Consider the following 72,089-nt stretch of genomic DNA (forward strand, 5'->3'; position numbering starts at 1 on the left):
TTTTTAGAATTCAACAGGAGGCAGGATTTAGTGAGCCAAGCCTGGACATCAGACATAGCGGATGATAGGATGTGTAAAGCTCCTTGGTTGTTTTTAGCTAATGTAAAGATTACAGCATCATCCACGTACATCTGTGTATGTATATTCTAACAGGAGTGTGTTGATAAACAGGGAAAATAAAAGCGGCCCAAGGACCGACCCTTGAGGAACACCGACAGGACATTCAAGACAGGGAGACCTGGCACCATCTACAGCAACATATGGTTTTCTGTTGGATTAGTAGGATTTGAACCAGTTAAGAGCATGGGTGGAAAAGTTGAAATAAGTTTAAATGCACTTCTCCCTTCTGTCCAGCAGAGGGCGCTGTGACTTATCACATACGAAGACCCCATACGCTTCTACAGCGTTCAATATTGTGGCTAAAAGGGAATATCCCTCCTCTCTAATACACTGTATTTAAATTAAGGACACATGTATTTTCATGACTATTTTTCAAACTAATGTCCAGTCATAATGCCACTTAACATACACTTTAACTTAAACACACGTGTCATTTTAACATACACTTTAACTTAAACACACGTGTCATTTTAACATACACGTTAACTTAAACACACGTGTTACTTTAACATACACTTTAACTTAAACACACGTGTCATTTTAACATACACGTTAACTTAAACACACGTGTTACTTTAACATACACTTTAACTTAAACACACGTGTCACTTTAACATACACTTAAATTAACAGTATCTGTTTGCCTGAGCACTTTATCTTATACTTGATTTAAAATCATTGCACTGTTGTTGTCGTTGATTGCTGATTGTTGTTTGTCTCGTCTAACGTCTCATGTCTACTGTATGCACCTTCTGCCTCAAAAAATTTCTCGTTTATGTAAACATTCCTGGCAAATAAACGGTTTCTGATAAGATAAGAGATAAGATAAGATAATCCTTTATCAGTCCCGCATGGGGGAAATTACAGGATTACAGCAACATTGCTCACAAGTGAATAAAAGAATAATACAATTTAAATAATAAATGATTCTGATGACACCAATCATTTCAAATTCCTAGTGGTTTGGTAGAGGAGAAACATTCACACTGCCCTATGGTTTGCACTTCATTATGTAGGCCTACATTATGTACGAGGGAGTTCAGATACAAAGTGTGACCTGAATAAACAGACTAGTCTTTTTTTTACTGCTTTTTAACCTCCAAAAAAAAATCCATTCTAAGAAAGAAAAAACACGTTATCCACATTATTTCACACAGTGACAGAGAATTTAATGTTAATAAATCCAACAAACTGTATAGAGGCTTTTTTGTGGGTGTGTCAGATTTGGGTACTCACACTATTTCATATACGTCACTCTCCTTTGATTGCCGACGTAGCAGCTCTCGAGATTTGACTTGCATAACGTGTGAATTTGGTGTGAGGGTGGATCCCCCTTTGGGCTCCCACTTGCTCTCAGCATCAAGCCAAGTGTTGTTCAGTTAACCCCTCAGTACGGTTTGGGGGGGGCGGCTTGCAGGTAGTGTGAGGAGAGCTGCTCTTGAGCGCAGGCAGTGGGTGTATGGTGTGGTTTGAGGAGGGAGCCCTGTGATGTCAAGAGCTGTCGCTATCGAATCACTGTGGGGAAGAAGAAGAGAGGGTCCCTGTGTGTACCTCAATGTAGGTGTGTGTTGGTGACATGACGGTGTCAGGATCCGGGGCGTCAGGCGGGACTCCAAATGTTGGCCCGTGATGTCGCTGCGTGTGGGAAGACGCTTGAGCTAATGATGGTCCTGGTATTTGGGGTTTGACCTTTCTTTTACCGTGGTGATAGCCTATGCATGGGAAGGTCAACGACTGCCAAGGATCAGTAGACTTTTTATTTGGCTCTAGAAAAGAGAGATCTTACAAAAAAACTAAACATAATAACATTTTTGAAATTTGACAATTTCCTGGAGCATAATGACATTTAAATCAATGAAGAAACAATAAACTAATCTGCCTGCTATTAAAGCTGCGCTTGATATTATTTATTTCCAAAAATATTTATATTTATACATATATTTTAGCCCTATATTATATATATAAGGGCTGACTTGACATTTGTAAGAGGAAATGTGGCCAATTATACACATTAGACACATTTCACAGAGGTTGAACAAAAACATTTGCTGGGGAAGCCTCAAACTTGCCCTGTATATTCCTGTATTTATACAACCACCAGAGGTGCTAATCATGGTAGAATCCCTAAGCTTTCCCTCACACCCATATTTGCCTTACTGTTTGTGCGTACAGATATTTAATGGACTGGCCCAACCAGACCTATGACTTCCCTCACCCTAGCGCAGTATTCCTCTACTACTCTGAAATTCCCGTGTTCCTGATTGGTGGATTGGTTGAATGGTGTATTTTTGCTGGGCAGCACGCTGTATCGGCCTGAAAGGGATGTGGGTACTTTTCACAAAACGCTGGTTCCTCCTTGCTCCGTACATGTCAGTGTTTGTGCTGCAAGCGTGTGAATTGCAAAAAGTATGCATGACAGATGGGAAGATGGAGGCTTGTACAAAAGTGGAACTGTCAAGAGAAAAATGTTGGCCGAACAAACGGAACTCAGTTTTTAGCCTGTTAGCACAGTAGGTTGACATGTTTGTGACAAGGTGTGGCTGCTTATGAAAAAGTGAAATACAGTAACTGAAGGGACAATACTGTGGTTTCTATTATATAAAAAAGCAAACCTAGAGGGAAGGCTGTCAAGTTCTGTTATCCGTGTAAACGTAGCAGTGTCTCCTGAAACTGTTGAGAAAGTTCAGAAGAAAGGGTCTAAAGTTTGAAGGCTACTTATCTAAAGTGTGTATATATACGCTGTAAACCCTTCATCTTATTAAAGATGATAATATTAGTGTGATATTAGATACTGTAGGCTACTACAAAGTCTATGTCGGGAAAATCTGGGGGGCATTTAAGCTAGTTAGAGCTAGCTTAGGTCTATGTAGCTTCCAACACAGCTTATTTATCTGCTACTTGTTTTCTACTTTGATCACAGCTCCTGCCTTACATATTTGTATAGATTACTGACTTACTACGATGTTGGAGCATCATTCATTTGTCAATTAAAGGCAACTACATAGGAGTCATTGAATTAGCTTGAGCTCAGGCTAGCTGTGATTCCACTTCCACTCCAGCTAGCTTCACTTAGCTGGTTAAAGATAATTGGAGGGCTGTCACCTCTCTCTTGTATTTTGTGCAAGTTGAACATGCTGTTTTTCCCCTAAATTATACATTTATATGGCATAATAATTTTAAATGGAAAACAGAGTCAAATATGTAGTTAGCCTACTGCATTTTGGCTTTGTAGGTCCCTGTGGGCTATGCCAGTGCTGAATAAATGACAACAGTCATTGTTCCGCTTTTTCCTATGCACTCACCACATTAGCATACATAAACTCAGAGTATGGTTCCTCCCTTGAGTCACTCATCTTAAACATCAGACATCTAAAACAATGACATAAATCTGTTGAACACACAGGTATTCACTGCTCTGGTCAAACATTCACAGTAAAAGCTTCGTGGGATTTCCCCCCTTGCTCTAAAACATGAGTTAGGTCTTGCATGAAGAGCCTTTCTAGCTACACATAAGGTACAACACCTGTAATTAAAATGTGCTGCAGGAAGTTTGCAAATTGTAGGATCAGGGGAATTGCTCTCAGAGAATGGAAGTAATAACTGCTCTCCATATTTCACAGAGCGGTCTTGGCTCAGTGATCTTATAGGTGGAAAAGATGACTATATGTGTTTATGACATCGTTTGGGCATCATTCCATGAGCTGATGCAGATGAAGGCCCTTTTCAAACCTGTTTTGCTCCTAACAAGGTTAATTGCTTTATGCAGACTGTAATCTGACAAGGTTAACACATTTAATTTGTCTTTACTGAATCATTTCTTTACTTCCATCGGGCAGATATTCTGTATTAAAAAACAAAAACACAAATCATGTTTACCTGCACATTTAAGTAATATGAATATGAAACCCCAGGTAGTTATTGATAGTTGTTTTTAACTTAACTAACACACAATGAGCATCAAACTCAATATATGAGGAATCGATAGAGGAAATGGATACATACTTTCTATTATCAGTGCTGCAGGCATACACCTCTGCAAGTGCACTGTTGTTGTTTGAATGCATCTGCCACACTGGCGCCCTGTGGTTACCCTGATTTGGTGAGATAATGGCGTGTTCATTCAGGTGGAGTGTGACCGGATGCCTGTGTCGTCAGCAACCATATTTGCAGTGAGCAAGGGTTTGTGAGCTTCACAGGAAGGAAATGGGGGGAGGAGACAGAGCAGCAGAGGAGGGGCATTACTGGAATTAGGTGGCTAAACAGGTCTGGCTTGCCTTTTCCAGGACATGGTTAGAAAATACTTAAAGAGCCACACTGCACTAGCGCAAACTCTGGCTATGTGTGCACAGATAGACAAACATAGACGTGACATACAGTGCATGCTAGTGGCCCGTGTGCACTCGTACAGGACTAACTGTTCAACCCCAAGTCCTAAAACAGATGCAGCTCTTTGCTTAAGTGAAATACCCTGACTGAATTACTTCACCGTGGTCTATGTGTCAGTGAGGACATTCGGTTCTGTTATTATATACCAATGCACTGGATTTGATTTTGCAATACCCTGTTTCATTACACAGCCCTGTACCAGCTGCATACAGTACATCAGCTCTGGATGAGTAAGCGCTGGGTAAAGAACTCAAACATAAACATTGGAGCCCAGGGTAAACATCTAGATGAATCACAAAATAGCCTAAGTCTGCAACAGGCTTTTGTTAGCCCTGAGCTAAATACGGCCATGCAAAATTCCATGTTGCAAATCTCAAAAGGAATTATAAGCCCTGACCAAAACATGTAACTTTGTGCTTGATCTTTTGGACTGCTGCTCCCTGAGAAAGGAAAGTCTATGTGCAGTAAATTAAGTTTTTCTCTGGACTAAACAACCCTCTGCAGTGAAGTTTACGGTGAACTCGAGCCATCATCAAGACAGAAATTACGCCAGCCCAGCTCAGATGTCAAAACATCAATGTTAAAAGGTCAGTGTAGTAACCCACATTACAGGAACACACTATTACCATCATGCAACCTATAATAAAACGTTTTACTGACTGGCATGTGTTAGCTGGTGTTTTCAAAAGTTCAACCATTGTTTCCCACATTTTACAAGCCACTTCGATTATTGTATTTCCTTACATCTATCTCCCTTTAGAAGATGTTCTCTAAAGTGTCAAATCCACAGAGGTGATCACTTTTCACTTCATCGGTTTGGCTTAACGGCGTGCACCTTTACTTAATGGTTCAGTCTCGCCGCTGTCATCAATCCTGTTTCCAACAACAAGCGCTGACGCTGACACTGTGCGCTACCTGCCCACTTTAACTGCCGACAGACCAAGTTAGCGACCATAGCTGTTGAACATAGTGAAGCATTCAGCAGCCAGCGGTCCAAGACAGAGCTAAAAGGAGAGTAAATAGGACTTAACAGGTGGCCAAAAACACAACTTCAAATGATAGCCATGGTTGCTCCATACGTCAAAATAAAGTCAGTGAATCAAAACCAAAAGCCTGAGAAAGGATTGTTGACATTAACCTGCGCACTGAGGTTAAATCAGGGTTCACTGTGGTTCCTTACAACAACCAGACAGGAAGGATGCTGCATGCAGCATTTCACGTCAGTCTCCTTGAATACGAGAGAAAACAAACATCCAACGTCGTACATCCTGGATTCCTTGGTAGTGACGCCTCAGGATGCACTGCTTGAAAAGTACCGTTGTGTTATCGAATGCAGAATTTTACAAGAAATAAGATTAGAATCAACATTAATTGTGATGAAAATATGAATGACGCTGATGTAAAAGTGAAACTGTGCAACAAATTCACGGATCGGTATTGTCAAAGTCAATGAGTCAAAGCAAAGTATGCCGAGGCCGTGACCATTGATTTAATTATCTTTGGACACAAGCCTTGCTAGCTGTTTCCCTCTGCGCCTAGCCGTTATGCTAAACTAAGCTATCAATTTATCTAGCCTCTCTCTCGTCCAAGAAAGTGATGAAGCACTTTCCCCAAAATGTTGAACCATTTTACAGCTGTAAACGACTCGCACGTTGTGCGACACATTGCAGTTTGAGGTGGGGTTGCGAGCCACACTATTTCTTAGCTGGGAGCCGTTATCTCAGCCGTTTCCCAGTCTTTACACTTCACAAGGCTGACTGCTGGCTATAGACTTGGGGTATCGTTACAATCTACATTTGGGCATGAAAACATTTGGGCATGAAAGCAAAAGGTTTCAATTGGACCACGAGAAAGCCAAGTTTCACTGCCATCACGCTCAGACTTTCACTTCAAATTCAGTCAAGCTTAGTTTGGATTTGTCACGCTGTTGAGAAGAAAAGAAAGACGATCCGCAAAATCCTGGTGAAAAGTTAGGTGAGAACAAGTCCAGTAAAGTTCAAACTGAAAGTGCAAAGTCATGTGGCTCATTGCTCAGCACGTTGTTGTTGAGACACATTGTAGTCAGTCACAAGCTCGGGCTATTACCTCCTTGCGACTCGAGAAAAGCTATTTATCACAAATCAAGGCCAAATCAGATGACTGAAGCCCAGTGCGTCATGCTGTAGCGTCTTGCTCCATGGATTCATGGTGTCATAGGTCAGTTGCACTTATGAGGACATCTGGTATACATCTGTTATTCGTAACATTTTGGTCACCTTAAAATGACATTTTAGTTGGGCCTCTGGTTGCAAAAAAACCCAACATGGATCATGTAGAATAAGACAGACTCTGTTTATTAAGAACTGATCTGGTCGATAAATTGAAAAATAGCCAAGCATACAAAGTTGTGATCAAAAATATTTATTTCCTTTTATAACAAATACACTTCTGGAAGGCATACAGGTACAAAACAACAGGCGAGAATGAGCTAAACTACTGGTTTGTTTATCATCAGCTATGTATGTGTCCAATCGCAATATCCTTGAGCCAGGCACTCAATAAAGCTATTAATAAGCTTGGCTGAAAGAGAGAAACGCAAAATTGACATCTTTATCTAAAAAACATCTGTTACAAATGCTCTGAGAACTCTGGATAACACATGCGATCACTGTTATGACATAGTCATTACAAAGGAAAGACAACACTGAATGTGTTTCCTCCCACTTCCTCAATGGAAATTTCAGTACCTTGCCAGTTCTTGAGCGTTTCAGCATGGGTATTGCTTTCACTCAACTATGGCTTACATCTATGTACAGAGCGCATTTAAAAGCAAATACTCTGCTAAGAAATCAATAAAATGGTACAATATGTAAGAATTCATTACAAAGCAATAAAAAGTGTAAAACCATGATAATAAGCCATATTATTTGCTGTCATTTCAAATCCCAAACATACATTTGTTTTTCAAGATCAAACTCTCTACTATACAGTATGTTCACAGTGAATCCAACTTCACCTGAGAAAGACAAAGAAAGAAAGTAGTACATTCACTTCTGTGGAATTCTATCTTTGGCTTGAAAACCATCAGCATGTTGTTGGTCATCTTTACAACCTAAGGCATGTTTGATCCCCATACTTCGCCATGCAGAAGCCAGTTGAACTCAAAAGAGCTCAGTTGTTTGAACTAGTCAGGAGAATATTCCCTAAAACCCAACGACAGTGCAACTTGACGCCTCTTCAAACACCCCAACAGTTCAGAAAGGTTAGGGTGGAACCTGAACAGGCGTCCTTAATATAAATGCAAAAAGGTTCTGAAACTGCATGGTTCTTGTCTAAAATGTACCAAGAAATCCAATTTGAGTAATAATTTTTAGGAGACTGGTGCATCTTTCCATATTAATATTGGACGCAAAGACCAATGACTGCTTGCCAAGCGCCGTGGTTGGCCAATCAAGTGTAGGAACAATCCCTTGGTGATGTCTTTGCGAAAGAAGGAACTAGTCAATCAATTGCTGCCAAGGCTGCCAATAATTTTGTGTAATTTGCCCACTGAGCCTTACTGGGCCGGAATGGATGAAGCAACATGTCTGGCTTTGCAAGGTAACTAACGTTTTCCTCTGAGCTGCGTCTGTCTATTTATTGACACCAAAAATGTCATTCCTTTTAGTCGCTTTGCCGAGTTGCTTTGATCCAGTCAGCCAAAGTTAGAAAGTGGCCTTCTGATGCCATGCCGTTGCTTGAATACGTATTTTCCAGATTTTTATGAGACTGGATGTTGCCACAAGCATCTTGCGTCATTGGATTTATGTTAGTGCCATTGCTCACAGAACGAGGGAGCAAGTTGGTATAAGTATTTTCTTGGCTTTCCCTCGGGGATTGCATGACGGAAGCATGGGTCTCTTGTCTGATCTGGGGCTCCTGCTTCAGCTGGAAGCCAGTCTGAGGCCCTCCTCCCACCAGGCCCTTCAGAAAATCATCCCCTTCCATTCCCGCTAGGAAGGAGAAAGATCCCAGCCCCTGTGAGCCGCCTCCACCTCCAGGTACTGACCCGTTGAAGGTGTTCTGGACTGGATTGAGGTTAGTGAAATTGGACCACGTCGTCTGGAGACCCTGGTTCTGGTTGCCTAGATGGTTCTGGGCCCGGGTCTCAGACGCAAGCTCCTCCCTTTGGTGCTGCAGCTGGAAGAGTGCCTGGGACTCTAACTGGCTCATCACAGGAGCTTGGGGGGCTGCATCCAAGCACTGCAAGTCCCTCATGGAGAGCTGGGGGAGGATGTTATTCTCAAAGCCGCTGTGCTCCACTCTGTGGGGGTAACCGGAGCCACGGTTTGGCTGCTGTTGCCTGCTGCTGCTATTACGTGGAAGATAGCTCATGGCACCGGGCTGGTTTATGGTGACTGTATCCATTGAGAGTGCTGAGTTGGGATTTACCCATGGATGGCTGACTGGCACATTGGGAGCCTGTGATGTCATCATAACGTTCTGAGCACCCGGTTGGAAGGTCGGTTGGAATACAGAAGGTTGTTGCTGCATCGAAGGTGGGTGCTGTTGCCTCAGGTACATGTTGCCGAGGTCTGGAAAACATGCATTGACATTTAGTGTGATAGCAGGGCAGTATTATCCTGATCTTGATGGAAGTGCTTATATTTTCTGGTTTAACATCTAACTATTGCAATATGAGAGAAATAAAATGACCTTTTCGCATGTGACTCATGGTACTCTGTGGCACCGCTTTTGGCCGGTTCCTAGTCAGACCAGCGAATGGAGCCCCTAAAGAAAGGCCAGACACTGTTGTTACAATGCATACATGAATACTGAATCTCATACATGCACACATGGGCATATCAGATGGGTTGTACTGTATAAACAGAACCTTAGCTCGTACCTGACAATCCTGATATCCTCATCAAGTGCTCTCTTTTACACCTTTTGTCATTGTTGCCGTAAGGATCTACAGCAAACACAAAATGTTCACATGCATCACTTGAATCAACCTGATAACCCCCAGTTCCTGAAAACAACCAGCGTACACCAACGAATGGCGAGAGTTTGAGTTAATAACAGAACGAAGGAGATCTCTGCCTACCTTTGTCGTCGGGCAGGTATCGAAAATCCATCGGTTCACTGACTTCCTGATCAGAAGGCCGACGCAACTGCATGTGCACGGTGACAGACTCCGTTACGGAGGTCTTGTAATAGGAGGGAGTCTTGAAGACGATGGCCACTTGGCGATGAACGTCGGCCTGAGAGAAGGAGCCTTTGGCCTCCCAACCGTCGTCGGAGAAGTATCGCACCTCAATGTCGTCTGTAGGTAAGGGGGGTGATGGGAAGACAGCAATGGAAAACTGAATGAGCATGCAAAATGAATGGATGGATGGAAAACAATGTAGAGAAAATTGATGCAACATGTAAAACAATAAAGTGCGGATTAGTTGATTGCAAAGGCCAACAGAATATTGATAGCTTGTACCTTTTTGTACTTTGTCACACAGCAAGAAGATCTCATCCCCTCCCTTGACGCTGCCACTGTTCCTGTTGACCCGACAAATCCTCAGCTCCGCCGTGTTTGGGGCCCCTGATGATGCAGAAAAAGGGTTAGAACCATGCAACCCAACAGAGGCAACCAGTCTAAGTCAAACTGCATTCTCAAAGTGAGATAACGTTTATATTTCCAACAGTGATAATGTCAGAATGACTTGACTTGATCTAGTCGATGTCACGTTGTGAAAAAACAGAGCAGCTTTCGTGGCTCAGTCTAACTTGTTGAATATTTGCCTCAGTTTCGAAAAAGACCACATTCAGTTTACAGTCGAGGCCTCAGCAGGTTGAGTCACATGTCAGCAGTCAGAAGAGGAAGTGCTCCATGGCAACAGGGTTGTTTTTTTGGCTTCGTGTTTATAAAGAGCTTCCCCTTTCTCAATGTGTGTGAGGAACACTGAACTAGTTCACTGAGTGCAACACTCAAAACAGCATTGAGTGAATAACTACTGGATACACAGGTCTTGCAACACACTTGGATGCAATGCTTTAAGTGGAAGTGCCAGTGCCCAGAAAAGAATTAGGGTTTTTATCGTAAAACTATGTAATTTCACATTATTTTAGACCATTATTATTTGGCGACTATAGGCTAATGCCCAGAAAAAACAAACATGCTATAGTTAAACAACCATTTTATAATTTACATCTACTGTAGCGCAGCGTTCATCTCAACATTTCATTCTTCTAAATGAAGAGGTCTATGACTAACCGTCAACTAATTATTCAACAAGCATTGTTTTGATAAATTACAGCTCTCCACATGGTTTGTATATTCATACGACTTTACGAGGCTCGGAAGAAAAAGACAGAGGCGCTGTGCCGTATAATAGTTACACACACGTCATCGTAATGACAAATGATCAAGTCGAGACTTGATATTGGATAACATCAATACATATTTTATCATTGCATATGACAAATAAAAAATACAAAAAAACATGTATTTAATTGAATAGTTTATAAAAGTTTTAGTTTGAATAGTTATGTTGAATAATCATAATCCTTTGGTTACCACTACTGACCAAAACAAAAACAATATTTTTAAATAAATCATGGCAGAAATGGGTTTTCCTTTTCCAGGGAATTTGCAGCAATTGATTGGTACAAACACTTAAGCAATGAGAGTTCCTCTTCACACGTTGTTCTAAGTCCAAGCTGGATAACTGAATCCCTTGTAGAGTGACTACAGAGGTCTGTTAATCTCCAATCTACACATTGTTGGAGGGTCTGCTCTATGATGTCCCCCCCAATCCCCAGCAATCATTTGACAATTATTAGAACATTAATACAATTCTCGGTAAGGGTATGAAATGACAGGAAATTAGCATCAAATGTTTGCAGCTTTATATTCATGTTATGTCATCATCCGCTCTTGAAAACGTGAACCCGGAGGTGGACACGCCTAACCTCAGGCAGCCTGCATTCCCGGTAAGACGCTCTCCCTGCATGCAGTCGCCTGACATGACCTCAGCATGAACACACACTGTGACGCAGACCATTCAACTCACTGTTGTCGTAGATGGGGTTGGTGACGATGGGGCTGAGCGGTCGGGTGTATTGGCCGTTCTCGTCCTGCAGGAAGACCTGGATGCACAGGCGCACCACGTTCAGGTCGTACTCCTCTGTCTGCAGCAGCTGCTCACCTGGCACTGAGGACACACACACACACACACACACACACACACACACACACACACACACACACACACACACACACACACACACACACACACACACACACACACACACACACACACACACACACACACACACACACACACACACACACACACACACACGTGTCATTTTCAGAGCTACTTGAGGTGAGAGCACATGGTACTCACTAAAGGTATGAGACCTGCAATGTAAGCAATGATCATTTTGATAAATAAAAAAAAAGTATGTATGCATTACATTATTAGGAAAATGCACTTGAAGTAGAATTATATTACTTCTAATGCAAAAATATGACCCTTTTTAAACAATTAAATACTATATTATTGGACTATTATTAATGCACAAGAAGCATTTTACAGTTGTAATTGGATGAGAGGGAGCTTATTTGATCAGGTAGTTTAATCTATGACAATGCATCATATCTTATAAACTCCCCATATGTTTTGTATGAAAAACAATAAAAGATTTGTAAAGTAACTACAGCAATCAAAATAGATTTAGTACGGTAAAAAGTGCAATGCAGTCTACTTGGGTACAGTTATTGAGCAAATGTACTTAGTCACATTCCACCTGTCTGCATCTGAGGTTTTTGCAGCCTCAACAAATAAATGGAGGATCATGGAAATTTGCTTGTGGTGCTAAACAAAAATAGTCCCTGTGAAAACCTTTGTGGAACCAGGACGATGTTTACAAGATTAAATTGCTGTTGAGTTTTTAAAAAAAGCAGTTTTTTTAATTCTTTGAGCACCACAAACAAACGACAGCAGACGTTTTGAAGCACAGAGTGAACTATCCTAATAACCACGAAACGCTACGAAGCTGAAACGTGGGTGCAGCGGCATCGCAATCAATTCAGTCACAGAATGAACCGTGAATGAATCGTGTGGTGAACACTTAATGAGAACCGTGTCGGACCATCAGAGAGCAGATAGATAGATGTCGTCACATCTGTAGGCTGTCCTCGAAACACGTCACAGATAATCTGCAGTTGTTGTTTTTTTCAAGCATCCACAACCCACACTTTCATCTACACACACACAAACGCACGCGTCACACACACCGCCCTCACGCGCACCTCCTAAAAGGGAGAGCTTTATAACTGAGACGCCCACACACACACACACACCATGCTTTTCACATCTGCCTACTTTGTCTTCCTCCATCTCTCTCAATTTCTATCTATCGCGCTCAAGCCGCCTCCCGCCTACACCTTGTCACTGCGGTGACGCTCCACGACGTCACCCTCGTGGTGGAAAGAAGTGGCTGTGCGTGTGTGTGTGTGTGTGTGTGTGTGTGTGTTTGAGAGAGGGAGTCAGCAGAAGCAAGAGATGAGACTCCCTGCACGAGTGACCATGAGGGCTCCTGACGTGTGTGAAAGTGGTGGGGCTGAAGTCAAAAGCTGAACTCTGTTTGAATCCATGATAACGTGAAACACCAACAACTACAGCAGCAGCAACATGTGAGATGGAGGGAAACTCCTCGTCCGAACTCACTATCACTGGACATGCTCAGTGCAAACAGCCTCCCGGTCTCTTATCATTGCCACGGCACACCAGGTCATCGGTGCAGGTTTGGATTTTGCTCAATGAGAAGTCATCAAATGTGTGGCTCGAGTCTCATATCGACTCCACAGCTGTCCGATTAAACATTTTAAAATGCGTTTAAAACCCTCTTAGATCATATCCCAGGTCAGACTGTGAACCTATTTAACGATATATGCAAACAAAACAATACCTTCTATTCAATTTTTGTTTCAAATCCCAATGATCTTTTCCTCTTGTGAAATAAAATATGAAGCCTGCAATTGTAACCAATATTGGCATTTGTGTTATTATGCAAATCAAGCACAATAAATCAAAGAGTGAGACACTGTCATTAATATGTCAAATTGTTATGGCAGGACACAGGTGCTTAGTTTCTTCTCTTTTTTTTAAACACCATCATGGGACACACTATAATGCATGTGGTGTGTGTGTGTGTGTGTGTGTGTGGGAGGGGGGGGGGGTGCTAACTGAGCTGAGGGGTTTCAGTGTCTTCAACAACAGCAACACTGTAAAACTCAACATCTGGGGGCTGAACGGTCCGGTCCCTCTGAAACAATGGAGGCTCTGCTCTACCTCAGCTGTGTGTTTGGTCCTCAGGTTTGAGTGTGAGTGGCAGACGGACACCAAGTAGCGCCGCGTGAATGTGTGTGTGTGTGTGTGTGTGTGTGAGTAGCCAAGATCACTGCGCCCCAGTTGCAAAGAGGGCCGAGGTCATTTGCTGCGGTGCTGGCAGGGGGCAGTGACGATGGGCGGTGGGGGTGGTTAGTGTGGGAGTGGAATGTGAGAGCGAGAAAGAAGGGGAGGCAGGTGCCAAGGCCTCACCACAAACAGCGTCTCCACTGCATGACTCACAATTTCACCGAGCTTCACACACACATCGCACGGTTTGTGTGTGTGTCTTTTCTGAGGCTGAGGCCACTAAAAACTACAACTGTTGTTGCTTTACAGCACATAGAAGGAACGCGGTGCGAACATAGTGCAATTGTTTTGGCAATGGCAGATAAAACAAAAAGGACATGGCCAAGCCGATGGAAAAATGTCCTCTTCAGTTGAGCAAAGACAAACGGGGGAAGGACATGTCCTCTCTGGGAAGGATAGCATTCACGCTTATGGAACTTGGAGATCACCAAACCTCTGCCAATATTACTCAACATCGCTCTCCCCCAGGATGCCATTTGTCTACGCTGATTACATCCAGAAACCAATTCATCCCTTGTTACTGCCGAAGCAGAGAGTTTCAGCTCGTGAAATTATGTTTGCGCATCTTTTCACTTTTGTGCGCCTGGGAAAAAAATAACTGGGATTCAAAGTCATATCGAGGGAGCTTCTCTCGTAGAAAGGCTTCATTCCAATTCAATCCGCCCTTATTTGAGCCTCTTTCTGACCCATAGAACAAAATAATGTATGGCCACACGTGTGACAAGAAAACACCATCACCCATGTGAAAAACATTTAACAGGTGTGCCGCTCCAATGCGAACTGAGAACACGTAGTAATACGGAAACATATTACAACGTCACACACACACACGCACACACACACACAGGATTCAGTTTTGTGTCATCGCTAGCACAGGGGAGGTGAGCTTTCTACTAGATTGACCAGAATTAGTTCTCACACATTATCCACTTGACTACCCTGATGTGCCCCCCGACAACATTTAGCTTGAGTGCGTAAGGTGGTTGTGCATGCGTGTCTGTGCGTGTCTGTGTGTGTGTGTGTGTGTGTGTGTGTGTGCATAGGGGGGGGGGGGGCATCTCCCCCCGACACAGGAAGCAGCTGAGTTTCACAGCAGAAGTGAACTGAAGAGAGAGGAAGGTTAGCGGGTAAAAGAAAGAAGAAGAAAAAAAGACACCCAGCTGCCCATCTGGTCTGTCATGAACTTTAAATTAAAGTTAAGAGAATAGTCCATGTGGTCATGTATAGTGAAGCTATACAGAAAAAATGTCAGCTGGGGTTACGTTCCCACTTTAACTGTCTGTAACTGTCTGTGGTTAAAAGGGGCAGTTCAACCCCAAAATTTAAATTGTTGCCTAGTTTTGGAGATATCTGCACCTCTTTGCAGAAATCATGATCCAGGTTACTCAAGATAATCTGCAGTCCTTTATGCGAGCAGTTTTGTTTCTACCAGGCCTGGACAGGGACAAAAATTCGGCCCTGGACTTTTTGGTCCAGACCGACCACCACAATCCATGCGCAGATACTGTGCCAACTCGGTCCCTTGATGTACTGTACATATAATCACACAAGCCCTTAATAACACTACTATACTGAAATGGGCCATTGTCTCCTTGTCTCTTATTTGATGTAGTTTAATCTGAAAATTTCCATAAATAAGTGTTCAAAAAAAAGAAAAGCATGGACAATAAACCATAAACACTGACAGAAAAAAATAGGTAAAGCATATTTGAACAAATTGGAGCTTAAAGCAAGTATATTGACACTTAAAACACTTTAACTCTGGTGACCTGATTTGTAATTATAAAAAATGTGAAAAAGCAGATCTGCATGTTCAAACCACAGCACCATAAAATAGTGGTTAATTAATCAGGATAGTATATCATTTTCCAACACTTTAGAACTAGATGTATTCAAGTAAAGTTCATAGACAACGTTTTTGAACATTTAGTGAATGAGTGTTTATCCACAACATCAACATGTTAGCTAGCACACTCACCTGCTATCACCACCACCAGTCTCCTCCTCCTGCATGTTGTAACTTGTTTTATTACATTATTTACTCTTATTGTGAAGAGCATGGAAACAGGAAGTGCTTTTACTTTGAAGGCAGAAAGTACAATGATACGTGCTTGTTGACGATAACTAATGTTGAATGTTACGTGTGGAAAATATATACATGTCGGGTGCAAGAGCGCGTTCTCAATGCTTTATCAGTTGTAATACTGCAGTTCACCAGTAGAGGGAGTCCGTTCATACAGACGTGTCTTGTCCTCATTAGAAGCTCCCCTTCATGTCACTGTGCCACCATGGCAGCGGGAGCCTCACTTTCACTGTCCGACGACACCTGAGAGGACCCGCCGCGCCCGGCGCAGCCAAAGCCCCGGAGCCGGAGGCGACGCCACCGCCGCCGGCCCCGCAGCAGCAGACATGTTTATTATATTTCTGCTCTTAGCAGCATCAGTTGCGAGAGGTTTTCTTTTCCCTCAGTTTTTCTGCACCGCCTTTTCGTTTTTTCTCCATGTTTGCTTTCTCTTCTCTCTCACAGATTGCTAATGATGTCATTAGCTCATCATTAAAGGTGATTGGACGAGGGGGGTCTGGAAAATGCGTGGGCGGGACTACTGGGCCTGTCATAGGGCCACTGGGCCTCTTATGCGTCTTTACATACAAAAAAATAAAAAAAAAGGTCAGCCACTGCCGGCCCATTACTGACCGGCCCACCGGGAGTTCCGGTACTCCCTATGGCCAATCCACCGCTGGTTTCTACCATAGTTTCTGTTCCTATTTGAGAGAAGGCAGACATCTCTATGGTTGGTCTCTCCAAAACTAGGCAACCCAAACCAAAACAATCTAGATTGATAATAAGCCCTGAGCATAAGTTGATTTTTGGTGGTGAACTGTTTCTTTAAGTCACTCGCTTCCTAAGCCTTTGACACTGTATGCACAGCGTGGGCTTTACAGGATCTGAAGTGAAAGCGAAGCATCAGGTACAAACTTTTTGCAAATAAGCAATGTGTCAAATGTGTGTGGTTAGCAGATACCTGCTGAACTCAAGCTGTTTCAGTCACCACTTGTTGCCACTTGCAAAAAAAACATGCAAACAACAAAGCCCCCAAAAATCTCAAAGCATCCATGTCTCTATCAAACTTGCTCGTAAACCCTGTATGCTTTTACAGAGCCGTAAAGCGCCATAAACCTACTGTTATCGTCATCCGAGAGCTGGGGGAACCCCCCTTGGGCCCACGCTCCCCCCCACCACCCCTAATGAATCCTGCATTCCCAGCCCTCACGTGGCACCCTGCGCCGCGCTGAATTGAGCAACTGTGACTAAGAATGGGGAAGTAGGCCCCAACGCCTGTTTGTACACGAGAAGTGCTGCCTGTCTGCGCCAGAGGACCGCAGAATGAAAGCGCATTGAGGAAATGGCACGGCTGCATAAGTGCGGTGGCAAGAGAGCCCATTTCTGACTCGAGTCAAGGAAAAATCCTCTTCGGTGCCTGAGAACTGGGTCAATCAGCATGTGCAAAAAAACAGTGTCACTGCTAATAGAAGCCTAAATAATATATACAATTAACTGGTATCATTAACTGGCTTATTGGGGATGTATTTGATTCCAATTGTATACATATTCATTTGTATAAGCTGCCTTTAGGAAGACATCAGCGAGTGGGATTCTGACACACGTTACATGGGCAGCAAGCATTTTGTCTAAATGTCGGTTTAAAGCTAGCTAACGTTCCAACATTTCTGGAAATTAAGCTCAGGCATTTTGACAGACATGTGTCATAGTGTGGCCACATTACAACGCTCTGCGCCATTGTGTTGGCAAGTGCCTAAGCTAGCTATGCTAACACATAGCTGATATTAGATAGCTGGTCCCATCATCATTTTATCTTTAGCTATCAACGGCACCCCCCGGTTGACATAGCATGCAAAAATGATCCTTTAACATTCTGAATGTTTTCTAGCTAGCCACGGACATTTTGTTAGCGTGTTAGTCCTGATTGTAGCGACTCTGTACAGGCGTCTGTTGGTGGCTAGGGGTCGGTCAGGGGCCTCTGTCACTCTCTCCGGCCAATCACAGGGAAGCAGCGTGCTGCTTGGTAGGGTTGCGGCCTGTGATTGGTGGAGTAGGGGGGTAGGCGGGTGGTTAAGGAGGAAGTGACGTTGTGTGTTGTTGTTTTCGTTATGCTAGTGTGGGGGATGCTACGTGCGCAACTGTTAGCGAAGAGCCTGTTGCCAATCCTGTGCCCACTGTTATAATAAACCTGCAAAGTTAACGCAACCAACGTCTGCGAGTTGTTACTGCGGACGTTACATTATTGTGGTTTTCACAGAACAGAAGAAAATATATTGGTGTGCGAATCAATTGCATGAAACAAAAACGCCCCTGCCTTTACTTTTGTAAAAGACCAAAAACAACTTTTATAATTTTCTCCCAGGAGCCAATTGGTTCTACTGAAGATGTAGATCTTTACAAAAACAACTACACACAGATATATAGTTGCATTTTTTAAGGGATCCTAAATTAGGTGGGCACTGTAGTTTGATGAAATATGAAATTAGAAAATGTAGCATAGTAAATAGACCATTTCCAGCTATGGATCACATTGGGTGCTCTAGTGTAGTTTCACCAAACTAAACCACAGAAGTTATGTTGACAATAATAAAGGAACGTGTGGCTCACTGATGTGTGTTTAACAGTATCAGTCAGGTTCTAAAGCAAACATGTTACAACACAAGTGGGTTGAAAAGAACAGACAGTGAGAGCAGGAGGACTCACCATTGAAGGGGTTGATTCCTCGGGTCATCCTCTGCACAATCGCCTCTTTCACTTCTCGCCTTCTCACGCACTGGATGCCCAGGTTCTGGAAACTGCATGAATGACAACATAACAACACAAGGGCGTGAGAAAAAAGTGACGGGACTCTTACAGTGCTGCAATAAGCCGATAGGAATGAATAAACAAAATGCGCTGGGCCCACACCTAAGCAAAGTATGACGTTAACAAAAAACAAAAACAGATTGAAGTTGAGGATGAGGGTCAAAGTGATCGTGCACTCAGCCCAACCCGTCTGACTCTACCACGAATTGATGATTCAATGCTGAATGTTTGACCCCAAATATGCAAGAGCAATTCCATTTATCTGCACACACACACACACACACACACATGCACGCACACCAAATATGGGTGTGTGTGTATCCGAGAGGTCACAGATTTACACTTGACGCCTTTCTAAACCTTCATGTGAAACATTAACTACTATGAATAGAGAATTGATTCAAGTGATTATGATGTAGTGGTGTGTGTGTGTGTGTCTGTGTGAGAGAGTGTGTGTGTCAGAGTGTGAGTGCAACAGACAGGAGATTTGAATGGAGATTAAGGCAGAGGCTGCAGCGACTCCGATGACGACAGTGGCAGTGACACAGACGGCTGTTGCGCGTGTGGGTGGGGAACTCACGCGATCACCCTGCGGTCCGGGCCGAACTCGGCCTCGTAGAATCCGTCCTTGCAGTCCTTCCCCACCAGGTCGTGCGGGTGCGGTCGGTACGGCTCGTTCTTCGTCACCAAGTAGACGCGCACCTTGCCTTTGCCGCAGTAATTCAGGATCTGTGTGGGAGGAGGAGGACCGTTTATTTAGGCGCACTGGCGCAAGGTTTGTGTACAAAACACAGCTCCAGGGACCGACCTGCAGACTCGGGTAGGACCTGTTGTTGTCGGAGCTCTTGTCACCGGGGATGCTTCCGGCAGAGCGACCCTCGCACTTGTACCTGAAGCGCATCCCCCTCTGCTTGGGCTGCTCGTAGATCTGGATGGCCGGCTCGACCACTACAGAGAGCGCAGATGATGGGGTTGGAAAAGAAGAGTAAATGACAAGGTGTGGAGAGGAGCGGATAAAGATAAATTGAGTTCAACCAAAAAGCTAACGTTTTGACAAATGTCTCCTGTAAAACCATTCTTTGGTTCTATAAAATGTCCGAAAATTGTGAAAATGAACAGCATTGTGGAGTTATGCCTAAAGGTTCATATCAAAGTGATTGAAGAGGAGCAAGGAAATAACTTTTTCTTTTTTTAAATTAACACTTGAAATACATACTTTGGTCTTTCAGTTAGACTATTTTTTTTGGGGGGTGGGGAGGAGTCTTTTTACAAAAAAATACCAAAACACTGGCAACGAGGAAGCTCTTGGGTCGATAATGAAGAGAATAAATATGAAACAAAATTTGAATCATACCCTCTAAACACAAAATAAATGTGGTTTGAATTGACATCAAACACAAACACTGAGCTTGTTTACATTAAATGTATAGCTGAGGCTGATCTATAGAGGGAACCATAAAGTGCATCTTTGGATGGGCGGGAAAAACAACACTGAATGGAAATGCTACGGACTCATGCATATCACCTAAATCCAATCGAATTGGATTATTGAACCAAGCCAATAAGCGTGGATTTAGAGGATTTTGCAGGAAGTCTGCACATCTTCGGGGAAGCATTTGGTTGGAAAGGAAACCATTTCAGACAAGTTGCCGACATACAGTTGACACAGAGTGCTGCTTAAAAATCTCTCAGCATCAAATGTAGCCCGAGGCGTCTTTTAAACCGCAAAGCATTCAATAAGATTTGGTAAAAAAAAATTTAAATGTCTGTCCCGCTTTGACCCTTTTGCATGAAACAAAAACCTGCAACCACATGATGAGAGGGGAACTAAAACTGATTGGGGAAGTGTCAACCTTACAATGATTTAACGCCACTAAAGTGGGTTTTCGTGGACATGACAGCCGAGCGACAGGACCTGCACACGATAGGGCGGCGTGAAACAAGTCCTGTAACATTTCGGACATATTGAGAAACATGCTTTTGCCAAATAGGGGCATCCGGGGCCACAGACCTGCCTTACTCGTTTTTTTGCAGCCACTTTGGACTAGGACGTGCCGAACCGAGAAGCAATGGAGCTCACGCGCACAGCAATGTTATAACATATGACCTTTTATATAGATAAGGATTACAGAAACCTCACATTAACTCACACTGCCAAGCCGAGAAAAAAAAAAAAAAGCAAAGCTTCCTAATAAAACTAAATGAGGAAGTGAAAGAGGCCATTCTGTGCATTTAGAGATTGTTTGGCTCTTTTAAGGGTTATTTTTGACACAAGGGCTATTAAAATGCACTTACTCATGTGTGGATCGTCCCCTAGCACGGAGGACATAAGAGCTGTGGAGAGGAGGGTGACATGGAGGAAGGTAATTAGCAAAATTGATGATAACATGACAGATTAATAACATGTCCCAACAAAACTGGTTTGGTGTGTTTTTAAAAGCTCATTCAGTCCTGCTAGAGCTGCACTGACACTTATTCCAATGTCAATCATTACAACAAAACTCATGATAGGGTAAAATAGTATTTCATGAAATAAATAAAAGCAAGCACATCAATGTTGCTATCGTACATTCAGGCTTAAGATATGCATATACATCAAACTTAAGTGACATTAGTATTGTGATTTATCCCATTCTGTCATAACCTCTCCTACGAGTTATTATTATAATAATAATAATACAGTAAATAAAGTTGTTGCTACTCACCATCCATGATGCACAACGTCGTATCACGGCTTATTGTCTCGGAGAACACAGAGTGAATGAGTGACAGTGGACAGGAAAAGTTACATTTGTTACAGGAGACCAGCGAGGGGGGGAATTCCCCCTCCGTCACCGCCCCCTCCACGTGAACTGACCAATGAGAGGGCCGCATGACTCACGGCAGCGCGAGAGAGATGGGAGGAGTCACTCCTCTTCACACACTGCCCGAGTGCCCGTATGTGCCTCGAAAATCCCGCGCGGAGAGCTCACGCAACAAGTGTCACAGATAAGAGACCGGCTGTGGGGGGAGAATATAGACCGGGGGAGCGAACGCACGTGATAAGCAGCCTTCATTTGGGGGAAAAGCCACGAAGAAAAATATATAATATAAGCAAATGTAAAAGCAGTAATGCGTGAACGTTAATCTGTTAGCGGTAAACTACAGCAGACCGTCTGTATGTCACCACAGGTAGACGGTCCCCACCGAGGAGCAGCGTCCGTTCATTGTGCACACACCACTTAGTTAGCTAACGCTAGTTTGTGTGTGTGTGTGTGTGTCTAGCATAGCTCTTTGATATGTAGTTTAAAGGAATAAACGTAGGTCTACGTTATGGCTTTGTTTGAAGTGTTTGCTAGATGAGAAGATTGACGCTCTTTTTGTATGCTAAATGTGTTGCTAGAGTCAGCAGCCGGTTAGCTTACCTTAGCAAGCGTGGAAACAGCTTGCCTAGGTCTGTCCAAAAGTTTAAAAAAAGATTACAAAAAACAAGTCTACCTTTTCAAAGGAAACCTTTAACAAATGGCACCATATTTGATTTGGCATAAACCCGGATTAACGCTAAATACCAATGCTGAAAAAGATTTGACTGGACTTTATTTTTAAACTGGTGTAATTGTTGTGAGGTAACAAGCCAAGAGGCAGTCAACCCTCCTAACATTCTTTTTTTTAATTTATTTAATAAATTGTGCACTCTGGCTGTGATTTGTAACCCCTGAACAGGCACCAATACCTGCACGAAGAGTATAAAATAAAACATTAAACCTTTAAGAAATTATACTATTTCTCTCCACACTAAAAAACTAAAACTATCATTTTAACCATCTAGAAGACTAAAAACACTAATACCTGTAACTTATCAACTATAAATACACTTTTCTTTTTTTTAAGTCCATGTCACCTTCATATACACACGTAACTGCACGCTGACACGATCTACTTACATTATAAATACAAATAGTAATATTTCAAACACTTTTCCTAAAGGCTATACTGTAGGTCACAATAGGCTATAAAAATACTAAATACCGTGCTGTCAAATAAAAAAAAGAAATACTAAATATAAAAAATTCTAATTGTGAATTAGAATGAGTGTTTCCATTAAAGCCACCGTGGCTATATGTACATGGAGCCGTTGTTCTGCATGCAACTGGAACAAACTGCCAGATCTCAGATTAAATGTAGCAAATTTGGAAATTCAGGTTGAAACTTTTCATCTGCCCGTTTCCTACGTTTTTAAAACTTCTTTATATTTTATGTACTTATATTACTTCTCCTCCATTCATAATCAGTTTGATTACCATTTTACGTAGTTTGAACTAACTTTAAAATACATTTTTCTGGATTTGAGCTGCAGTTCGATTGTTGCTCGTCCCAGTTTCCACACATCTGGGAGAAACCGCCGAATGTGCATTCGCATGGTAATTTCCATTCATAGACTCCACAACCATGGAGCAACGTAGACAAGTCTCTGCGTTGCCTTTACAGCAGGTGGGTCTTTTTAGCTCCACCGAAGTGCAACTGATCCACGGGGCAATCCGCTTGTTGTGCCAACCTCAGTGCCCGTTGCTTACGACTAAAGGTTTACGGATGGAAGTCACGCTTGTTCCACATTACCAGTGAAATCTGTGTGCGTGTAAACATAAAACCAACTATGAAAGAACAAATAATTCACATTTGATGGAACTCTGCTTGTAGATGGCGCTCTGCCACCCAGTGACCAACAGTTGTAAAAGACCTGTGCAACAAAGAAAAGACACGGTGTAGTTTTTAGGGGTTTAATGGGTGTACGGACTCATTTAAAGGAAGTGATAAACACATACAAAAATACCCTTTCAATACATTTTTAGAAACAAACATCTAAATGACCTGCTTTGTTAAATGTTTCCAAACAGCAAAACACAAGTCGTTCTGAAACAGAGTGGTGCAGATTTCGTTAAAAAGAGACCTACCTGCTATGAATGCTATTAAAAAAAGAAAAAGAAAAGAAACACATGGTACAAATATGCAAATATAAATAAAGTGATAAGAAACCCCCCAATAATGAAGAATATGCCTTTTGGGGGAGAAAACAAAAACAACTGTTCTCTGTACATTTATTTGGGGCAACTGATGCTGAAAAAAGCCTGTGTCCCTGCGCCTCTCTGCCTGCTCCGAACAAGACTGCATCAGCATCACTTTACACTTTGTTGTATACATATTTTCTTCTGTGCTGAAAATCAAAACAATCGGCGAGTTTCAGACCATAAAGATGGAAGGTTGGGGGCCCGAGGCGGGATAACGCATCGTCTCCCGACTACCCCCACCACCACCGGGAGATGCTCTTTAAGAACCTCCACAGGAGGCGCGGAGGGTTAACACCCCAAAACGAAGGGAATTCCGTCTATCTCTCACATGAACACAACCAATCTATGCGTGCACGCTCTCTCACACACACCCACATACATATGCATACACACATGAACCAGCACAACTCGTCAAAAAGCTTCAAACCATTTTGCGTTTTTACACAAAGCACCGCAAACTCAACCAGGACTTCTCTTCAACAGACCACGGTGGAGGGAGGGGGGGGTCAAACATATTTAGAACAAATGCTTTTTTTGTCGTTCGTTTTTGTTTAGCCCTCCAAATGAACACGGAAATCCACTTTAGGCGTCGCACAATAACAACAGGTACATACATAAAACTGATATTCAAACATTTTCCTTGTTGCTGCCTAAACTGTCCGGCGCTCGCTCGTCCGCCATCTTGACATCTAGGGCCTCGAACACACCAGGAAAAAAGCAAGCAGGAAAACGCAACCCTTTCTTTTAATCCAAGACGTACAGTAGGCGTGACACTTGTGACCCCGAAGTCACACTAAACGGAAGGGATTACCGTGGGCGTTACTGATATGGTGCTCTGTGCTCCATGCCAATCCCAGCAGTGACTGTAAAGTGTCAGCGTTACCGTAAAAGATTACTTTTTTTTTTTCCCCGTTTCTTGCGCTTACCGGCACCTGAGAAGCACTGATGTCACCGGGCGTCTGCGATCACCTGGGCACTGCAAGGTCCGATACCAACCTGGAGCTCTTGGGTGGTCGTGGTGGTCCAAAGAGTCATGGTTGTGGTGTCCGTCGTATCCGAGTGAACCCCTCAATAAAGCCTCCCTGCAAACTGTATCCAAACCTATACAGTGTTTTACAAAAAATATCCAGGGCTGGAGACTTTTTTTTTGGACAAGCAATAGAGAGAAAAAAAAAATTACAATGTTTTTTTTCCACTTTTTTTCTTTTTCCTTTTTAGATAAAACTACAATAGAATGGTCAAAAGACGTAGTGATCTTTTGCTTCTTTTTTTAAGACAAAAAAGTTATGTACATCAACATTTACTGTACAGGTTTCTGTTTGGGAGAAAAGAAAAAACAAACAGAAATCAACATACAACAGAAGTATGTGTAACGAGCGGGTCGATAAATGTTTTGGGCTGTTTTAAAACATGTTAACTGGGGCGGGCCGGGGGGAACGAACAGCACCGTTTCCATCTGCACTGTGTACACATTTAAACAGAGAAGAAGAGTAAAAAACAAAAAAAAAAAAAAAAAAACACAAAAAAACCCAGATTAGTTCTGGTGTCAGATATCTCCGTGACTGTTGTCTTCAAGACAGAGGGTGCCTCACAACATCCGGTTTGACCAAATCACCTATCCACTGGCAAATCTGTACTCTAAAGATTTGAGGGAGAGGTATCCATCCGGCTGCTTCAAACTTGAGACCGACCTGAAACACACTCTTCTTCTCTCTCTCCCCCCTCCCCCAAAGTCGTCTTCTCGGGTGTTTCGACTTAACCGCGAAGCCCCCAACTCTACGTATGTATAAATCCGAGTCTGTATTTGTGTGTTCAAGCTATGTGGATTCTGGCCTTTTCTGTTTCTTTCAGCCTCTTGGCCTGCTCCTCCAGAGAGGGGGAGTGGGATCTCTTGGCGGTCGCTCCGTTCAGCGGGTCGGCCCCTCGGCTCACCAACGTGGGGATGGAGCTGCCGACAGGCGGCGCCACGTGTTTGGATGCCACGTGTTCTGCGGAAAGAAAGAAAAGGGACAAAAAAATATTATTTTTGCCGCCTGATATTTGATTGAGGTCTTTGATAGTTGGCAGCGACAGTATCGTATATTTAATTTGTGAAGACACATTTGATGATAACATTTTCAAAGTCATCCCTAGAACTGTAATTGTACTATTGAGTACTCGGTTCCATCAAGTACCCCAAGGTGTCGGTGCAGCCCTATATTTAGACCAAAAATGCATATTAGTTTTTTTACGCCAGCCACATTTATTCATTCAATTTCAGTCTCATTTCTGCTTTTTTAATTTCGTGTGGCCGTTTGAGACACTTTGTACCTAATGGGACGCCAACATTAGGGGGAAGTGCAGAAGACAGTCAGTCAAAACTTTATTCATTTGTCTGTCGGTCACAAAATCATTTAGTTATTATTCTTTGATGGAAACCTGTTTTGTCATCAATGGTCACTTTTAATCAAATTGTAGTCTTGTTCATGCTTACTGAAAAACATAGCCATGTTTGACAATATAATTGGTCAACTCGTTTTCATCTTGAAAACAAAACAAACAAATATTTGCCATTGTTTCACGTGACAAAATTAACTCTGGACAAAGCAAATTAATTGATGAATTGGCAGAACCTCTTGACTGAAATAATAATAATATATAAGCGATTCTGCACATACTTGAGCCGATGACGGGAATGGACATGCCCTTTTCTTCGCTAGCAGGAGGAGCGTCGGTGGCCAAGGTGCCCTCAAACACCGGGGGCTTGGGAGGTGTGATGCTACATGAAAGAAAAAAAAAAAAAAGGACAGCCGAGGACAGGACGAGAAATTCAAAAGTTAGGAAGTAAAAAAAGAAAAACACCAACAGTTTCAATTTCTGGGAAAATACTTGAAGCTCACTTGTGACGGTTGAGTGCCAGTTTAATGGAATTTTTCACAACGCGGCAGCTCGTACTGGCTGGGAGAGGCGAGGAGGCGTCTGGCAGCTCCATGCTGGGAAGTCTCTGAGGTAGGAAAGAGCAGCATTATAAATCGATTTGGGATATCCATGTGTCACGTAAGCTGTAGAAGAATGGAATGGCTTGAAAATATTTAAAAGCGGCTATCAAAGACTGATGCGATGGTGTGCATATGACCCAAATATTGTACTTAATAGATGATATGTAAGGTTTAAGGGACTGCATGAATACTTGTTTAATTTGTGGGGGGAAAAAAAGGCTCTACAAAAACAAATGTAACTCATTGCATGTAAAACAAAAATGGGAGAGGGAAGGAAACCAGGTAAAACGGAGGAGGAGTGGGAGAATGCATGAGCTACAATAGAAAACTTCAAGTTCAGCTGCACAGAGTTTTCTTGGAAAAATCTTTCATTTACAAACCGTATATTCCGAAACCAGAATTCCTTTCTGGTCAGAGGTTCATCAAGTTATTTCGTATAGCCCAAAATCACAAATTTGCCTCGGAGGGCTTTACAATCTGTACATTTCATTTAAACTAGACACTCGCCTGCCATTAAAAAAAATGTTGCCTCTCATGTTGGATATCTGTTACTAGAAAGCTGCTAAAACCAGGATTACCTTTGGTGGATGATTGGATTGACAATATTTATGACATCTTCAGGATGGAGCGAATGACTTTGTCTTTAGACTGAAACAACGTGTATATAACACCTGGGCGGCCATCATATATTTAAAAGATGAATCAAAGTGAATTGCTGTCTTTATCTTTACTAACCATAAGTATCATGAAGACACACCCTAATATTTGGGTTCTCTTTATGGAGTTTTATTATAATAATTTTCTATTTGTAATATTTCTATTTTGTCATGCTTGTATTTGTATTGGTACTGTATATTACTTTCTTCTATAACTGTGAAAACAATCTGAATTTTAAATATTTTTAATTAGTTTTCCCTGCTATAACAGAACAAAGTCCACCACGAAGAGAAAGCACGTTACCTGTGTTCTTGAGGTATCGATGGTTGGAATGGGCTTAGCCTTTGATCCAGAAAGGAGGGTCTAACGGTGAAGAGGCAAAATGTGCAACGGTTATTTTTGCTTCGCCTGCCTGTATACGATCCCTAAAAGCAGCCAGAGTAAATAACACCTACAGTATTGGATCCTTCTCCATGTGTGCAGGACTCAGAGGACGGTGGATAAGGCTCTTTAAAAGCAGAGTCATCATTTGACACCACCACCTGCAGCAAAAAAAAAAAAAAAGGCAATCGTTTAATCTGCCATTTTTTAAAGGTTTTTATACCAAACACCAAATGTACTGTATATTCTCACACACACACACACACACACACACTCCTGTCCTCCTCACCTCCGTCTCTTTGTGCCTCTTGGCCAGGTCCTCTTGTGTGCCGGGCGAGTGTGGTCTCGGGGCAGGAGCGCCGTTGACCGGGTCCTCCAGGCCGTTGGGCTCCTCTCGGGGGCTGCTGCTGGCGTTGGGCTGCACGTCGGCGACGGAGCTGCTGGCCGGCGGGGAGGCGGGTTTCGCTTTCACCGCAGAATCTTCGAGATCTGAGGGACACAAAGGAGAAATCGAGCATAAATAAATTGGGAGGATTTGTCTTTTGACATCCATTTAAGGGACATGCTTTCATCTCGACATACTTTGTTACTTGATATTCTCTAGATTTTAAGAGCTTGTATTGAAACGTCTCATACGGCAAAAGGGACATTATGTCATATGACTCTGCAAATATTCCAATATTTAACAGTCTATCCCAGAGTGTGTAATAGATTCTGGAAAAGTTCAACTCACTGGATCCAATGACCGGGATGGACATGCCCTGGTCTGCAGCCGCTGTAGCCGCTGTAGCCGTAGCTGTTGGTGCTTCTGCACTGGGTGCTGGGGAGCCCTCCATAAAAAGCTGCTTGGGAGGACTGACGCTGCAAAATACACAACACAGAAATATTCACTCAGCATCATGTTGTGGGTTTGACCGTAAATAGTAATATCTGGCCAAAAAAAGAAAAGAAAAAAGGATCCGCATAAGAATAGAACTTCTGCAATTGAACAACATTTAAATGCAGTGAGAAATAGAGTGTGGAGGCGCATCACACCTGTCCTCTGTGTCAGACGCGGGCTTGGAGGGTTTGCTGGATGGGGAGGTGAAGGGAGTCCCTGAATCTGTGTCTCTGGAGCTGTCCAGGTGACTGCTATCCAGAGAGATCCGCTTAGAGCTCCCCCCGTTGGAGCTACGGTTCAACTCCGCTATGCTCTGCGGGCAAGAAGAAACTCAGTGAGACACAATAACAGTCAGTCAGCAACCGTAACATTTTTAATCCATGAAGACTTTGTTTCCACATGCGTGAGAAGAGGTCTCGTCTCACCCTCTTCTTCTTCTGCACCAGTTCAGGAGGAAGGTACTGATGGAGCTGTTTCTTCTTCACGTGAGTCGCTTCGATCTTCATCCCGTCCTTCAGCATGTTGATGTTGTTGGCTTGTCTGTACACTGCAGGGAACGACATGCCGCGTTCGGGATCATTGACAACAAGCAGGAATGTAGAAAAACGGGTTTGACTTTCTCCTTGGCAGAGACTTTGGATTTCTTTTGAACTTTTAATGTTTGAGTTTATCGATTTAACATTTTCTTGCAGCAGTCTTGCAGCAACCGCTGAAGGTTTGGCAATGTTTTGGCAATACGGTATACTAATAATACTGTTTCTGAAGAGAAAGTGAATTCGGCTATGAATCCAGGGACTTCAACCTTATGTGTTGAGGCCATTTCATGGCTTAGGCTCCTGCAGGTTGCCTCTCACATTCATACCGGCTACGAGTTTATATATGATTAAATATCTATGTTATTAATAATAAATCAAAGTTTGCCACAGTGTAGCATCATTTGATCCATTTAGTGATGGTCATTTCATATAGTTGTAGTATATAGTAAATGTCCTGGAGCCCATTTTATCTTCAATATTTTGACTAAGCTGTTCCACGACCAACAGGACCTACCAGTGTCTGTGAAGGACTGGATGTCGTACGTCAGGTCAATGTTCACACTCTCCGCATTCTCCACTTTCTTGAAGATGATCCCAATGAACCACATGGACACAAAGTCGTTCCTGTTCCAGAAACACAAGGAGCAACGTGAGAACAGACAGCGGCATTCAATAAAATGAGTGAACGATATGGACAAACCTGCACTCTAGCGAGTGCACCTTTCTAGATTTATTCTGACTTTTAGACCATCACATTGAACATGCTTGTGCAGCCACAGCATATCAGTGTGCTAATAATGTATACCTGCATTCAACTACTGCCAAGTCTTGCTTAATACGCAATGACGACTTACACCAATGATGACTTCATGAGTCCCTGACCTGCACTAGCACACATGTTCCCATTACTTGAGGACAAAGAACAAGACAGACCTAGAAAAGGTTTGATTAATGATTAGCAGGAGTTGCCCTTTCTCACTGAGCCGTTTGTATGCATAAAATTTGAACTCACTCGCTACGGTTCTCTTTGGACCCGGGGAAGGACTGGGGGTTGACGTGAGCCAGGGTGATGTACTCATTCCTCTCCAGGTTTCCCACCAGAACGCGGATTTTTGACTCCACCAGGCCGATCCTGAGGGAAAAGAAGAAAAAAACAAACATCAGGAGGTGTTTCACAGAGGTAATACAAGCCACCTATTGCAGTAGAGTTCCACTCTTTACAGACACTTACCATTCTAAGTGGTTTTCTTCTGTGGAAGCGCTGGCGGTCAGAACGATGTAATGCCTGCAGCAGAAAAAATAAATCAGATGAAGATATTGGGTAGCGTTTTGATCAACACTCTTGGATTCAATGTGCTACACAGAGGAACATTATCTTCAATCATTCACACCGGTGCTGGTAGTGTAACGCCAACAATGAGGCAGCAGCACCAACAGAACAGAACAGGTCAGTCGGGGCGCTTGTGTGGGAAGAACTCTCATAAACAAAATGAATCCCCGAATGCAATCTGTGCCCAAAACAACTCATATCCACAGAACTTAACATGACAGAGTGACTTTTAAAGACAAGGGACAAAATGAACTCACAAAAAAGAAATCGCGACTGACGGGAAAGACTTACTTGTACTTTTGAAAAAAGTTGGGTGGCTCAAAGAGTTTGGACCATTCTGCCTTTCCCTGAAGAATCTCATCTGTGACGCTGAGGCCTGTTCATGCCAGAGGGACACAAACACGTCATCAGTCTGAGGAATTACTTCCATTTTGAGACTTAAAAAGAAAATGCTACAGTTTTGTTACCATTGCCTTTATGAAAGAAAAAAAACAAACAGGTATGATTCGGAAGCAGGCGAACGGATCTATAATTGAATGCCGCTTCGTTATTTACCGTATTTGAACTCCTCGCTCATGATGGTGCGCGTTGATGTGGAGACGTTGTACGTGGAGTTCTGCTGGGGGTAGGCGGGGGTGATGATGGGCATCAGGTGGTATCTGTCGGATGGGTTTACCTAGAAGAAAAACATATATAAATAAAAATAACACGGCACAGGGGTCCACGGCAGAAATTAGTCTTCACCAGCAAATTCAACCCGCTAAACTGATTGTGTTGGGCAACTTCACGCCAACGTACTGAAACCCACACACACCCAAACCCACTTTCCATCATCTGCATTTTATTTCTCGCGATGTGAAGGAGAAGTGAAGGAAACATTGAAATGAGACGTGCTCCTCTAAATCTTCATGTGAAGGGGTTCGGCAGTTACTGATTGAAGCTGCACAGTGGGATCACCTTTCTGTGCGCTGTACAGGAGCTTTAGCATCTTCTGTAAGCGCTAATCATTTTTTAGATGTTTCAGTTTGACATGTTCCAAATATTACATGTGCACATTGAGGTAGATATCAGTTTAAACACGGCCTTGCATGTGTTGTACGCGCATGCAAGGCCGTGTTTAAACGCTCTCCAGATCAGTCGAAACACAATTCATGTCCAAGTATATTGCACATGTTTAGTTAATAATCCGTTTTAAATTGGATGCCAGCTATTCTATGACCGTGTCCATGTTTACTGTGTTAAAACAAACACAGTGGTTATGAGAGAATGCGTCATTACACACACACACACACACACACACACACACACACACACACACACACAGGGTTATGTTGGGGTTAAAATGCAGACTGTACTCTGAACACCAACTCACTGTTTACTTTATTCGTTTCAGCTCTACTTTTGGATTATGATGAGCATGTCTCATAGAAAGCAGAAATACGCTTAAGTAGACTAAACATTTGGGAAATTCTAAAATTGTATCTTAAGATATACTCTAAGCCCAATGCACGGTGAATATTGGCCGTGCTGTGACTGAACGAAAACAACACCAGTAGATAATTTAAATGTGTTTATTGCTGAAGGGACACAACACACATGACACAGCAGTTACAGCAGCTAGAATGGGTTTTTTCATGTCAGGCTATAGACCAATTAGGTTGGGATAAATATATTTATGGTTTATTATTTTTTTTAAACAGTCAAAGCAAGTTAAAGCCCCTGGCCGAGGAAAGAATATTCATAGGAAGACCTGCAAGAAGAGCGTGACCTCAAATACTTACTCAAACACGTTTTGGACTGCAGTGTTGTAAATATGGAATTTAAACACAAATATCAGATATGTTTTGCTTTTCAATTGCATTCTTACGAAAAGGTTGCGTCTGTCTGATAAAAAAAAGAAAAGACGTCCACGTGGGAAGTCTTCCTCGCTCCCAGCTGCTTTGGGGAAGCCTCCTCCCAGCAGAGGCAAGAGCATTGGATCTCAAGATAGACACATTTTCTGGGTCACGCGAGTACAAGAGGAGACATGAAATAGGCGAAAAACAAATGTATCTATATTCTTATGCGTTTAGCTCAATTTTAAACCCCCACAAAAATAATTTAGCAGGTCAACTGTCCAGATGGCGCTTCTTGTGTCTACACATAACGAAATAAACATGTGGAAATGAAACACTCGTGTCATACTCACTCTGGGATCCCACACAGGTAAATTCAGATTACTGTCCTCGGGCTGTTTCAAAAGCACAGGATTCGGCCACTCCCTGTAGCATGGAAGTGACAAAACAAAAACAAAAAACACTCAAATGTGCGAACTGGCTTTGCACGAGGTTGTGAAATGCTGCCATCATGTGGGACAGGATCAATATTGTGTTGCTGGAATTGCAGGGGCTAAACTAAATGCTCACCACTTAGAAAACACCAGGAAGAACTTGTGGACCAGCGTGGCGGCCACAGCGTTGGGGTAGAGCTGGCAGGTCCTGGCCACCAGCATGGCCCAAGACACTCCACCCAGAAAGCCCAGCATGTTGGAGTAGATCCCACGGCCTGCAGGAGGAGGGCACGTTGTAATGAGGTCAAAACGTGTCAAAGATACGAGCAGCGCTGCTTTAAAAGCACTAAACTGAGAGGGCACCTGCAGGAGGTAAATAATCCCTTGATATAAGTTGTTACATTTTAAAGATTGTGGAACTTTTTGTATTGCTGCTCAAGAAATACTTTTTGTTTACATACAAGAATAATGTTGATTCTTTACTTAATTGTTTTTCCCAAAAATAAAATATTCAATAAGAACCGATAGTGTGTGATAGATAGAGATATATACACGCTTGTTTTGTCTGCCTATCCTGAGCTTTATGTCTCACGGACTCCAACTAGGCATGGGTATCGTTAGGATTGTAGTGATACTTATACTCTTATCGATACTGCTTTGGAGAGAGATATATATATATATATATATATATATATATATATATATATATATCCAAAGCAGTATCTAGTTGGAGTCCGTGAGACATAAAGCTCAGGATAGACAGACGCAGACAAAACAAGCGTCTTTTCTATTTTCTACAGTGGCGTCAAGCGCTTTTCTGGAAGGTAAAAAAAGAAGACAGACAAGTTGCAGAGTTTTTTCCTCTCCTCATTGGAAACGAGGGCTATGTGGACACAGGGCTATGTGCACCCAAAGTTACAAGAACATTTGAATCCACTTACGTTTCGCCCACAGTTTGATGGCTCTCAATGTCAGTCTGAAGTTCTCTTTGTTTGGCACCAGGTACAGAATTTCGTCAGTCACTCGACAACCTGCGAGACAAAACATCCGAAACTAAAAACAATGCGAGAAAAGCATTTCACTCTTACAGTTAAGGCGATAATCCCCCACTAACAGATGGTTTAAGGTTCAACTGGTTCTCATACAAGCCGGTAAAGGCCACGAATCGTACCGTTAAGACTGCGGATACACCGAATGTCCAGGTTTCTCAGGATGGAGTCTCCCCTCAGGTCCAAGTTGTCTGGAATGGACTGTAAGGCCAGTCTGGCAAAAAGCAGGTCAATCTGCTCAGACGGAGACAGAAAGGCAAGGCACATATTCATGAAACGGAGTACAAGTGACCCGTCTGGGAATGGGAAGCAAGTACAAAGCAATATGGCTCAGAATGAGCTTTTAAATTACTTTGAAATGGTAATCAAGGCATGCCAACGACAAGTACAGAAGTTTCTCATTTAGGCAGACACTGGAACAGTAGTCCTGACGGTGCTCTTGTTCCCTACTCTTTAGTAAACCTTTTCATGGACCTGAAGTACCAACTGGACCACCGACCTGCGTCATGAAGTTCAGACCTCGGCTTGAGAAAAACCCGTTTTAATCTGGATTCATTCAAAACCATCGTTCTTTGCAAAGTTATTCTAGCAGACAGAGACAGCTGAATATAATGAATCCTTAGAATCACAGTTAGGGGCGTCGCGATATACTTATTGGCCGCTATGACCGTAATATAAAAAAATTATATACTGATATCATGTTAACAATACACATGACAATATGACAAATACACCGGTTATGGTTCGAACCACCACTTACATTTGTATTTTGAGTGCAATATAATTGTTCCTCCCACCCCAAAAAAATAAAGACAAAGTGCAAAAGACAGTTAAAGATGAATTTGACTGACTGGATTTTTATTTTACTGCAACATCGTGATTGTTAATTATTTTGGCCATGATAATCGTGTGGTGACAAATCTGATGATATGAGTTTTTCCCTCTTTTTTTTTAAACCAATGTCTATACTACAAACACCTAAAAAGCGGGGTTAGATAATTCATGAGTAGTGTGCCTGTAGTAATGCAATACCCCTATATGTAGACAAGAAGCATCTCTCGTATCTCAGGGCTACTTACCTCTATTCCGTCAAATTTGAATTTTATCACCGGTACAAAGGCATCCTCCACAGCCTTGAGAAAGCACCAAGAGACAATATTAGCGACACATGCAAGACAAGGCAAAGTCACATGCTGACATCATGATAAATAAGAGGTGAAAGTCTAGGACTGCACCAAATAGTTTGAAGCTTCATTCATAAAAATTAAAAATAAATAAAACTAACATTTTTGCATGTCTATTAATTCTGTTTAAACCTGGCATTTCTGCAGTTGCAGAAGATCCGGCCACACTATTGTTATTAGTTTGCCATTTGAAGAATTAAATTCCAGTGGTGGCTGCGTAGGATTGTTTGACACATGTAATCTAAAGTTACAATTTATTGAAAGCAGATGGATGTAAATCGTTTTCGAAAATTCCCCTTTTATCCAAAGATATATTCCGCTTCAATCCGTATTGGTTGGCGTTTAGTCTTTAAAAAGACCAGTTGCTCTTCCAATTGCCACACACAAAGGGAGGCTAGCAGCTATCTAACAGCACCATTAAAGACGTTCATGTCACAATAACAAAAATGATTTTATAGTGATGCAGCATAAAATATGACAACAAAAGATTTATGTACCAATAAATACCACCAAGATCTGCAAAGATATATTTATTAAACCACAAGTGTACACTTTGATAATTCTATATCAATTAAATGTTGTGTCACACCAAACAAAATAAAAGGGGTGTACACACTTTTTCCATCATGTATATTGATGTTAATAAATATACACATCTTGGGAAATTAACATTACCAGCAGACCTAACAATAACATGCAATGCTCCTGTGTATTGTTACTTCATTATAATTATCTAGTCAGCAAAATATACTTCAGCCATGCCATGTTATTGCTCCGCTTCCCAAAACAGTAAACTCAGCTCTCCTAAACAACGGAGTTCTCACTCAGGAGCAGTGACGTAAATGGTGTGTTGCTCTTGCATCTTCTGTGACTGAAAAACCTTTGGTTGAATAGATTTAACGGGGCCTTCCTTTACTTCCACTTACCCTCAGGTCTTTGATTTCTTCGTGCTGTTTGAATTTCTCAAAGAAAGACAGGAAAAAGTCACTTCTCTCTACGTGGCGTGGGGCCACACATAAGGCATCAATATCAGCTCCTGGAAGAAACAGTTTCACTTTTAGCAGTGCGTCCTGTGTTGCCCAGTCGGTAAATGGTCAACAAGTTCAAGAACAATCTGATAAGTTGCTGCATTCAAGGCCAAAGAGAGTTCATGAGATGGAACATCAAGGAGAGATGGTACTTTTGATAATCGTTTTTGGTGACTGTCCAACTTATAATACCTGACCCCGCTTTGTACAGTCACAGCCGATAAAATGTGAACGGTGTTTCTTCTAAACACGGATGAACTCTAGTGAACCCTGAAAAAAAGCCGGAGGTGAGTGCAAGTCGTTCTGATATCCTGACCCCAAGTGTCCTGACTGATGCTTGTGCCCGTACAAAGTACACGCTGTTGCATGCAGTATGCATTCAATAGAGTGGTGCTGGTATGAGGCATTTTCGTAGGCTAACCCCAGAAGTTAACGTCGCACATGTACGCGCTTCAGTATTGTTTTTCGAATTGATTGCCCATCTCTCACACACAAATCAAAGTTTACTAGATTGTGGGTCATAAATGTAATAAAACTCACTAATTGCCTCACACTCGTTGCTCTGGAAGTCCCTGTCACAATGGGGAGTATTTATGCTATTGCTCGTTTACAGCTTATTTCTGGACTTCACAATAGTTTTGCAAAAAAAGCATTAATAAGGAAAGGAAAGACGACCGTTTTGTGTCCGATGCCCTCCTCGAAGCCATAAACCGTGATTTCAATCGTCCGCTCTAATCTAATCGCGGGTTAAACTGCGAAGTAGTCTGGACACCAGGTGTGAAGGCAACACAAGATATGAGTTTTTAAAACAAAAACGTAGCATTGTGGATTGAGCCATTTGCTAGTAACTGCATTTTTAAGACGCGTAAAAGCTTTGAAATTCATTCGAGGGGTGTTTACTGACTTATGTTAAAATATCTTAAGCTTGTGTTAAGCACAGTATTATGAATACATAATTCACCACCAGACATGAGAAATATAATTCTTTACCAAAAGTAGTTGTGAATTCAAAATCAGATAGTGGTATCCCAGTATTTACTATAAAGGATATTAATATTCTATAAAAAACAAGACATGCTAAACAAAGGTTCATCCGTACACAATTAGGAAAAGGGGTTCATTCTTTCTGCACACCAACTTTTCACTTGTTTGAATTTGTTACTTAAAAATTAATACAAATCTGTATTGTGAAGCGTGAATTAGGCTTACAATAACACCCGGAAAGCCAAATCAATTCATACGATGATCTGTTTGTGACAGGGATGTTTGGACAGACTCTTCGTATCCAGCATGAACAAAATACAGAGATTCAAATAAAGTTTTCAACCAACAGCAAACTATTTTGGAGTGCCACCTGTGAAAGTGATAATTATTTTTACTCAAAATGGCTCAGCTCACTAAGCTGGCTGGCACTCGCGTCAAATGGATTAAATGGGGCATTATGTGGCAGTTTCAACATTTGATTTAGTGCAACAGGGTTTTTATACACAAAGCACTGAAAAAAGATTTGGTGATACCAATCAATGATTACATAATCCGCCACCAACACCATTATCAATTTTACAGATTAGTTTGCAACATCCTTACTAATTCAGATTAATGTAAAAACTGTATGCCGTTTGTGTTTTTCTATTAGTTCAAATTATGTTAAATTGAAGTATAAAGAGAAGAAAAAAAAAAAAATCTATGTTTTTTTCTGCAATAAATATATAGTAATTTTTTAACAATTCTTTTTATCTTCCCACTTGTTGCGTTTGTTGTTGAAAGCAACAAGGTTCTCTGACTGCATTCACACCTTATGCCTCCAGTCTATAGCAGGACAATGTTTACACAGCTTTCAGACTTTTCAAAAACACTCTCAAAAGCAGGGGAATGTGACAATGCCAGCCTTGTGCTTTAGTGTGGTCAGGTTGAACTGTGCTTTTCAAAACAACAAGATAGGCCCGCATAGACAGGGTCGAGTGCCGTGTTGCAGTAACGTTCAGATGATACCACTCTCTCTCCTTGGCCCTTTTGAATGCCAATATCAGCCAAGCACACAGTACATGGGATGTCGTCTACATCGAAAGTGATGTCGCTGCAATGATTAGACGTACCTTTTGTGTGCACTCCAAGTCTGTACGAACCGAATGTAAATATCTTGCCGCCAACGCAGCTTATAGCTGATGGTGGGAGGTTCTGTAGGGGAGACAAGTAAAACAGTGAAAATCGGTATGCTTTTGGCTCTGTATGGCATAACAGATAGCTCTAGCATCTGATTAGATAAACACCATTAATGGACGCTACGCAAAACGCATTCAACACAACCCACCTTTAATTCACTAATCTCAGAGATCCATTCTTTCACAAAGTTATTCAACTTCCCGAGAACTGCCAGTCTGAAATGGAGAAATAACTTTTAGTGGGCGTTTCATTCACAAGTCGGCTCCATCACTAAATCACACAGTGAGAATGTAAAGGATAAACGCACCGCATTCACCAGACACGATGTACTTGCATTCCAGCATCAGGGCACATATATATATTTTAGTAATATGAACAAATAAAATGCAGTACAAAAGCAATACAATACATGCTACCTTATGTTAAGCTTAACAGTTTATAGTGCACTGTGTCACAAGAGTTCATGTGTTTGTGTGCACCCCTTGTAACTAAGCGTGATCGCTGCAATAGATGCATTGTGGTCACAGACACCCCACAGTAGTGTTATGGTTAGTAGAAAATGACCCTTTCTGTTCCTCACCTATGGTTCAATTCCTCTTCGTCTTCAAACACCCCAAAAGGCTTCATGGCGTCACAGAGCTTCTTGGTGTACTGGGTGTCTACTTCTCGTGGGGGTGCCAGGCTGATGGCAGAGGTGATGCCATAGTGTTTCTGAGGCTGCTGCCCGCTAGGCATGTTGCTGCGAGGGAACAATACAAGCAATGACAGCTAACGTTACCACGTTATGTTTGTAAATGTTTGCTCCATGTCATGGTTACTCAAACCTCGTCTTCACTAAAAGCAAGAACGCCGAGTTAAAACGAATGCATTCACCTGCCACAGCCGCATTTCGTCTGAAGTGCTGTGCTAGTTTCTGTTACCCTTCCCATGAATGCCGCGAGCCCATGTGTAAACACGCTCCACGCCGCTCTGACAGCAATGTGCTTCGTGTACATGACTCGAGCAACGAGTGTGTTCGTGACTTCATAGTTTTGTGCAATTCCAAAACCGAAAAGTGACTTTATTAAAATAGCAGAAACGTGTTCGAAAACGAGCTAGGTTCCCGACGGACGTTAGCCGAGAGGCTACAAACAGGTTGGAAGCGCTAACAAATTGGCTAATTTAGCAAGTTAGCAAAACGTTAGCGGGCTGCTACGGAAAAATAGGTTTCGCCAACGACCCGCTTGCCAGTCAGACCAGTTTAGCAGTGGACATTTTCTAGCACAGAAACAAGTGGTATCCGTTCATTTTGTTGGGCGTATTCACGCCATAGTTACCAAACATCAAACAAGCGGGCTAACCAGCAAACGGTGGCTGCAGGCCTTGTTTGGTTGTTGTGACAGTTGGCTAACGTTAGCTTTTAGCCTATTCTTCAGGACTCTCTTAAACGCGAACACAAACGGCCATCAACAGATAATGCACCACATGCACGACTTACCTCGACATTTCTTTCATGACACTCTGAAAAGATTGCGCTGTTTTTCTTGCTGTGAACCCGTAAAAAAAACTAAGAAAGTCAGCAAGTAGAATGATAACAGCCTCGACCTGATTACAACAATGGTCACTTTCCAGAGAGCAGTTCAAACCTTCCCACTGAACCGGAATCACTTCTTATAAGATAACGTATCAGCGCGTAATGCTGGGAGAACATTCATATCTAATTGATTCACAAAACGCGCAGGGTTTATTAGAGTGCTGGCACCTGGCACGCGTTTAGGAACTGTTGTAACTGTGTTTTTAATCCAAAACTACAAATGTAACGGCATTTTGTCGGAACAATGTCTGCGTGCAGCACGCTGGGCGACCATCGTCAGAAGGCAGGCACCTCCCTCTCTGAAGTCACACGTCACGTGACCACCGAGGCTGATTCCGCTGCTGAACCACTGAACTCACAACTGGCTGCGACACGTCCAACACACACCTGTCTCACAAAGTGGAGTTTCAGTCGTAAAATACGAGATATGTCGGAACAGATCTATTTGGGATATTTTGAAAATGACTAAATCATAATACTTCCTTCATTACCGGTGGTCATTAAGTATTACACATAATGTATAATACATGTAACTGTTATAAGTATTCAATAAGACAGTCGCTGTTGTGATACAATAACCTACTGTATTTGTGACAGAAAACAAACCAAAAAAGAGTACATTTTATTTCTGCGTAGTGCATTTCTATGCAAAAAAACTTTAAAAAAAACTGCAGTTTTTAATGTTTGCTTAGCGGAAACAAGATACATGGGGGAAGACCTAAATATATAACGCTAAAAAGCTCCTTGATGAATAAATAACATTTAGAGCCAATAATCATCACAGACCACGATTATTGACGTGTTGTAGCTGATTCAATAACAGATACTCTTGCATTGGAGCACATTCAAAAAGCCAATAATGGTTAACTTTTTAACAATTCCATAATCATTAGGTCACATATCATTATCAGAACAATTCATTTAGCAATTAATATAGCACATACTAATAATGTGTGCATATAAATTCATATATATATATATATATATATATATATATATGAATATATATATATATATATATATATATATATATATATATATATATATATATATATATATATATATATATATAAACATATATAAAATGAACAGCTCTATCTAGTGGGCAGTTTATATCACTACACCTGGTGGAAAATGAGCTCAAATAAATAGTTATCATCATCATCCTCGAACGACTTCAATGATCATCAACTTATCACCAGCCTTAAACCTTTTCAAATGTTCAATATGAAAATGTATCTTTCAATGGAATCATAACTTGATTAAATCATATAATGGGATACAGCGACTCACTTTTACATCCTCTAAATTGAAAATAACAAGCAAATACTAATGATTTCTCCTTGTGTAATTAACCCAGTGTAGTGAAATCAAACTATTTTCTTTATCTGTTTCCTCTGTTTTTGTGTGCATAATCAGTGAAATACAACTACAAATATGTAACTTTAATGTTTTCCTATAATTTTACTTGAAGCTGCTGGGCTCATTTCACACTAAAGTTTTTCAGTAGTTGAATCCATTAATAGATGGAAATCTTTGCCAGTTTCCATTATTGGGCGTATTCATATTCTGAAGATGAATATTCTTCCTAAATTCCTGTACCTTTTTCAAACCATCCCACTTGCTCCTACTTCTAATTTCTTTAGTAAAATTAAGCATCTTTTTTGTACTTTCCCTTATAATCCCTTATATCTCTACCTTTATTCAGCAAACTTAGCCACTTTAAAGAAACACACAGCAAACCCCTTTGTTAAAAATACGCTGACAGTATGGCATGAGGTGTTTGGTTACCTTGGAGAAAAAACTCCTCTATCCCAATATTCACCTATTTGGGGGAACAGAAACTTTACACCAGGTACTAACGACCCTGATTTTAAGTTATGGGCAGACAGAGGTATCAGAAAGATTTCAGATTTGTATGATTATGATAGTCATACTCTTTTAAGTTTTAATGAGCTCAAGCTCAAGTTTAGCATAGCTACAACACATTTTTTCAAACATCTCCAGATAAGAAGCGTCATAACAAAGACACAGAACTGTAAATCCCCCCCTATCTAAATTCTTTAGAAAAGATAGCTTTAAACCATCATGGATCAGCTGGACTGATCTCAAGGCTTTATCATACCATCATAGCTGCAGCAAAAGAATCATCAGAGGACAAAATGCTAGCATGGTGTTCAGACCTAAATGAAGAAATCACTGGAGAAGAGTGGCAGGACATATGTCTACAGGGTCAGGTTCAAACAATAAACTCAAGATTCAAGCTTCTCCAGTATAAATGGGTACATTACTCCAGGGTTACTACATCTCATTTACCCCAATACTCTGGATACATGTGTTACATGTGGTATACACAAAGGTACACAAAGGTAGCTTGTCTCATTGCCTCTGAATGCACCCTCATTCAAGAAAGAGATTATTACTATTGTTTCTATCTGTATCAACGAACAACTTACATTATGTCCAAAACTCTGTCTTTTGGGGTGTTTCCCAGCAAACGGTACACTTAACAATAGCAAAAAGAAGATGGTCATATTTTGCCTTCTTGAAGCTAAACAGAACATTGCAATGGCTTGGAAATCTGTCCACAGGCCGAGCAAACAAAAGTGGATAGAGGGGCTGCTGCGGTGCCCTGGAGAAACTTACTAATGTAGTTAAAGAGAAATATAACACCTTTGCAAACATTTATTTAAACATTTATGGAGTTTCTGGAGGGGGAAGATTTTGTTGCAACCCTGTAGTCTATCGTTATTCTTTTCTTTTGGTCCTCACTTTTATTTCTTCTCTCACTGGTCACGTTTAAGGAATGTGGGATCATTCTATTTGTGGGGTATTATATGTATCTATCTGTGCATATGCATATCTGTCACCCTCTACTGTTATGTTTTGGTTCTCTGTTGAGGAACAGTCAGTAACGCCTAACAAAAAAAGAACATGCCATTGATATCTCTGAAATGCCTATATGTTATTTTTTTGTGCCTTGTTTTGTTCTGTTCTGTCTTTGTGTTTGTTTGTGCATTGTAGAAAAGACAACAATACAAATATTTGTAAACAAAAAAAGGTTTTAATTAAATGAGAAAAGTACTTTTCATTGGAACAGTATTGATCTTACACAGTAGTATACAAAATAGGCTTGATATGGTTAATTCATAAATGGACTATTCATTGGATTACCAGAAAACATGCTATAAGGCGATATATGTGGTTATCACAGGAGTATACCAATTGTTCAAATTGTATTTTTTTTTCAAGGGGCTATGTTACTTTCTTTCAATAATTTAATTCTCAGTTTATACAGGTTTCACGCTGAATATTAACCTGAAACAAAACAAAAATAAATAATACTACATAACATAGCATAACGACTAAGTATAAGAACAATCAGACTCAGACAAAAAACACAGAAGAAAACAATACAGACATAAATCATCTTCCTCCATATTCAACCTGCTACAACAATTACATATTTTAATTTATTAATAATCTGATAAACATTTTTTTTTACAGGTTAACGCTACATGTTAGAAAAAAAGGAATTTAACATGACGGCTAACTATACAGGCACAGCGTCAAACAATATTAAAGAAAAAAGGTAAAAAAAAAAAAAAGAAGAAAAAAGAAACCATCACAAATGTAGATCATGAACCTCCATATTATACCTGCCATAACAATTAAATCATAATACATCTCATAGACTTATCCCTTCACTGGGTCACTTGGGTCCCAAGGTTGCAAAGCCTCTTAAGCCTCTTAGCCTCGCAGATAAAATCCATAACAGGGTTCCAAACAGAGAGAGACCCATTCATGTCTCCTTGGAGAACATGTGTGAGCCTCTCCAATGATAGCCAATGCTGAAAGATTGATAACCGAGCGCAGAACCATAGAAGACGGGGTGCTCTTATATCTTTTTAATACAAGTGAGGAAGTGTGTAGGCTTAGGATACATTGGAGAGGATGGAGCTCAATAGGACATTGTATTATGGAAAATATTTGGTTTCCAATTTCAATCAACAATTTTCATTGTCCTGGTGGGCAATGCTTCAGTTTAATGTGACATTTGGTTTTAATTTATTTGGCTTTTATACAATATAATAATATCCTCGATGTCGCATCAAAATGTAGTGAGAACTTGAATGTGCTCTATGAATTTACACCAAAAGGTTTATTGTAGGCTAAGAAAAATATATTGTGCAAATAAAACATATTTTTTTAATACTTGTTTTAAACCACCAATATTCTAAAGCCATTTCAAACCTTGTTTCTGGTTTCGTTCTATTGCCTTGATGTTGAAGTTCAATTTCCAGTTTGTCTGCAGAGTGACTTCAGGACAACACTGTGTTACAGATGACCTTTCATCTGTTCTGGGGAGCTGAACTCCTCCCCCGTTCCACCAAACATTCACTTCTGCATTTTGGACTTTAAGTGTCATTCTTGTTGTTTGAACAGCTCAGACCAGCAGAGTCAGAGAGATTTGACGCTGCGGCACAAAGCACAGTGAGTTTGCAAAAATGAGCGACGAACCTCTTGTGAATGTGGGGAACTGGATCGCAGCGAACGAGAATGCTTTCTTGCCACCAGTGTGCAACAAGCTCATGTGAGTAGTTTCACTTTGGATATAAACAAAGTTGTTGCTTGCTTCTTGGATTGCCTCATGACCAATGAGTGCTTCACAACTTTAAAACTCAGATTTGACAATCGCTTCAAATCACAATATAAGTCAGAGTACCTCATTGTCTTTCATTCCTGTCTCGCAGGCACTTTTCCCAGTTGATCATCATGTTTGTGGGAGGTCCCAATACCAGGAATGATTACCATATAGAGGAAGGGGAGGAGGTGAGAGAGAAGTACTCATTTCTTCTGTCACTGATGCTCTCCTTTCAGCCCCAAGTTCTCCATTTACCTGATTTACATTCACAGATAACCCACCTTCCAGCTGAAAGTCCAGACAAAAGCCCCAAAACATTTAGATCCATGGTCATATTGTGCATTTATTTGACCATATATGATTGAATTTGTTTTTTAACAAAAAGTAAATTCTTTGTATATTTAAATACAGTTCAGTCGGCTGATCGGGTGCGTTATGCTAGCAGCGGCTAATGTAGCCTTGAGCCGCTAACCTCAAGTAGATGATCATTTTAAAACATCTTCAGGCCCCACCTGCCTCATGTGATGTCACTTGAGGCAGGTTGGGCCTCAAGTGACTCCACTTAAAGCAATCTATCAGACTTCACACAGCTCCCTCTGGAACCTCCGGTTCTGAAAAAGTGAAGCCAATGAGTAAATGCCTTAAACCTGCATTGTTTCTAATGGCCAGCAGGGGGAGTCAGATTGTATAGAAGTCTATGAGAAAATGACCCTACTTCTCACTTGATTTCTTCAGTAAACATTGTACACCTGAGTGTTATGGGAATGATGTTCATTTCGTATACTGGTCGATTTAGAGTCAAATAGACCATAAAGCAGGGTAGGCTTTAGGGCGGGCCTAGCTTGTGATTGACAGGTCACTACCATCATTGTTGTTCAGAAGGTTTTCTGTGTTTTTTTCTTCGATCTTTGACCCTCTCACAGTGTGTTTTCAGTTCTTGAAAGTTAATTGTAACATTTTGGTAACCTAAGAATGTCTTATTCAGCATTTAGCTGTACCGTCTTCTTGCCTGGTTGCAAAAAACCAAGATCGTTCTCATGATGTTTCTTCTTCTTTTTTAGCTGTTCTACCAGGTGAAGGGCGATATGTGTCTGAAGGTGATAGAAAATGGGAAACACAAGGATGTGCACATCAAGGAGGGACAGGTAAGATCCTAATATTTCAGGATTTCACATTTACAATGCTGCCGTGCACCTTGGTCGGTAAACAGTGGTGTTTTGCTCCGACAATCTGCATCCATCCTTTTCTTCCTCCTTCAGATGTTCCTTCTGCCGGCTCGGATCCCCCACTCCCCCCAGAGACAGGCCAATACCGTCGGTCTGGTGGTGGAGAGGAGACGGCTGCTGACTGAGACCGACTGCCTGAGGTTCACTATTTAGAAAGTCCTCACTCTTTACAGAAAAAATAACCCTCTTTTACAAAACAGTGCATTACATCATAAGTTCAAACCTCAGGTCATTTAGTAGTGACACACAAAAATGTAAAACACAATCTGCTTTTCAAATATCCTGTCTGTAGTTTCGAGAATATATTATATATTTATCCACAGAATCTAAAGTGAACTCTCCCTGCTCAGGCACCTTAGATTAAAAAGGACTGCAGTAATGTTATTTCAGGCCAATTCCATGACCTGAGAACTGTTACCTAACACTCAGTTCTCTTCATTGGGAAGAAGATGATCAGATCTGAAATCGTTCATTTACAAGAAAAAAACACAGATATTCTTTGATATTAACGTTGTAAATATGAGAAACAATGTTTAATATTCTCTGAGAATAAAATGCATCCAGGAAAAAAAAAATCTCATAAATGTACCACTTTAATATCAAAGAATATATGTGGTTTTTTTTTGTAAATGTATGACTTTATAATCTCACAGAATATCTCAGTTTTATTTATGGTAAACATATTACTTTATAATCTCAGAGAATAAACCTAGAGAATTTTTGTCTTGTAAATCTACAATTTGATTCTGTAATTTGTTATTATTAATATTACATCGTTAAAACACAGTTGACAAAGATGCATAAAATCATTTCTTTACAATTCTTTGTATTGCACATGCAAAGATGAGGGCCGCTGTGTCCAAATAGACCTGAGCATTCAGCGAGAAAGTAACAAAACAGACATGTATGTAAGAGCAGCATTCACATGAGCGTGTGCTGGTGCCTTCAGGTACTATGTGGACAACACCACCGACCCACTGTACGAGAAGTGGTTTTACTGTCACAACCTCGGAACCCAGCTGGTGCCAATAATCAAAGAGTAAGACGGCTTCCCTTCGACACACGAACAAAGAGTCTCCATCAGATCAGGTTATGTGTTTTAACGCAGTTTGTTGTTGCAGGTTCATGGCATCAAAGCAGGCCAAAACAGGAAAGCCCGATCCAAGTGAGACATTGCTTATGATTCCTGTAAAAAAATGTAAAATCTGAGGTCTGATCCCTGTCAGTTTTAAACTGGTGTTACTGTGCTTGTGTTTGGATGAGCAGACGAAGTCTTTGGAGAACCCCTGTTCCAGCTGAACACCATGAACGTGATGTCCCCGTTCTCCTTCAAAGACTGGCTGGACCAGCAGAGGCCTTCCATGGCCGGCAGCATTCCCATCGACATGTTCGGAGCTCAGTTTGAGACCGAGGTACAAGGTTTCACAGTTTTTAACTTGTTTTATCAAGTAAAATGTATCTTAAAATTGTTAAGTACTGAGCATCCTGCTCAAAATTGTATTCTTGTTGACATATTATTTGATCAGATAATTGCTGCTTCAAATTATACTTTTGCCTATTTTAGACTATTTGATTCAGGTAAAGCTGTTCTAGTTTGATTAACTATGCCCCAAATCACTATTTCACATGATGTACAACATACAATATGTCATCCTCCATCCTTGAACCCTTGATTCAGATGGGAAATAGTCTCTTTTTTACCAACCAAGGTGTGAAGAGGAGATGCGTCATATAACTGGGGTGCAAATCTGCTGTAGACTGTATATAAGAAGTGGACGTAGTCGTGAAAACATCACCTGTTGGTTTATGGACTGCGGTTTTGAAGCCTCAATGTTCGGCATTTTGGCCGTTGCCATCCTACTTTTTTGCAACCAGTGAATGGAAGTGTCCATATTTAGACTGCGGCGGAGTAGCGTGGTGTTATAGACGCTGTCTACGGCTCTGCTAGCGACCTGAGCGGACACCATCCCTTTATTTCTAGCGCCGTCTGGTCTGATATTGGCAGTAGTATTGGAAACTTGTGCAGCATAGTGTAATTTTTTAAACCATGACCTGTTGACCTGGAAACTAAAAAACTAAAAAGTGCTTTGGTGATCAGTATTGCACATTGAACATTACAAGCTGTGACCATGACAGGTGATGGTGTTTGGACCCGGGCTGACGGAGACGGCAGTGCGGCAAAGCGACGTGTGGATCTGGCAAATGGTGAATTAAATGTGCTGTTCCTTTCTGTAGCCTCATGCGTCCAACCAGTCCTGATGTGTCTGTGTGTCTTCATCTCACTCGTCCCTCAGGAGGGATCCTCGAGAGTTACTGTGAAGGAGCAGGAGTTCAGTCTTTCTGCCGGAGACAGTTTACTTGTTCCTGAACAGAGCCAGTGAGTCAATTCTGGAACTTGGCTTCCTGTATATTCAGGATGTAGTTTTAAAAGAGCTGATTTGGCAATTACCTTGCATATGGTTTCTTCTTCTGCAGGTACCAGTGGCAGAGAGATGAGGGGACTGTTGCCCTGTTTGTGGTCCAAAACCCTGAGCGGAAGAGACCCTGAGCATCACAAGCCAAGTCATGCACACATTACATTACATAGCATTCTGTGTAGGCGTGGAGGAGAGCTCACAAGTAATGAGAAGTACATACAGGAAGTTTAGTGAATTAAAGGCACTAATTTTAGTTCAAAGCTTCATTCTTGTACCTATTTCAGTATTGATAAACACTATGAGCTATTGCAACTGAAACATAATGTATGCAAAATAAATTGTGAATTGCACCGTCAATGAACTGATACATAGTGTAGATTTCCTCTGGAAGTGAATAAGTGAGGCTCTTCTCATACAACATTCGTAGCTATGCCATGAAAGTCAATGCGCAGTAATTCCGAGATATCCCACAAAATCAATTTGTATGAAATCCACATAATCAGTAACCAGGATGTACAAATGCCGCACAAAAACGGTCTGTCACCCAGGAGACCCTTGTTCGTGCTCCCAAAAATCCCAAAATCTATAGTTTTGTTGCCTAAACCTAACTAAGTTGCTTCCTGTGAAGACGGAAGTTTACTATGAAAAGACTATATGGGCGTTACAGAAAATGACACGTGTTGCACTAAGAAAGCGCACAAAATAAACTTTTTCCATAAGATATCAAATGAGCTGTTGTAGGATGATGCACTGAAGTAGAAAAGAAAATCCCTTTCACTACTAACCTCCTTAAAAATGTCCTAGTGTAAAACCCTGAAAGGAGGGGTCAACCCGTTAAGCTCTATGGCATTTTTTTAGGATTTAGCTCGAAATAGCATAGCCAAACTAAAAAGGGTGTATCTCTGCAACCACAAGGGCTATTTGAATAATTCTGGTGTTATAATAAAGGCAACCCTTGTGAGCTTTTGGTCAGATGTGTAAATATTAGTACATATGTTGCTGGCTAAGGGTAAATAAAGATTGAAACACAGAACAAATAGAAGTTTCAGGTCCGCCTATAGAAAAAAGCACTTTCAGGATGATTATCTCCTTGAAATGATGCTTCACTAAGAAGAAGAAGAAGAAGAAGAAGAAGAAGAAGAAGAAGAAGAAGAAGAAGAAGAAGAAGAAGAAGAAGAAGAAGCCCTGAGGCTCTCCCACATCATAGCACAATATGTGAACAGTCTCTCTGCACTGTTTTCACTTGAACAAGTGAAGCAGAACAAAGTCAGAGAGGTAAAGTACAGAGAGAATTCAGGCGAGGTTTCCAAAATTTGCATTTCGGCACATTTGCGCATATTTTCGCGCATCTGTGACATTTTAATTTTTTCATGTAGCAAACCTTATATTTCACTTTCATATGACTTATGGTGTTAAATAAACTTGTATCAGTGGGGATTTACTAGGGGAAATGCATTTTTTCTTTTATTTGCTATTTTCTCAAAAAAAATAAAAAATTTGCTGACTCAGTGATTTATGTTGCTGTGTTCTTTGGTTCGTATCTCGGTGATGCTTTGCAGCAGATGGATTTGGTGAATATATTTGGAATCTGTGTGGAATTGTCTTGCTTTTTGCTATTTGTCTTTTTCTGATAGCACCAAACTACGGGCTGCTAGTTCCGGAAACATGCAGAGTGGGCTGACTCGTGACAAAATTATAACTATTTTAGTTTAATAATTATTTTAGTCGGTGTTTGAGTTGTGTTGAAATGGCTGACTAATTATTGTAGCCCAGGTTCTCTTGTTTAATTTGATGTGGAGCATCAATATATTTCTTCATGATTATTGTAATGTTTTACACAGTTTAAATACATTTCTAAAAAAAGACCTGTATAGGTCCATACGGGGCTGAAAGTGGATTCAATTAGTTTTACCAACAATCACCATGTCATGTCTTGCATGTCAAGTTTAACTTGACATGCAAGACATTTACAGGTTTTTATTTAATCAACACCATGTATTTCTGATGGGTTATGACTGGACATGACTTTAGTCTGTGAGACGCGCTTTAACTGACTTCTAGTTGTAACATAGGCTTGTTGGAGATACAAATCACACATGTGGATCACATATCAAGGCCTGCTATTCGTGTGATCATGGACAGTATTATAATTTTGTGAATTTTAAAACTGCATTTATTAGTGCATTAAACTGAGTACAAATGTGAGTAAGTTATGCACTCTGTCATCCATTGGTCGGGGATTTGCTTCCTGAAAAGTCACTGAGGAATGAATGATCACTCAATGGCTAAATAAATGTGGGAATAATAAATGATTAACTAACCTACGTATGCCATGCGTCTCATTAGTTCCAAACAAAAGTGTTAAAATTACAATTTGTGGTTTGACGAAGAGTTTTCCTATGTGATGGTTCTGTCTTATTTTAAGGAAAGAAAAAGCTCACACATTAAATTAAAAAAGTCACATTTACTAGCACAACTCAGGGACTTGCAACATGTGCACCAACTCAACAAAACAACAATTCACATGAATGCTTTGTAGATACTATTGGAAGACTTTAGACTGGTATCAGTTCAGTTGTGCAGTCTTATCATCAGAGTGTTCCTGATCACATGTTGCTCAGCGAGGAATGCTGCCACCGTCCAGGGCAGCGCGTACTCCAGAGTCACCAGTCCTCCCAGGTTGTAGCTGTAACCTGAGTAGTCCCAGGGACAGGCACCCAGCAAACTCAGCCCCACCCCACAGCTGAACTCCCACAGGTAGATTAACACGGTGTAGGCCGCCAGCCGCGCCGGCAGCGGGAGACGGCGTGCCAGCAAGCGAGCTCTCAGGACCTCTATGAGGTAGATGGCGATGGCGTACATGGGCAGCGACCACAGGCTGCTGTGGCCCGCCAGCCTCCTGTCCCGGGTGCTGCACCAGTCATACACGGCAGTGAAGGCAACCTCACAGAGGCAGCCATGGAGTGCGTACACGTAGAGACGAGCTGCGGTAGTGAGAGGACGACTTCGTGCTGCTGGGGCTCCGTCATCAACACCAGTCCCTGTCTCAAAGAAGCTGTTATTTACACAACGTTCTTGGCTGTTTTGGTATTTCTTTTGCAAAAATAAAGTTTGCAAAGTACGCAGTTCTACTTTCCTTCACTGCAAGACTAAAAGGTGCCACTTTGTCCAGCAATGTGGTGCAGTGTTCATTAAAATGTCAACATCATTAACATTTGTGGATAAAGTGCTTTGCAAATGAATCAGCTGTTCTCGTTTAGGAGTCAGCTTTTACAGAGAGATCAAAGAAAACACATTTGTGATCACTGATCAGTAGGCTCCACAACGGACATGATCAATATCTAGACCCAGAGAGAACAGAAGGTCCAAAGTTGTGCTACATTAGTGATGACATTAACATTAATAACAGATTTACAGTAGTTCTCGCATGTTCCTTGTCCCTGTTTTTAAAAAACTGGCAGTTATTTTTGGGATAGCAGCTTGACCTCCTGCTTTGAATTTTATTGGCTTGTTTGCTTTGGGATTGTGAGTTGCTCCTCCCACTTTTATTTTTCGACAATGACATGGTGATCATGGTAGCCATGATGCCTAAGAATACCAAACCGTGAGTTTATTAATCACTGCCACAACGAGAATAATGAGACATCTTTTCTTATAGAAATGTTACCATTATTGTTACCCGTCCTCACTGAGGGTTGTATTATTGGCACTGTTAATTGCAGAATTCCCCAGTCTAAACAATTCATCTTTAATATGTATTTTGATTGCTTTTAAATGGCTGGAACCATAGCTCTTATACAACTCACGGTAACGCCATGATCTAAATCTTTTTATTTAAAGGATACAATAAAATGTTATTAGAAAACAATTTAACGGAAGTACAATTTACTTCTCCTTTATTCTAGACTTTCTTCCCCACAATATAACACCGGCACATATGCAGTCCTGTTCCGTCCCATACTGTACATGCTCTACTTTGGATTAACAGGCTTATAGACCATTTTAGCCCAGTGAAAGGCTTGGAGAATCTTCAACAGGGTTTCCCTCTGCTCCACGACAGAAGTGTCATAAACAAATGAACTAGGTGACCGTCCATGTCATTCAATAATTTCTCAACAGTGGTCTCGTAATAGCATTAAATCAAACTCCACTTCAGACTTCAACAGATGTCATATTATGCCTCAAAGTGTGGCCTTCCAAAATTGCTTGAAATGATAAATTAAACACGGTAAAAATTCTCACCTTGGTCATTACTGCCTTGCGTTCCCCTCTTTTTTAGCTTTCTCGCCTCCATCCCCGGGCAGCATATGGGTCCCTGTGCCTTTGTAATCCCTCTGCTTTCCTGTGTGTGTGTGTGTGTGTGTGTGTGTGTGTGTGTGTGTGTGTGTGTGTGTGTGTGTGTGTGTGTGTGTGTGTGTGTGTGTGTGTGTGCGTGTGTGTGTGTGTCTCTTGGGCTAAACATTAAGCGGGTCCTCGTTATCACAGCGATTCCATGTCTCACAGGCTGAGGTCGTGAACCAAAGGATGGACTCTGGAAGCTGCAACCTGGACCCACCTGAGGAACAAAAAGCGCCTGTGTGCAGTATTGATCAGGCTGTGGCTGCGTGAATTGTTTCTTTAGAACAGTACAAAAGGTGCACAAAATGTGTGTGACGCGTGAGGACGAACGTGAAGGGTTATCAGTGAACCGCAGCAGCTGGGTGTGTCGGGGAAGCTGCCAAGAACACGTATTGATAGATCATAGAACTGACTGTGAAAGTTAAATTTCACTATTCCATAACAGTCGTTTTTTTATTTATGTTGGTGACCTACAAGTCAGGGAATAAATATTTGTTTTTAATACTTAAAATAAAACGTTCTGTTTCTCAAATCTCTTTTGATAATTAAAACTATTCTAGACTAAGCTGATTCAAAGATTTCTTAAGGTTATTTCTGAATTTACGAAATAAACCTAAATATAAATGAGTGAATGAATGTTCAAGTTGCAAAGTTATTGCAGGTCTGCATTTTGAGATACTCTGTGCCTTTGTACAGATAGAGCATTAATGTTATCTGTTTGTCTGAGTACTTTATCTTATACTTAATTTAATATCTATTGCACTGTTGTTGTCGTTGATTGTTGATTGTCTCGTCTAATGTCTAATGTTATGCAGACAAAATCCTTGTTTGTGTAAACATTCCTGCTAAATAAACGGTTTCTGATTCTGATTCAGTTCAATGTATTTGTCCTATTAAATGTCAGGTATTGTATGTGTGATTTATTGGGTATATAAAATACATTAAAGATGTAATTAATATAATTATAAATAAAAATAAATATATTAATATTCATTGTTATTATAATTGTATAATAATACTATGTATTTGCTTCACATTGGTTATTAGTCATTGTAAATATTGTCTGTATATTTTGGTTATTTACTTTAAGCGGTTTAACAGTTGAAGGAGATTTACTTAAAGATTGTTATTTGTCATTCATCTGCAATTAAAGTAATGAGTAACTAGAATGTACTCACTAAGCACCAACACGCGAAGCTGCCAGCACACATTTAAACACGCACTATATAAATATGGACGGCTAGCCCTACCGGTACAGTTTCACACATGCACAGTGTACGGTGTAACCATAAAGGGCCTCTGGGAGCAGATGTCAGTCCTGACACGGTGCCACGTGTGTTTGTTCTGTGTGTACTCTAATAAAACAGCTAGATGAATGGCGGACCTTTAGATCAGAGTCCAGTGATTCTAGCAAACACACCTTCGGGTTTGGAAAGGGGGACTGCACCGCTGTACGTGTGTCAATGGCCATAAAGTTATCGAGCAGACAAAGGTCGGACTCTTCGCAGTGAGCCTGGCTGACTGTGTGTGTTGTGCATTGTTGGATGCTGAATTGTCACCGAATAACATTTGGTTAGGGAAATTAATATTCTCTCTCTCAGAGAGCACAGAGAGCCTTCACTTGCTGCTCTTTTTAACTCACATCACTCGTCATCAATATTGAGTCGGTCTTGTGTGGTAAATTGAACGCACAGAAATTAGATTGAAATTAATGGAAAGGAACAAAGATGAGATGGGATGAGAGTAGATGAGAAGAAACAGGGTGTGAATAAGATACAATGAGATCTTAGAGGATTAGATGATGAGATGAGATGTGAGAAGATGAGACGGCATAAAGAGATGTGAGAAGATGAGATGTGAGAAGATGAGACGACATAATGAGATGTGAGAAGATGAGATGTGAGAAGATGAGACGACATAATGAGATGTGAGAAGATGAGATGTGAGAAGATGAGACGACATAATGAGATGTGAGAAGATGAGATGTGAGAAGATGAGACAACATAATGAGATGTGAGAAGATGAGATGTGAGAAGATGAGACGACATAAAGAGATGTGAGAAGATAAGGAGATGAGATGTGAGAAGATGAGATGTGAGAAGATGAGATGACATAATGAGATGTGAGAAGATGAGATGTGAGAAGATGAGATGTGAGAAGATGAGATGACATAATGAGATGTGAGAAGATGAGATGACATAATGAGATGTGAGAAGATGAGACGACATAATAAGATGTGAGAAGATGAGATGTGAGAAGATGAGATGTGAGAAGATGAGATGTGAGAAGATGAGACGACATAATGAGATGTGAGAAGATGAGACGACATAAAGAGATGTGAGAAGATGAGACGACATAATGAGATGTGAGAAGATGAGATGACATAATGAGATGTGAGAAGATGAGATGACATAATGAGATGTGAGAAGATGAGATGTGAGAAGATGAGATGTGAGAAGATGAGACGACATAATGAGATGTGAGAAGATGAGATGTGAGAAGATGAGATGTGAGAAGATGAGACGACATAATGAGATGTGAGAAGATGAGACGACATAATGAGATGTGAGAAGATGAGATGTGAGAAGATGAGACGTGAGAAGATGAGATGTGAGAAGATGAGACGACATAATGAGATGTGAGAAGATGAGACGACATAATGAGATGTGAGAAGATGAGATGTGAGAAGATGAGACGTGAGAAGATGAGATGTGAGAAGATGAGATGACATAATGAGATGTGAGAGGAATAGATGTGAGAAGATGAGACGTGAGAAGATGAGATGTGAGAAGATGAGATGACATAGTGAGATGTGAGAAGATGAGACGACATAATGAGATGTGAGAAGATGAGATGTGAGAAGATGAGACGTGAGAAGATGAGACGACATAATGAGATGTGAGAAGATGAGACGACATAATGAGATGTGAGAAGATGAGATGTGAGAAGATGAGACGACATAATGAGATGTGAGAAGATGAGATGTGAGAAGATGAGATGTGAGAAGATGAGACGACATAATGAGATGTGAGAAGATGAGACGACATAATGAGATGTGAGAAGATGAGATGTGAGAAGATGAGACGTGAGAAGATGAGATGTGAGAAGATGAGACGACATAATGAGATGTGAGAAGATGAGACGACATAATGAGATGTGAGAAGATGAGATGTGAGAAGATGAGACGTGAGAAGATGAGATGTGAGAAGATGAGATGACATAATGAGATGTGAGAGGAATAGATGTGAGAAGATGAGACGTGAGAAGATGAGATGTGAGAAGATGAGACGACATAGTGAGATGTGAGAAGATGAGACGACATAATGAGATGTGAGAAGATGAGATGTGAGAAGATGAGACGACATAATGAGATGTGAGAAGATGAGACGACATAATGAGATGTGAGAAGATGAGATGTGAGAAGATGAGACGTGAGAAGATGAGATGACATAAAGAGATGTGAGAAGATGAGATGTGAGAAGATGAGACGACATAAAGAGATGTGAGAAGATGAGATGTGAGAAGATGAGACGTGAGAAGATGAGATGACATAAAGAGATGTGAGAGGAATAGATGTGAGAAGATGAGACTTGAGAAGATGAGATGACATAATGAGATGTGAGAAGATGAGATGTGAGAAGATGAGATGTGAGAAGATGAGATGACATAATGAGATGTGAGAAGATGAGATGTGAGAAGATGAGATGACATAATGAGATGTGAGAAGATGAGACGACATAATGAGATGTGAGGAGATGAGATGTGAGAAGATGAGATGACATAATGAGATGTGAGGAGATGAGATGTGAGAAGATGAGATGACATAATGAGATGTGAGAAGATGAGACGACATAATGAGATGTGAGAAGATGAGATGCGATGAGAGATGATGAGACTGTCATTTGCAATCTGAGTTGTGATAATCAGACTGAATTGCCATTTTGAAATTGAGGTACTTTACTTTATAGATACTTAATTATCACCGTGGTGGATATTCTTCTGCACAACATAGCAACACCATGTAGGCTATACGTTACTAATATTCAAGACAACAAATGTTTGAAATGGACTAGATAGATTAATTACTAGATTTAACTGGGTAACTCTCATTGAGATTGCAAAATATAATGTACGATGCATGTAGCCCTGGCTCCACAACAGCAGCAGCATTGACCCGTCCTGTCTCTGAAGACTTGCTTTAATTCAACGCGCAACCACAGACATGCAGGTAAAGGTTATATGTGTCAGAGCAGGAGCACCACAATGTGGAAGCCGCTGGAAGGAAACACTGCCGTTTCTACTGCCGTATTATTTCGCCATAAATTGAAACACTGTACACTTCCCGTCTCGTTTTTTTTTTCGGAAACCCAGCGGACATGTTTCCGTATGAACATAAATCATTACAGAGGAACGTTAGCGTAAACGTTCGTGGGAAACTGGCGCAACAACGTTTTAAAAATAAAGACGAGCGGTATGTAAATTGTCTGCTGTTAAAACACCAACTGCCGTGTGGACACAGTGAGCTCCAGTGGCGCAATCGGTTAGCGCGCGGTACTTATATGTCAGTACACTGTAGAGCAATGCCGAGGTTGTGAGTTCGAGCCTCACCTGGAGCAGCATTTTGATACAGTGTGTAATTGTAAATCGCGAATCTTTTTGGGAAATCCTACTCACACCAGAATTGTTGTGGTGTGCTGTGGTCTAATAAAAGCAACCGTTAACCAAAATAAGTAAAGACTTATCCATCTTGAAACGTGAAATATAAAGAGGCTCTTCCAAATAATCTGCAAGTCCATAGAAGTAGACATTAAGTAAGATGAAATGTATAAACACATTGGGAAATATATATTACTGTCAGATTAAAACCCACATTTTTGTTTCACCAAATATTAAATGTTATTGATGTTCCTATTTTGTGACAATATTCAAAACAAAATCCTCTTATAGTACTATCATGGTATTAAAAATAAGACTCATGGTTGTCTTTACAGTACAAACTCTGAAGAGGTATTTCAGCTCTCCAGAAAACAGGGGGCAGTATCTCTCCATCTCCGAAGAGATCCAGTCTCGTAAAGTTTGGTGAAAAGACACGTCACTCAAGTCCTTACAGTATAGATGTATGCTGACTTCATACACATCTTAGAATAATCATCTACAAATTGTCTCAAATAAGAATTACATTTGTGGATTTCAAATCCTACATCTCGTATTGTGTGATGAAATGTCCATTCACAAAAACAAATCCAAGATGGATGTCAAAACTCATTGCATGCCCAAAAATAATCTTTGAGGAGAATATTTCTTCAAGTCATAGATATTCCAATTCTACTTCTAATATTTTGTAAATATGACATGCCTACTTTCTTTTCTTGCTTCAACCTATATCCAGTAGATTAACTTTTGCCCGGCGATCAATTTATTCAGTGAAGGAAATGAAGCATATGCTCAAGCTCATTTCATATAACATGAGTTAAACCTCAAGCGAGGAATACAACACATAATGATCATGACAGTGATTAGACCATGAGTCTGTGTGAGAGAAAAGTATTAATAATATCCAATAAATTGATAACTTGACATGGCACTTTGCTTCCAACCACTAGGGGTCATTGTTGTCTACTGTTTAAACCTGATGGTCCTTTTTCTCTTCCTGACGCCATGTGACTGCTTGAATGTGACTGGCTGTGTCTGCTGTTTGAATGAAAACAGTTGGTCCGCCTTTGCTCTTCCCACTCCTGCACTCTATGTATGTGTGTACTCGTCTTACATTTTACACAAGCCAACTTTATTATCAAGCGGGAACTGCTGCGAGACCTGCACATATGGGTCAAAATGCATGTTGATGAAAATTGTTGTTGCATGTATACAAGTTTAACATGAAGAAGTCATTTTTCATCTTGCCAGTCTGGCCATTAAAATACTAAAAAGTTGTGTAGGAGGCACCTTGTGGGGATGTAAATTACATTATGCATTCATAATAGGAAGATGATAGATATGATTTGAATATGAATGAAAAGAAATAGAGGTAGGTTCCAAAAATGTACATGTTTCTTAAATTAACTCTGTTACGTCACCGTCTCTTAGCTTTCTTGTTCTGTGTTTTCTGTCTGTAACTCTGTGTTTTTTTATGCTGCTGCCTGTCTTGGCCAGGTCTCCCTCGAAAAAGAGATTTTTAATCTCAATGGGACTTCCTGGTTAAATAAAGGTTTAAATAAAAATAAATAACATTTGATGCAAACCTCACACACACTACGCACACACAGACACACACACACACACACACACACACACACACACACACACACACACACACACACACACACACACACACATCTGCGGTCACCTGCAACCCTCCTAACGACCTCTGACCTCGAGGGCTTCGGTAGCTGTATTACAAATCTGCAACAAACAGAAACAAAAACACAACTGTTGCGGAACAAGTTAGTTGATGTGATTCAGTGAAAATTCATAAAAGAGGACATGAAGCTGTGGATGGCGAAGCTTTGAGTCATGAGTGTCGTAATGCTGCACTGAAGAGCCCAGATACAATGCAGGGACACAGAAGTAGTCTCATTAGAACACAAAACGAATCACCCAGACACGTTTAACATGCTTCAATATGTATTTTTCCCTTTTACATACTCATTTTGTCTCCCTCTCTCTCTCTCTCTCTCTCTCTCTCACACACACACACACACACACACACACACACACACACACACACACACACACACACACACACACACACACACACACACACACACACACACACACACACACACACACACAGGTTTCAACAGTCTTACCCCAAGGTGGAGATGCATGACTGCCATAAGCTCAACAGCAGAGCTAACGTAGGTCTGCTTGGAGACTTCAACTTGCTCCATAATAATCACTTGAGGCCAGCTGCATTATGCACGAGATCAGCCTTTTTGCCAAAAAGTCGCCGTGCGTGTGTGTAAGAATGTTGGTTTGGGTGCAGAGTATTTGCATTTTGAAGAAGTATTTATAGTTTACGTAAGTGTGAAATGGGGATAGCTCACACTCCAGACACATGTGCCTCATCTGATCTAACAAACACATTTTGGTATTGCAGCCCCGAGAAAGGCAAGAATTCTTCCAAATCACGTTTTGTCTCAAACACAAACGTCTTGGTGACATGGTTTCTTCGTGTAAAATGTAACAGGCCGGTGCAGACGTACCAGCAGCAGTCTACTGGCATAGATACACAAATGACGTCAGAACAATCCGTGCAGAGTTGTCAGATTAGAGGTTAGTCTTGGTTATGCATTAAGATTCATATCAACTGACGCATTCCACACATCTTGTCTTTGAAGTATGTGGGTCATCACGTCTTTAGCTGCACAATAGCATTTGGTTAGTTTGAATATACGACCCACTGACCCATTTCATTGTAATGGAGAGGAGTAATTGGTGTGTGTGTGTGTGTGTGTATGCGTGAGAATGAGTGATAGGGAAACCGAAAGAGAGAAACTGTGATGGGACAGTGGGTGACGATGAAAAAGAACCGAAGGAGATGCCTGAGAATAAACAGAACCCGACCGGCACCACAACTGCCGTGTTGTAGGTGTTGCCCTCATCTGGCTCGCGGCATTAATCACCTCCTCTGATTAACCAGCCATGTTTACACTTCCATGCACACACACACAAACACATCCCTGCAAAAGACAGTCAATGCAGTCTTTCACGATTTAAGTATCACATTGACCACCAATGCTTTTATTTGATACGATGAATGCAGTGGTTATAACAAAGCCTTCATCATCAAGACGCCTGACTTTATGCTATTAACTTCCCACAGGAGCACTACGTACATTACGACTCCCTTTAAAACTTAGCAAAAACTCAGATATTGCAATGATGGTTGGCCTCAAGCTCCAATTCAGTCTTCAAAAAAAATAAAAGGCATCCTGCAACGGTATATTAAGATCCAAGCCCGCCCCCGTTACTAACCATGCAGCTATGTGTCACAAGCTGTAATTCACATCTGCCTTTGGTTAGCACCGAGTGCTCACTCACTATCTAGCTATCTGACAGCTCCCAGGCCCAGCTGTTATGTATTGCGAGCCCGTAGGCTCTGCTCATTACGTGTGAAGGTATAATTATTATCATTATTGTTTTTTTTTCTCCCCCCTTTTCCACTGCTCGCTCGAGCCCGGAGCGACACCACTGATGAGGCGCCTGTCAAGTTGCCAAAACGGAAGTGATGTCATTTTGCCTGGACGCACACCAGCAAACTCTGAGGTCAAAGGTGTGTCTTGTCAGAAGGGGGAGAAGTGTGTATGTGTGTGTGTATATGTGTGTTGTATATAGATAGGGAGGGTGAGCTTTGTGGAAGACTTGCGCTAATGTTTTGTTCCTGTGTGTTCAGTCCCAGATGTGACATTTACTTAACCTCAACTCTCTAACCCAGGGGTCGGGAACCTTTTTGACTGGGAGAGCCATAAAGGCCAAATATTTCTAAATATATTTCATTGATAGCCATATAGTATTTTTAACGTATAATAAATTAAATATGTCTTACTTTTAAAGCGACTTCTGGTGCTGCATGGTTTTGCTGATGTCCTTGTAGTCTGGTTCATACGTGGTGAGGTTGAGCACTTTGCCGGTGCTTTGAGATGACAGCAAATGCATCAATATGTACACATGGTTGATATTTATTCAATATCCTTTATAATGGCTGGACTTTGGGAACATTTTAATGATGGTGTTTTACCAGTCAGTTTAGTTGAACTCAAAGGATCTTTGTTGAACTTCATAAGGGGAGGTTATGACTGGTTCACTGGCTATGACTGATAATGATATATCTTCTCAGCAGGTACAACATTTAAAGAAAAATGCTAATGCAGTGCTTAACAATAATTATAGGCCTATTAAATTGACATGGTGTCATTTTTCCTAAAGGTAGCCTATATAAACAATGTAATAACTTCATATTCTGCATATTTAAATATGTCTGAAAGTGTCATCCTACCTGTGTCAGTTTGGACTATTTCATCTAGCCACTCATGTTAAACGTTAGGCAGACCTTTTTCTGGGGCGCCTGCTCTGCTTTCTTTTCGCCATGGAGGCCTATAGCTGCTGGAGCAGGGCCCGCCAAGAGGAGCCTAAACAGCGCCGGCCCGAGCTCATGTGGCGCTCTGGGCGAGCTTCACTCCTGGCGCCCGGAGGAGGACAGCGGGGTGGGGGGTGCTAACGGAGGCAGAGCGCTAGCAGAGGTACAGAGAGCGCATGTCGAGAAACGGGACGCTGATTGGCCAAGAGCCATAGGTTCCGACCGCTGCTCTAACCTGTAAACATCTCTCACTTCATCGTCATCATGGGTGATGGTGGCCAGGATAGCATTGTGTGCGTAAAGGGATTAATTGCAAATGGGACTGAGTGTTGCGGCCAAATTGAGAGACGAAGGACGAGTCTCGACTGGTTGATCTATCCTTCCCCACCTCAGATGAAGAGCAGCACACAGCTTCTCTTCTCTTTGCTCGGGCTGGATCTACCTCTGCCTTCCTCTGCCCAGATGACAGCGGTTGATAGAAGATGATTCATTTAATGCCACTCATTTGTAGTGTGGAGCTTTGGGGAGCGTTCGGAGCAAAACAAACACCCACATCAAACTAGAGGGGCAATCGTAGAGCGCAGACCTCTGCCAAGGCCTCGCCCTCTCTCGCAAGTGAACAAATTATTTTTCGCATCCGCCCCAAGATTTGAATCCGCAGCAAAATGTAACAGGTTCTTCGTTTGGCCTATGCAACACCATTCCGCCAATTTCTCTAAAAAAATCCCATAACTCTGCTGAAAAAAACAACTAACAAACAACCAAGAACATAGCTTCCTTGTGGTAATAAACGGAAACGTCATTTTGTTTGTTTTTTACAGCGATTGATATGGGTTCTATCCCGCGCTGGGACGATGTGAGGTACAACATTGCAGCCCCCAACTAAATAATCCACCTACCATGTGCTAAAAACGAGGCTTTTACAGCCTACAGAAGAGAAGTTCCAGGTTTTTGAGATCAATCTGACAATACACAGTGAAACATTACTCAAGTTCAAAGGATATATAGAGGACAAAAGTCTTTTCTATATTGTTTTTTTTCGTCAGGTTCCACAGACACTAAAAATAAAGGAAAGGTCGCTAGTTACAGTACTGTGTGCTGAGCTTTTCCTCTCGGGAGAAATGCAAAGTGAACCCAACAAGTGGCAGGTGGGGTTTTTTTCATGTGCCGAACACTGTGTTGAGCCCAGAGGAGCCAGATGCACTTAAGAAGTGGAGGATTTCTACAAGTGTGTGTGTGTGTGTGTGTGTGTGTGTGTGTGTGTGTGTGTGTGTGTCAAGGACAAGGGTGTGTAGGGCCAGTTGGCTGTCTTCCCCGCTGCACCTCCTTAACCTAATTAAACATCCCTCCAACAGCCAGGTTCCTTTTGCCAACTCCAATCACACACACACACACACACACACACACACACACACACACACACACACACACACACACACACACACACACACACATGCACATGCACACGCACACCCACATCCACCCACACACAACAACAGTCTTCCTGGAAATTGCAGTGGCTTTAAAGGATTCGCAACGCTTCACTCCTCATTTTTATGGACTCTCGGGTCAGATGTATGAATCAGTGTTTGTGTGAGTGTTCAGGTGCACACGAATGTACTCATTCCCTTTTTTTTACATCCAGGAAACTTGTACTTTACAACAAACCATTGCAGTGCCCCATAACTTCCAGGAAAGTCGGACACCTTTATTTCAGCAACTTCCTTTATCTTCCCAGGCTAAGGCTCTTTTTTGTCAAAGAAAAAAGAAAAACAGCACAGAGAGTATAATATTTTCATCCAAGCCAGAGATTTAGTTTGCATCCCAGCCTCCGCCCCTCCCCCCTGCCCCGGGGATTCTGGCCTGGCGTGGCCTGGTGAACGACCACATCCTCTACGAACGTGCCTGCCCATCCAGATAGATGTCACGAATAATGGGGGGAGCGCTGGGAGCGTTTGATTTATGTATGCGCAGAGCCCTTATGGAAGAGGAAGAGTGTGACCTGATGGAGGGCCAAGATCTCTAAAAGGGGTCCTTCCTGAGAGTCTGAGCTAAGCGGCATTCTTGGCTGCACTGACCTGATCTCATCACAGAAAGAGGGGAGACTTTATATACATGTAATATATGTGTTGCTAGCACCAATCTGAGTCAAGCCTTCCCAGTTCCCTGTTGCTCTGAATCTTCCCATGAACAGTTTGCATGTACAGATAAACACAAGCTCTAAATTTGACCGTTCTTTAAAACATCTGCTTCTGCTACAACAGACACTGACACAAACACACACATGCGCTCCCCTCCAGACAGCATGACTTGTGTGTTTGCTGCTTTGTTGCTACGACAAACATCATCATTTTCAGTTTGGTGCAAGCCAGGTGGGTTTCATCAGTCCTTCACATATTTAATATGGACTCAATGATTTTATAATGCGTCCATTGTGTCCGTTCTGCCCACTCTGCAATGATGGCAGAATGAGTCAGATGTGGATGGTATAACAGAACGATGCCCCTTGATGGAGGAGGTGGACTGTCTGATCCTCACCTGCCCGGCCATATTTAAGGCGGGGCCTCGATCATTCCTATGAGAGTAATTAGTGGGGCATGAAACTAAAAAGATCGAGTATAACATTTAGCTAAAAATTACACGGATCTTTCGGCAATATCATGCACACTAGCGTTTCCTTTAACCACGCCTCCAGGCCCTCGCTCCAGCCTCGGTCTTGAACTCATTCACATGGAAAACAAATAACTCTGGATTCAGCTGTTAGTGCATTTTGTGCTTCGTTCAGCTGGTTGTGTGGTGTGTATTATAGTTTCTGTGTGTCACGCAATATAGCTTCAAGAAGTTGACAGAAAGAAGAAGAAATGATCCTTTAATCCCTTTGGGGACATCATTCTCTACATTTAACCCATCCTATGCAGTGAGGGAGCAGTTTACTGCAGTGCCTTGCTCAAAGACACAACAGTTGAACTATGGGGAGAACTGGGGATCGAACCACCTACCTTGTGCTTTCAGGACGACCACTCTCCCCATGAGCTACAGCCAACCATAGAAAGGACTACAGTGTGCGATAGAAGGACGTATTCACAATGATAACTTTTACTCAGGTAATGTTTACCGCTGGGTTGTTGAAGGCTGTGTACATCTAAATAAATAACAGTAGAGATAAAATAAACAAAAGAACGTTAGCCTTCATCTTTTATGGCTAACCATAATTCACGTCATCTTAAAAATGTGTCAGCAACCAACCGATATAAACAAGCAATGTTCTCCGTTATCTTTTCTAGCTAGCGATAATTCATTTTGTCTTAACAACATGTCAGCAAATAACATATATAGAAAGAAACATAAGCCTTTATCTTGTATGGCTAGCGATAATTCATCATGTAAATATGTCCAAAACCAACATGACAGTTTTCCTCCGCCAAGTCTCTTTTACCTTACTTAGCACAGAAATAAGGCAGAAGCAAACCTGGCAGACGTTGTTGACCAGACATAATCCTCTTAATCTTGAATACAACCTAACATGTCCATGAAGATTTTGACACCAATGTAAGGTGACGTACATGGCAATGTGACCTTTGAAAAGAGCATTACAGTATCATATCTGAGTATAGCAGGAAAGGGGAAAGTGACCAAGGTTCTGATGGGGTTCAAACTTGATCAACTGTTATTGGAGCACAGAGTGAAAAGGAGCGGTACTTAGGAATGGTCAGTTGGGCATATTTCATGTTTTAAGGGGGGGCATTGCTGCCAAGTTGCTTTTGTTAATAGTTTTGCTCTTTGGCTCAATCGCTGTGTATAACTGAATGCATGATAAATGCACAAATACTGCCAATGGCCCGTAGTCCTCCGCCTTTTCCCTGTCTAATGTGTTCTGCACATGCCTGCATCAGCGCCTCATGTAGACAGACAGGGCACAACCAAGTGTGCGTGTGCGTGAGTGCATTAGTCTGGGGTGTTGTGTGGATCTGTCGGCGCCCAGCCTATCGCTCCCCGTTGGCACATGAAGGGCAGTACGGTGGCTGGGAGCTGCTGACATGGCCGCCCAGTTCAAAGAGATGGAGCAGGAGATGCAGGCAGAGAGCGAACAGAGCAGGCTTTATATTCACCTTGGCTAAGCCTGGGAAAACTCTGCAGCCCCCCCCTCACACACACACACACCCACACACACACACACACGCACACACACACCCTCCTGCGTCCGCAGGCAGGGAGGCAAGTGGACTTACAGGTGCTGTATAGTGCTGCTCTGTGATCGGTCAAAGAAAACTCCACAACATCCCATGTATTTCAATGAGGCTGATGGATGGCACTGAGTGTAGGGTAGAAAATGTGAAAATATCACAAGCAGGTGTGTCTAAAAAAAGGAGAAAAATAGATTTTCCATCCACCAGAGTTAGTACGGATGCTGAGGCTGAAAAATGTCTTCTGACCTCCATCCATGCCAATATCTTTGGTGGTAGTTCATAGATTTTCCTCTTGCACTTACTGTAATTGTAAATTAAAAATACACAGCGAAACAGTTTTAAAACTGCAACAACAACCAGGATGGTCTCTACATGTACTTGTTTTTGCCTTTGACAATTGGCTACATGTATTAATGCAACTTGAAGGGAGCTATGGTTTAAATTACACATACATATATACATATATATTACACATTTGATCAGTTTCAGTTCTAAGTTGGTGTTGAGGAAATTTGCTGTTAATGAAAGTGGAACTTTTTCAATACTTGTCTTGATACAGGTAATAACGTCCCCTTTATTAGCAACCTTTATTTATTTAGTGTTATTATTTGAGATGTGCACACTATTTGAAGACCAAAGCCTTGGGAAGTGCACATATTACTTTCACGCAGAATGTGACTAATACACGATTTGGAAGGAGGCCGATTTTCTAAGTTTCTGCACTGCGAGTAAAGCCATCAACCAATCGAGCTGTGTGGAACGGACCTAATCAACACATACACCATAATGTAGTTGAAGGTTATGAGTTTTGCATATACCTATTAGGATTATAAAACAACAACACGGATGCTCTGTTCTTCGTATCAAAACAGCAAACTTAAATACTCCTTTCATCCTTAAATCCGTGACAAAAGCAGCGCATACCAGATCCTGCCTTTCACAATAAGAGCCATTCGACATACAGTATTAACACAGTGGAGTTCATAAAATAGTCACGATATGCTATCTATGGGGTTTTGTGTAAAGTGACACAAACAAAAATGTTTTGGGATGACTTTATGTGACAAAACCAAAAGTTAGATTTAGGAAACAAAGACAAAGGAAGGAATCCATCACAAAATAATTAAGGTTGACAAAAACATCATGTAGAGATTGGGAAGATATTGTTTGACAATAACTACTGATTGATTATAAACTTGAAAAGTCTGATACAAATACAGCAACGTTGTCAACACACAGCTGTGATTTTGGTTATTATCATTATCATTATCAAAACATAATGATTGGGCTTAAAATAACGATATACAGTCACAAACGTGAGGTTTAGGAAACGTAACCACGACTTTGAGACATGCAATGCCGAACACCGGCCTCGAGGTTGAAAGTCCTGTGTTTGTTGGACCCATACCTTTCTTCGTCTTTGTAGAAATATTTCACAACGTTTATACCTCTGACCGTTGCACAGTCAAGTGTTGGATGTGTTTATCCACCATGAACACACACCTTGTTGACTATCGTCGTGACTATCTCACAATCTGCCATGATACTGGGGTGAATATGTAAATGGAACCATTTTACGTACAATCAGTGGGAGATAAAACTGTCTTGGAGCATCTTGCTGAAAGGAAACTTTTGACATCTCTAAACAAGGGTACGTTTACACATTTTTCATTTTGAAAATATATCTATCTATATGTATATGGAACTTTAGGAACAACTGCGATTGAGCTACATAATGCTAACACATGCTCCTCACTGCTCTGGCCTTTCTCTTCCCCATCACTATGCTCTCTCACTGGCTTGTTCCATTGGCTCTCTACATCGCACCGTTCTTCTCTGCCCTACATACAGGCCTCCGACACATGGTGTTTATAACCTGCAATACCATCCACTCACACCTGGCTGTAGATACTGTTATACTTGTTGTGCTGCCGCCCCCAGCTACACACAAATTACCCTCCAGGATCTTTATCTTTCAATGTTTTTTTTTAAACTCCTAACGTATTTTCATGACACCTTCCTTTGGACTGACTATGATAACACTTGTTGCTGGAGCAGGCTTACGTGGACGTCGGCAGGGCCAGGCAGGTGTCACTCAGCAGGCCACTGCAGTTTTATTAATAGTGTTTTATGTTTCGCCGCGGACGGCAATGAATGTGACCATTCAGTGGAGGGCCGGAGAGCGAAGCGAAGGAAGCTGCGTGGGTGTGTGTTTTGTAAGAACAGGCTTAGGGAAGGCTGGTCTATATGCTGCGCCAGTGTCTGATTTGTGCGATCGAGGTTGTGTCGGTTGTTTGTGTGTGTGTGTTAGAATGGAGGGGCGAGGCTGACATCACTCCTTCCAGTGCCGAGGGGGTTGTTATTGTCGCCATCCTCGGCCTCGAGGAGCTTGAGCGCCAGCAAACATTTCTATGGAACTTCACATCACAGGAGCTCTGTCATTTCCTAATGTAGGCACGCACACACACACACACGCACACACACGCACACACACGCACACACACACACGCACACACACGCACGCACACACACACGCAGCACGCACACGCACACACACAGAGGCTGACTGGAATACACATTCTCACACATACGTAAGCTTGAAAAAAGACCAACGCACTTCACACAATCACACACACAAACACGCACACAGCAACAGATCATTTCCAGTTTAATTACAGAGCATCGGGCTGACACTGCTGCATTATCACCCCGTTGAAACCGCCAATTATGGCTCAACATCAGCTGTAAATCTGCCCATATTAATAAATTAAAGGCAGGCTTGTGGGGGTTTAGGGCTCGGTGTGTGTGTGGCTGTGTGTGTGTGTGTGTGCGTGTGTGTGCAGGGGTACAGCACAAGCAGACACTTGCTTGCACATGTTGCCCAGACTTGGGGCTTAAACACATCAGGCTGCATGCAAAGAACATGCTTTCAGGGGAAATTTATGAATCCTGACAGCGCCGTGCGGGCGAAGCAGTCATTTTCACTGAATAGGGTTTAAAGGTGCAATCTGGAATTTATTTGACCATCCACACAAGTTCGACTTTGGGAAATAGCTGATGGGAAATAAGCCTTCTTTAAAACTTTGTTAAGCCACAGTAACTCGATACAAATGTTAGACATATGAACGAACCTTTGATGCACTTTATCACTCCTATGTTGGCCTTGTATGAAAAGAAGTACATTCAAAATTGACAAAGAAGCTTGAGTAAAAAAAACCACTGTAACCAAAGTAGTGTGGGGAATGGGGGAACCATGCTTATTTGAGCTTTACCTGTTCATATGGGACGATGGGCCCCAGGTCCCAGACATTATCTTACATACATAGAAGCAAGACACAGACTTTGTGATGCCGTTGTCTCTTTTTTTTTGTGGTTTTGTGTCTCTTTATAGTAATTTTGTGTATCTTTGTAGCTGCTTTGTTTCTTGCTTTGGTTGTTTTGTGTCTCTTTGTGGTGTTGTTGTGTCTCTTGGTAGTCATTTTGTGTCTCTTTGTGGCTGTTCTGTGTCTCTTTGTAGTCATCCTGTGTCTGTTTGTGGCTGTTCTGTGTCTCTTTGTGGCAGTGGCATGGTGGCAATTAGTTTAGGTAAGGCCATCTAATCAATTTCAGCAATTGTCCCTGTACGATTGCAAAACAAATGATCACACATTACTACTTTGCAGTTAAACATGTAACATTTATTCCAACACTTTGACATAATAAGGACATCTTATTAATACAATTCAGTATATTAATACATCATGTTGCATTCCCCTAAGAAAAATAGTCCTGCCTGACTGATGATTTCAAATGTATTGATAAATTCCCAAAACCAACGTTAGAGCTGTGTACAAAGGCACAACAACGATAATTATGTTTGCTTACTCCTCGTTTGCATTAATAGCATCACACACAGAGCCAACGCTTATGCTAATTTCCTTAAAACATACACAGTTATTACATTTATTACAACTTTAACTAACCTTGTGCCTCTTTGGGGGAGTGCTAATACCGTTTCTAATTTGTTTAAACATTTTTCCATAGCTTTCAACATTCAATCTGCGCACAATGCGACTTCCTTTTTAACTCTGCGAGCCGCCTTCAAAATGAAAGCGTCTCATCTTAAAACAGGAAACCAGATAGATGTAAGGCAGGCAACAAAAACAACAACATTGATTGACAAACCGTTTCTAAAGCCAGAACACAAATTGGGTTGCTTACATATCATATAATAATAACCGACAGCAAGCCGTCCAACAGCTTGTTTTGTGCCGTCTTTGACGTGCCTTTAAAAACGCTGGCTGTCTTACGGCGCTCCTCCAGCACGGTGTCAAGCAGTGGCGGCCGGCCAATAGAGGGCAACGGGGCCTGGCCCCACCCACCTTGAGCCACCAAAAAAATATATATATTCATATTATTATTAATTACAAAATTATAATAATATTAATACATTACACAAATTGTTAATATCTGTGTTTTTGAGCTATGGAATAAACCCAGTAATATTTGTAAAATAATATATTGAATTAATAAGATGTCCTTATTATGTCAAAGTGTTGGAATACATGTTACATATTTAACTGCAAAGCAGTAATGCGTGATACTTTTTTTTGCATTGAATAATACAGGGATGTTTGCTGAAAATGATTGGCTGGCCCCACCCCAAAAAAAAATTCACCAGCCGCCAGTGGTGTCTAGGGAGGCTACAACGCCAAGCCGTCCTGGTGTAGCCGTCTCTACAGAAGCCGCTTCCCTGCCATGCCAGTCTGCTGTCTTATGGCGAGATCAGGTTAAAGGGACCAGTTGTTTTACCTGAAGTTTCTCCGCCAAAGTTCTTCTCTCAAACGGGTCTTGGAGGAGAGATTTTACAGAGTTAGGGTTTGGTAGCGCTCGTGGTCGCACTCGCCATTGTCATGTTGTTATAATGGCCCTCGAGAGACTAGCTAGCCCTGGCGAGAACAAGAGGCGGCAACGCGAACCATGGGGCCAAGTGAGACTGGCCCCAAGCTGAATCTTTTTTAGGATGCTGATATTGGCTAAATTGTATATCTCTCATTTATATCTTTAATCAGTAATTGGCTAAATTTGCGATGACAATTTGGGCTCCGAGGCTTGTGCCTGGTAGGGATGCTCAGTAATCCATCTAAACCTGTTCAACACAATAAATGCAACCCTTCTGCATGGGATTTAATGAGGACTACAATGATGATTAGAGGGCATTTGAAATAATACAGAGAGACAATACTTTCACAAGTAAAAATTATGCTGAAGTCTTTCCTTTCCTCTCTGACTGTGTGGTATTGGTTATTTCAAAAGGGATGAAAACATTTCCTCTTCATTTCCATTTCAGTTTGGAATGAAAACATGGACTTCACCCCCCCTTCAGTCTGGGTGTCTGTCAGTCTGCCGTGTGTGTGTGTGTGTGTGTGTGTGTGTGTGTGTGTGTGTGTGTGTGTGTGTGTGTGTGTGTGTACTGAGTGCCCAGGGTGGAGATTAGGTTTGGTATTGATGGGATGTCCCTTGCTGCATGTCCCCCCTCTGCTCCCTCACATTCCACTGTCCCAAACATACACACTCACATACACGGCCTTATGTGACCCCGCTCCACCCGGCCCTACTTGAACATACACATGTACACAAAACCACACACACATTACCCCTTTGGCAATGCTTCACTCCCTCCCTCCCTCACCCTCCCGGGCCTTTGGACATCAGAGCAGGCCTCCCCAATCCCCCTTTAGCAAGCACCCGGGCCTGTTAAACCAACAGACGGCCAGGTCTATTGTCCCACAGCTTGATCTGGAGTGTGTGTGTTGGTTTGGCCCGGACGGTAGGTTAGGATAAGGTTTGGACAGCATTGGATCCCTTCTAATCCCAGAAAAGCAAACGTAAAGCCGAGTCCAGGACCTCCGGCGCTTGACACACACACACACACAGTACGTATACAATGTTATGACTTCCACAGTGGAACCCATAAGATTAGCGACGTTGTCTTCCAAAACCTAAAAGGTGCAATTACAGCAATAACTTGCACAGCAATATTTATCTTCTCAGTAATTTGCCTCTTGTATCTTCCATTTCATCACCTCTGGCATTTTGTCCTCAGGATTAATACTTCATACTTTCCATCCAATAAAGTTGAAGAGGAGGACAAAAATCAGTTGGAGCTGGCTAGCTTGCTTGTCAGTATAAGATCCTTAGCTCCTTATAACCGTGCACAGTTTACGCAAAAGATGTATTATTGACTTCTATTTTCTAATTGTCTGTGAATCATTGTGCCTTACAATCACAGTTTTTACTCAGGAGTATAAATAAAAATGTGTGGTGCATCACAGCTA

At 41.6% G+C, this 72,089-nt stretch overlaps 4 protein-coding genes across 5 annotated transcripts; 1 reads left to right on the forward strand and 3 right to left on the reverse strand.

Annotated features, from left to right (window-relative positions):
• Window positions 1-6,918: 6,918 nt before the first annotated feature.
• rel (v-rel avian reticuloendotheliosis viral oncogene homolog) lies at window positions 6,919-21,522 on the reverse strand (the record flags this gene model as incomplete). The annotated part of the gene is made up of 10 exons (XM_079229839.1): window positions 6,919-9,059; window positions 9,181-9,255; window positions 9,371-9,436; window positions 9,572-9,790; window positions 9,956-10,060; window positions 11,532-11,672; window positions 18,709-18,800; window positions 19,391-19,539; window positions 19,619-19,758; window positions 21,516-21,522. 10 exons carry the CDS (start codon window positions 21,520-21,522, stop codon window positions 8,149-8,151), a joined length of 1,905 nt encoding a protein of 634 aa, XP_079085965.1. The 3' UTR covers window positions 6,919-8,148.
• Window positions 21,523-33,018: 11,496 nt separating this feature from the next.
• Window positions 33,019-39,815, reverse strand: papolg (poly(A) polymerase gamma; the record flags this gene model as incomplete). Its single annotated transcript, XM_079229693.1, has 9 exons — window positions 39,788-39,815; window positions 38,891-39,049; window positions 38,459-38,525; window positions 38,244-38,325; window positions 36,046-36,155; window positions 35,015-35,068; window positions 34,058-34,169; window positions 33,828-33,917; window positions 33,019-33,161 (listed from the first exon to the last, which is right to left on the reverse strand). The coding sequence occupies exons 1-9, from the start codon at window positions 39,802-39,804 to the stop codon at window positions 33,019-33,021; spliced, it is 834 nt and encodes a 277-aa protein (XP_079085819.1). The 5' UTR covers window positions 39,805-39,815.
• Window positions 39,816-44,391: 4,576 nt separating this feature from the next.
• haao (3-hydroxyanthranilate 3,4-dioxygenase) lies at window positions 44,392-48,361 on the forward strand (the record flags this gene model as incomplete). Its single annotated transcript, XM_079229698.1, has 10 exons — window positions 44,392-44,477; window positions 44,638-44,716; window positions 45,590-45,673; window positions 45,788-45,894; window positions 46,704-46,793; window positions 46,876-46,919; window positions 47,021-47,166; window positions 47,891-47,959; window positions 48,049-48,131; window positions 48,230-48,361. 10 exons carry the CDS (start codon window positions 44,392-44,394, stop codon window positions 48,300-48,302), a joined length of 861 nt encoding a protein of 286 aa, XP_079085824.1. The 3' UTR covers window positions 48,303-48,361.
• A 2,363-nt stretch (window positions 48,362-50,724) lies between these two features.
• LOC306747226 (transmembrane protein 229B-like) lies at window positions 50,725-52,548 on the reverse strand. Of its 2 annotated transcripts, none has more exons than XM_079230257.1 (2): window positions 52,414-52,548; window positions 50,725-51,216 (listed from the first exon to the last, which is right to left on the reverse strand). In XM_079230257.1, exons 1-2 carry the CDS (start codon window positions 52,420-52,422, stop codon window positions 50,743-50,745), a joined length of 483 nt encoding a protein of 160 aa, XP_079086383.1. In that variant the 5' UTR covers window positions 52,423-52,548; the 3' UTR covers window positions 50,725-50,742. The 2 variants fall into 2 exon arrangements, with proteins under 2 accessions (XP_079086383.1, XP_079086382.1); XM_079230256.1 differs by having other exon boundaries at window positions 50,725-51,212; window positions 52,414-52,518.
• Between the last annotated feature and the right edge of the window lie 19,541 nt (window positions 52,549-72,089).

This window comes from Taurulus bubalis (assembly GCF_910589615.1).
Source record: "Taurulus bubalis genome assembly, chromosome: 14".
NCBI lineage: Eukaryota > Metazoa > Chordata > Actinopteri > Perciformes > Cottidae > Taurulus > Taurulus bubalis.

Bases quoted from the DNA above. Each gene is read 5' to 3' on its own strand.
- LOC306747226 (XM_079230256.1), bottom strand. From the start codon at position 52,465: ATGGAGGCGAGAAAGCTAAAAAAGAGGGGAACGCAAGGCAGTAATGAC. The intron at 51,213-52,413 runs GTGAGAATTTTT...TCTTTGAGACAG, and splicing joins GCAAGGCAGTAATGACCAAG to GGACTGGTGTTGATGACGGA.